The sequence below is a fragment of the Impatiens glandulifera genome, chromosome 1 (genome assembly GCF_907164915.1).
Source record: "Impatiens glandulifera chromosome 1, dImpGla2.1, whole genome shotgun sequence".
NCBI classification, from domain to species: Eukaryota; Viridiplantae; Streptophyta; class Magnoliopsida; order Ericales; family Balsaminaceae; genus Impatiens; species Impatiens glandulifera.
The window spans coordinates 58,418,358-58,490,446 of record NC_061862.1 but is presented as its reverse complement, the minus strand read 5'-3'; the positions used below and the strand labels follow the sequence as shown (position 1 = coordinate 58,490,446).

The following is a 72,089-nucleotide window of genomic DNA, read 5'->3' as shown; positions in this document are numbered from 1 at the left end:
ACATAAGATATACGATCTAAAAATCAAACTATTTAACTTAAATTGAAATCGTAACTTTTATTCTCTTAACTTTAACTTCAAAATTGAACCCTTTAATTTAAATTGTTTAAATTGAACTCGTGACATTTATTCTCTTAATTTTAAGTTACACTGTTTTAAGTGAGAAATGAACTTGTGACATTTATTCTCTTAAATATGCTTTTTGTGCTTAATTATTAAGAATATTAGATTGTATTATTTTTCTATATTACATTGCGTTATTTTTCTTATTCGGAGACCATTTTTTCTTTCTTCTTTCGTTTTGGGAGTCAACACACCATTCCACGTTATGACCACTTCAATCAAGGTATTTTTTGTCATAATTGAACTTAATGTTACGACCCATTAGTGTCACGACTCATTCAAAGGGATGTCGAAGCTCATTAAAGTCTTGGTTTCACTTTTCCCTAAATAAAAGTCTTGGTGCGCTAATCTTTCTAACCCAAGGGGAGGCCCAATCTCCTAAGTAGGTCCAATCCAAAGAATATTTTAGTTAAGAAAGAAATATTCTAATTTAAAAGGGGATATTCTAGTTAAGGAAGGGATATTCTAGTTTAAGAAGGGTTATTCTAATTTAATAAGGGATAATCTAGTTAAGGAATGAATATTCTAGGTTAAGAAGGGATATCTTAAAATAGTGTAATTAATTTATAATCGGAAGACAATTCCTAAATTAACACGTCATAAGTCCTATAAATACCTTAAAGGTATTTCATTATAATTATCAAGTATTTTATCAATACAACTCTTATTCTCAAACTCTTTCTCTCTCTGAATTCTTCTTATCTGGTTTAAAAAGACTTAGTAGTTCATTATAATTATCAAGGATTCTATTAATACAATTCTTATTCTCAAACTCTTTCTCTCTCTGAGTTTAAAAAAAAAAGCTCAGTAGCTAAAATCTGAATCTATATAACCTAGTGCCACACGGGTCGAATTTGAGCCCGTCATTAAGCCCAAATTCTTGAGTGTTTAAAGTTGTGATTATAAATTTCAACTAAATTTATGATTGAACTACTTTTTAGAAGAAAAAAATTAAGCCAACATCAATTTATAATATTCACTCTTATAGTCTAATGGCAAAAAGATATGAATGTCCCGTCTATCTGATCCTGAGTTTTATCCCATTTTTTGGTTATGGTACCTTAAATAATTATTTAAGGGTTTGAATGGACATCAGCCTAATTCAAAAAAAATTATTATTAATTATTATCTTTATGTATACAGATTTTTTAAAAATAACATTGACTTTATATAGTTGTTAGTTAGATAACTAATGTTTTATTATTTATATAAGTTAAAGTAAAAAAATTATATATAAAATAATTTAATTCATATAATAATATTATTTATTTTAAAACTATATTTACATAATAATTATAAATTACTTTTTATTAACTTTAATATAATTAATAATAACAATTACTTATAACATAAAATTAAAATAATAATTTATGTAAAATAAAGGTAAAATAATCTTTTATATTTATTAGTAATTTACAACTTTTATAGAAAAATAGTAAGAAAGTTACTTGCCCAGATTCACCAAATTATAACCAAAATCTAAAACAACAATTTAGCATATAAATAATGCAGGCTATTGTTTAGAAATTCAATCAACTAATCATATTTTGCAAAGTGGCTTGTTGAATAAAATGACCACCGTGAGGTTTCTTTACTTTGCCTTCATTTTGGTCATTCTCTTTTGTAAATCAAGTAAGTTTTAACCAATAATAAGATATATTTACATCACCTTCAACATTCTTTTTGTATACTTAAAATTTGATTTTGATTTTGATTTTTTTTATCAATGGAAGGTTTGGCACAACCATGTAGTATATCTTCCATCAAAATCAATGTAATAGCCTCACAAAATAAAGTTGAAATCAAGAATACTTGCATTTGCTCGCAGTCGAACATTCTTCTCACGTGTGACGGTTATGATGGCTCTTCCTCGTCCCTTACTAAAGTAAGTAGAGGATGTTTGTTGGACCATGGAAACCCCCTCTACGGCTTCAGTTCCATAAATATCACCTATGGTAGGAATCCTGTCACATTTAAGCCTATTTCATCTACTGTCAATTGTTCTTAACAATTTAATGTACGTTTGTTTTTATAGTTATTTTAATAAATTAAAAAATAAATGCATTCCTTTTATTCAATCTATCGAATATCTTAAGTCACGTGTCATCCAAAAAAAATCTCAAATAAAAATAATACAAATCAAGTCTCCTAGGAGCCCAATATCGAACACAACGAGAAACCTGAATAGACTCATCCTTAAATCAGCCATCTTCCCAAATTGCAAGTCATGCATCACAAACATAATGGACTGCCACATGAATCTAGGTTGTCAATGAGTTTTGTCATTTGGGGACATGGCGCGACATGGCCCAATCTAGGATCTGTTTTGGAAAACTGAGATAAAAGGAGAAACAAACGAAAACGAAAGAACACTCTAACGAATTTAATAATGGAGTTCGGTCAAATATTGTCTACGTCTCAAAACATTAAGGCTATCAATTAATAAGAAAAAAAATACAAAAATTGGGTACATCAAATCAAAGGTAGGAGATTTTATTTTAATAGATTAAGAAACTTCTCCTCTCTCATTATCTTCCAATGTGAGATTCTAATTATGAAGAGAGTTTCTTTTATATACTAAGAAACTTCTTCATTCTCATCATTCTCCGATGCGGCATTCTAATTGTGCCAAAAAACAACAAATCTCCAACTTGGCACAATATACAATACAAATCTTCATTATTAAAAAAATAGTTCTTAAGTGTTTCCAATTGGTGCTCTTCAGCGCTGACTCAAACGCGCAAAATATTTACCAAATCTAAACAATGTTTAAATTTGGTTTTTTCCATATCTTTCATTCTGAAGTCTTTAATCAATTGAGCTTTCAATTTGTCAATTTCATATTGGCTCTTCGATACTATCAACATATTATCAATGTACAAGAGTACATAAATATAATACTCATCTTATAGTTTGAACAAATACACACATGAATTGAATTTGCTTCTTGTGTACTTGTGGTCTATCATAAATTTGTCAAGTCGCTTGTATCATTGTCTCAGTGATTTCTTCAACCCGTACAATGATTTGTTCAACTTGCAAACCTAATTTTTTTTATCGGTAAATTTGAATCCATCTTGGTTGAGACATGTAGATTTTCTCGTTCAAACGACAGTGTAAGAATGCGATATTCATATCTAGTCGAGCCAACTCCAAATTCATCTATGTTACCAAGGCCAACAAAATTTTAATGGAAGAGTATTTAACAACAAGAGAAAATACCTCATTATAACCAACAACTTCTTTACAACATCAATTCAAAATAACTCAACAAATCTCCACCTTGACTTGAATTATCCCAAGTGCCCCAAATGCATTAATGAATTCCCATATTTTCTATCTCATATCTCTCCAATCCATAATTTCCGTAAGACAACTTAACAAATGCATTCGTCAATGTTGTATGGCATAACTGCACTCGTCGATGTCAATGTTGAATGGCCTAGACGCACTCGTCTATGCTAAATAACCTAGATGCACTTGTCGATGTCGGATGACCTAGATGTACTCATCAATGCACTCGTTGATGTCGGATGTATGAGATCCACTAGTCAATGTCGGATGACCTAGATGGACTTGTCAATGTTGGATGGTCCAGATGCACTTGTCGATGGCGGATGACCCAGTTGCACTCATCGATGTCGGATGGTCTAGATGCACTCGCAGATACTAGATGGCCTAGATGCACTCGTCGATGCCAGATGGCTCAGATGCATTTGTATATATTGTATGGCCCATATGCATTCATCAATGTCGGATGGCCTAGACGCCCTTATCAATGCCGAATGGCTTGAATGCATTCTTCAATTCCTGAGGTGGCTCATATGCATATGTCAATTCCAAATGTGGCCCAAATTCAATAATCAATGTCAAATGTGGCCTAGATGCATTTGTCAATACCATAGGTGACCCAGATACATTAGTCAATGCTAAAGGTGACCTATATACGTTTGTCAAGCTAGAAGTGGCCCATATGCATTAGTCAATGCTAGAGATGGCCCACATGCATTAATCTTTATCAGATGACCCATTATACATTAGTCAATGCTAGAGTGGCACATATACATTAATCAATGTTAGAGGTGGCCCTATCATATTTTTCAGTACTAGAGGTTGTCTAAATGCACTTGTCGATGTTGGATGGTATTGATGCACTCGTCGATTCCGGATGGTATAGATGCACTCTTCGATGCATTAATCAATAGTAGAAGTGGCCTAGACGCATTAGTCAATGATAGAGGTAGCCCATATGCATTAGTCAATGTTAGAGGTGGCCCTATACATTCGTCGATATTAGATGGCTCAAATGCATTCATCAATGTCGGATGGCCTAGATGCACTCATCGATTCCGGATGGTCTAGATGTATTCGTTAATGTTGGAGGTGGCCCATATGCATTAGTTAATGCCATATGTGACCCATATACATTTGTTTTAGAAATTAAAGGAGAAGTTACTTGACATCTCACAGTTATAGTCCCCCACTTAAACTCAAAGTACTTCCATATGTGACACAGATACATTAGTCAATGCTAAAGGTAGAACAAATGCATTAATCAATGCCAAAAGTGACCCATATACATTTGTCAATGTCATAGGTGAACCATATGCATTTGTCAATATTACAAGTGACCTAAATGTATTTGTCAATGTCAAAAGTGGCCCATATGCATTAATTAATGTCATAGGTGGCCAAGATGCATTAGTCAATGTTAGAAGTGGCTTAGATACATTAGTCAATCCGAGAGGTGGCCTAGATGCATTCGGTAATGTCAAAGGTGGCATAGATGCATTAGTCAATTCTAGAGGTGACCTAGATGCATGGTCAATGTCAGAGGTGGCCCAAATGTATTAGTCAATATCAAATGTGGCTTAGATATATTAATCAATTCTAGAGGTGGACTAAATATATTAGTCAATGCTAGAGGTAGCCTAGATGCATTGGTCAATACCAGAGGTGGCCTAAATGCATTAGCCAATGCCAAATGTGACATATGTTCATTAGTCAATGCCTAATGTGGCCCAAATGCATTAGTCAATGTCATATGTGGCCCAAATGATATATTGTCTCTCTCTTCTAGATCCAAAGTTGTCTCAAAGACAACTTAACAACTTCTTTGTTAACCAAAATATTCAAGTCTACTCAACAAATCTTCACCTTGACTTGAATACTCTAAGATGTCTTAGATGTATTAGTCTCCTCTTTTGATACCTTGATGATGACATAATCTACAAGATGCAATAAAATTGTTTAATGTATATTCTCCTTCAGAATGACCATCTCAACTATTGTTCCTATTCTTACTAGAAACATTAACAACCCCATAAGCCATATTGTTTAAATAGAGCCTGTATCTTGATATGTCATTATATTCCTCCGAAATGACCATATCAACTATTGTTCCAACTCCTACCAGAAACATCATCAACCCCCATAAGCCATATTATTTCAATAGAGTCTGTATCTTGATATGTCATTATGTTCTTCCAGAATGACCATTTCAACAGTTAATTATTCTCATATCAACAACTTCATTGACTCCATAAGCCTTGTTAATTTAATTCGAAGAATTTTGAATTTTCTTTTAATCTTGTTTTCAACTTGAGTTTTCCATTCAAGGATGATCTCAAACACTTCATCTTTATTCTTCATAGTAAACATCCATACTCTTTTGGAAAAATCATCAAAAAAACTAACAAAATAATGTCTACCTCCAAAAGATGGGGTCTTCACAGGTCCCCAAACATCTTAGTGCATATAGTCCAAAACACCCTTAGTGTTATGGATAGTAGTGCCATATTTTACTCACTTTTATTTTCCCAGAACACAATGTTCATAAAAATCTAATTTACAAACTTTTGTACCTTTCAAAAAATTTTGCTTAATAAAAGTTTGAATAGATTTCTCACCAACATGTCCCAAACGAATACGCCATAGCTTTGTTGCCTCTAATTCCTATTACCGGAAGTTGATAAAGTGGTTGATGTACCATTAATTTTTCTACCTTGATAATAATACATATTATTACTTTTTCTAATGGTTTTCAACATCACTAATTCTCTAGAGATTATTTTAAAATTTCTATCTTTCATTCTCACATGTAGGCCTTTCGACTCCAAGTCCCCCAAAGAAATGATATTTTTTTCATTTTGGGTATTGTAAGCACTAAAAATCAACACACGTATTTATAAAAATAAAATAATTATTTTGATTTATTTTTGAATAAATAAAATCAAAATAATTAACCCCATGACCAAAATCTAATTAAAACAATAAATTAGATTAATTATTGGGATAATTAAAGCCTAATTAATTTAAAAAAATAGCCAAAATAAAAAATAATTATTTGGGATAAATGTTGTACTCATTTTATTTTAAAATAATTTTAGAAAATTTTTTAAGGGATTAACATAAATAATTAAGGATGAAATGAGGTACCCATTTTATCCCCAAAATTAAATTATTTATTTAATCCTAAAAATATTTTTAAAAAATAAATAAATTGGTAAAATATTTGGCATATTTATTTAAATATTTTATGTATTCAAAAAGATCAAAACTAAAGCCAAAATGGTAGGAAAAAAATTCAAACAATCCCTTAAGGTTTTACATAAAAAATCAAATTCGTAATCGGGTGTAGCCGAAATTCTATGAATGACTACAACCGAAACCACATCCGCTGGATGAGCATCGGATCTTCATCCAACGATCCAAGTGCACACGCGTAGCCCGCTGCAGCCGAAGACGCGTGCGATCGAGAAGAAGGCGGTCGACTAACTTCTATTAGCCGGATCGCTAACAAAACGACCAAATGCCAATGATGTTGGACGGACCGCTGATGGAATACCAGACGCACATGAAACAACATTATTTTTGCCTCTTAACATCTCCTCCAACGCGACACCGGATGGATAACCATCCGCATCCATCTTTGATTTTTCAAAGATGGAAATTCGTCGTTTCTGGACGGATTAACTCCATTCAAAAGGTAAAACAATCACCCTACTACAGTGATCATTTCCCCTACATCTATATGCTCAATCAATGCCTCTATATTCAAGTTTGATCAAGAATAGCCAAAATACCGTTAATTACTTTTGACTGATTTAATCCATTTGACTCCTCTAACCGACTTCGGGTAGCTATAAATAGCCTCCCTCAACACTTCCAAAGTTAAGAGATAACATTTCATGCCTTGAATCAAAAGTTTTCGAAAATCCTCCATTGAAGCTCAAAGCTTCTGATTTTTCGAAAATTTTGTATAAGGCTCCAAAGCTTAGATACAGACATCTCAAAAGCTTCTCTAAAGTATAAGGAGTGTTCTTCAATCATTGGTAAACTTTCAATCATCCTTTAATTTATATTTCCAATTGAAATTTTTATATTTCAGTTTTTATTAGCTTGTACGTTGTCTGGTTTTCGAATTTGATGGTTCAAAATCGATCTTATGATCATTTGTGAGCTTTTTGTGAAAGGCATAACCGATCAATTAGTCTTCAAATAAAAAACCCAAATTTGAATTTTAAAAAAAAATAAATAAGTTTGTTGTTCTTGGCTAATATTTAAATATCACAACCCAAAAAACTTCCCAACATGATTGTAATCATATTGAGCAATTATTTGTAACATGTTTGATCCATCCCGATTATGTTTGATCAAAATCAAAAAATTTAAAATAATTAAAAAATTTGAGTTCTTAATTTGGTCAAAACAAACAACCAGAGTTCTTGTTTTGGTACCAATCAAGTATATGAGATATAAAAAATCTATTGAATAACTCTTTTCTTCTCAAAATAGTTTTAAAATTAAAATTTTCATTTTTTATCACAAACTGTTTTGAAAGATTTGATCATCAGGTTGATTGATTCCTTAAAATGATGATCAACATGTTTCTTGGAGCTTTATTAAGCTACCCAAACCCTTGGATCAAAGAATCCAAACTTAAATAAAAATTGTTGATGCTGATGGGTATTATAACAAATTGTTGCCATTGTTTGATAATGGTGTTGAAGAGGGTTTCATTAAGCCAGATGCTCGTCGAATTGTCCTTTCTGCTCCAACTGATAAAGAGCGTCTAATGCAGATGGAGATAATGAGATCTCATTCAAACGAAAGTCATACCTTTTCTTTTTATCTCATTCAAACTAGTAACAAAGAGAGCCAACCATTTGTTGTTCTTCTTTCTTTGTAAATTTTTACTAAAAAAATAAACTGAAATTTCTAATCAAGCTTATTTGAAGAGGCGTTAAGATGAAATGTTTGGTCTTGAGTAAAATTGCTTATATCCCTTTACCCGGGATGACTAGCACGACACCCTGATTCCCTGATTCAGAGCGTTTTTAGTGAGAATCAAACATGAATATGTTGTTATTGTTAATACATCCTTTATGAAAATGATGCATAACCAAACAAATTGACAACTCTCTCAATTAGTAAGTTTATTAATCATTGTCCTTCTTCTACAAAATTTGGAGTTTCTTAGTCATATCACATATATGTTGATTTTGCTTTCAAGTTTTGATGTGTTTTATCGGTTCAAATAGGAATTCATATATAACCATTGAATTATAGTTATCTAATTATCCTTCTTCCTATAAAATAAAAATGACAGCAATATATACCTTTTAAAGATCATGTGGCTCCTCATGAGAGCTGACAAATAGAACCATTATTAGGCTTCAATCTCAATCGATTTGTCCCCCAGGTGAACACTAATAATAATAATAATAATAATCACTAAATTATTGAATTTTGTTTTAGTGAAAAATCGAAGACGTCTCTATTTGATTTGATCGATCAAGGATTATTTTGCAAAATTTGTTATTCTTTGCATAGTTTATTCTTAGACATATAATGTACTGTAGAGTTGTGAAACCTTACTCTTCTTGTCTTTTAAATTCATGTATATTTTATAAAATAAGTTAGTTAATCAATGCAGTTTCTAGCTCTAATAAAGATTAATATATGATAATGCTTCTATATTGGCCTTATGGTACAAGGTTGATTTATGAGACACCACGACAAAGTAATAGATACGAACCAAATAAAATCTCACAAGAGTTGGTTAACTTCCTGATAAGCATCTTTCTCCATCTTAACCAGGCTTCTACTACCACTATGAGCAACAAGAGGGGATCTAACATTGTCCCAAAGCATTATATCTCTTGCATAAATTCAAAGGGGTTAATCTCGAAGGCTTCAATGATCAATTCATGTAAAGCACCTGTATTATCATTTGATAAAAAGAATTTAAATAGTATAGTAGACCCTTATGAGGTACTACCAAATTTCAACGGGGTAATAAGAGATATCGGTAAATATCGGTGAGTATATCGGGACAGAATCCCTATTCCTAATTGTTTTCAAGCAATGGGTAGATTAAGGTGAGATTTTTTATTTCTACATAATATTCACTTTCAAGTTTAGTTTATTCTTTCATTTTATTATATATATAGGGCGTTGATGCATAAACTGAGCAATATCGATTTAACATTGTTGACATACAAGAAAAAACTAGCATTCTAGATTAACTTATACAACACCTACATCATATAGAGATAGGGTGTAATCTAATGATTGTTACTTGAAAATAAACCATTTTTCCTAGTCAGGTTGCGCTGAACGTGGGAGGGATCATTCTAAATTCTTAGGCCATTGAACATTTCATTGAATTAGGGTACACCATATAAGAAGGAAGTTCTTCTAGCCGACGGTGAAAATCTTTTACTTGAGAAATTTCTAATAGATAGGTGAAATGATTTTTAAAAAAATTGCGCAGCTACGAGTGTATTTGGATGTTGTAAAGTATAATATAAGTTTGTGAATTTATTTCTTATAAATAAAAGTATGATCAACAATAAGCTAGCCTATACTTATAAGGTTACAACTCAAGGGTGTAAAGTATATCTTAGTTAGGGCATGCCATTTAGTTTTTCAAATATTTATGAACAAGTTGTCAGGACTATATTCTAAGCACATTGATTAAATCATGTGAAAACCACTGTTGCCCTAAATTAAAATCAAACTCGAAAGTGTCGCACATTTCTTTTAAGAAAACTTTATTATTGAGAATCGAAATCAAAATCGAGATCTAGGTTTATCCACCTGAATCCAAACATGGTATTTAAGAGACCAGCAACTCACAAAACAATAAAAAGAGAGGAAACTACTTGATGGAAAAGAGTAATGACAAAAATAAGTTAATCAATTGTCAGGTCCTGTTTCATTAATAAACCAGTCCACATCAATGGAAGTATGTCTGGTCATTAATACACAACATCACCATTGTAGGTGAGATTTCAAAATCAATGAGATTGGATGAAACGATAACAAGAGTTAAATGTCCAAAGTGAGAAAAGAATAGCAATATTTTCACCAAAAAGTAACAAAATGAATTGGAAATGCACATGTACTGGAGAACCGTGCCTACTGCAAACAATATATAAAGAAATGATCAGTATATCTACTATACCCTTCTCTATAATAGACCAATTCTTCTCACAGTTTATGTCCTAAAGATGTACTTCAATCGCGATTCTTGTTTTGATACATACATCGGTTGAGTTTTATACACGAGATCCTAATCTCACCCACCTCGTTTCTCTATTTATTATTTCTCTTAAGACCTTGATAATGTCTTCAATAAACCTTGATAAAATTCGAACATTCAGGTAATGAGAAACCGAAGGAGCATCCACATCAATATTCATCGAACGTGAATTTTGAGGATCTTTGTGATTCGTCGTTGTTTCAGGTGCCTCATCCAATCGACTCTTACACTTGCGAGTCTTAATTGAGTTTGTATGACAACTTGTGCTATAAGGCACACCATCAATGAGATTAATGGGGAGGAGGAGCTTTTGGTTGTCATGTGGTGGATCAGGTCGGGTCGAGTATTTATTGTAGTTGGTACCCTAATTATGATGATGGTCAAGCTTGAGGTCATCATTACCATGGTTGACACAACTGATTTTCTTGATAGTCCTCGAGATCCACCTATCTCGAAAGTTCCGAGCAATCTGATGAACCTGTATTTTTAATCAGATTTGTTATGTTTGACAAAATTCACAATCAAGTAAAATCTTCATTTGTTATGTTTTCAAAAATAATAATGATAAATAAATCTGGTTTTGAAAAAGAAAATCTCTATACCAAATCAAACAACAAAAATCACACACTATCCAAGTAATTATCTAATCATGAACTATGGGGTAAATGATTTCCAGCTTTAACTTTGGTGATTTTTAATGAGATTTTGATTGTGAGATTCATGACAAAATACTAGTTTACAAATAGGCTCGTTATAACACCGACCATTAGAATATGTTTATCATAATCAATTAATTGCTTACCAGCATAAGTACCGAACACAATTAGATTGAATGAGGATGAGAGCTAAAATAAAGACAACAGGAAGAATCACAGTTAATTCAAAATAACTACTATCAAAAATATTGGAGTATAAACAAGATAGTTGCTACTTGCTATATAACTTGATGATGAAAATTTATGAACATATTTGAATAGGACGAAAGACATAATAAATTTATACCGACTTGTCATCATTCTCTTGTAACCTCTCCATTTCAGGACGAGGTGGACCTATAGTAATATGTTCCGTAGTAAGTATATCTCTAAAGACAAGATATTTCAAAACCTACATAGAAAAAATGTCCCATATCCACTGTAAACTTTCCCTATTATAACTTACCAAAAATCAACCACAATGGATTGGAAAGATGTCAAGCTATAACACATTTAAATTTTGGCCGACAGGATAAAGAACAAAAAACCAAATTGGACCTAATAAAAAAAGACAAATTGACCCAAAATTGAAATGAGTTTCCAAACTAGAACATTTCTCTCCAACATATTTACATGTATCCAAAAGTAATTATTTTCCTAGACTACTATATTGCATAGTACACAATATTATTATATATTATTATAGATAAATTGTTCTAAAAACTTAATTCTATGAACATTTAAACATGAAAGCGGAAAGAACAGACACGCCAGAAAAAGATACCTTCAAAAGCTTTCGGAGAATTGGGGTCTTGTTGATTTCCTTTCTGTACCATTTCATTATGTTGTGCAACATTTGTAAACCTACAGAACAGGGTGGAGATTTCTCCGTGGCGTGAATAGAACAATTAGGACCAAGTACTTGATCCATTATAATATAGAACATTTTCTTCAACACAATATAAAAAAGGGAAGGGGAAAACAAACTCTACCATTCTTGTTGATAATATCAACCAAAACATTCGTGATTTTGTTTTCATTCCCACATATCTTCCAACATATATAATTCTCCTTCCGTCTATGAGAAAAATAAACAAATTTCAGAGTTACAAAGTAATAATGTTGATGAATAATGAATGATATAAAGTATATTTGTCGTAATAGTTGTTAAAGAAACTCATTACTGTACTTGTTAAAAATACAAGAAAATATTTTAGGGTTTTACCTGGTTAACAGACGACTTCATCCGAACACTTTGGACACTTTGGAAAGACGGTTAAAATCAGAAAAGAAGATGAACAGTCTTTTACAGATCTGGTTAACCCGAATCTGCAAAAAGATGGCAAAAACTCGATGAACGATTTCCAACAGAAAAATCGCATATCTCTAACAATAAGTTGTTACACAGTTCAAGGCATCCAAGGTTGTATTAGCATCATCCTAAAGAGCACAAAGAACCTTCGACATTACCCCAACAAAGGCCATTTTCGCGCGAAGATTATAGCGGAGAAGATTCGTGCTAGGGTTTGAAAAATCAACACTAGTAAAAAAAAGGTCAATATTAACGGTTTTTACTGTTGTTATTAAACAAAAAATGGTTAGTATTGAGTAATAACAACAGCTCAAAAAGCGGTTGACATCCGTTACTAGAGCCTCCGTAGGCATTGCTCAAACATGAAATATCAACCATTTTGGGGCGGTTGTTATTACTCAATAACAACCATTTTGTGAGCGGTTGTTATTAAGAAATATCAACCGTTTTACATGCAATTGTTATTAAGCAATATCAACCGTTTTAAAAAATGTTGTCATTACTCAATATTAACCATTTTGTAGGCGGTTGTTATTAAGAACTATAAAAGTGGTTGTAATTTCTTAATTATAATGGTTGTTGACATTTTTTATTCGGAATTTATAAAAAAAATATTTCAATTATTTAATTAAAAATCACTTTAAAATAAATTTAATTATTTTATACAAAATTTCAAATGACATTTCAAATGACAAATAATTTTTAAATATAATTCCAAAATTAACATTAAAATAATTTAATTCCATTACATACAACTACTACATTTAAATAAAAAAAATTCATAATACAAAAAATAAAAAAAGAATCCATAATACAAAAAAAAAAAAAATCAATCTTCATCTTCTATCATCTATTTCTTCTTCTGAACTTCATCTTCTATATCTTCATCTTCTATCATCTATTTCTTCTTCCTTCAGCATAACTATCATCTATTTCTTCTTCCTTGAACTTCATCTTCTATCTCTTCTTCCTTGATCTTCATCTTCTATCATTTATTTCTTCTTCCTTCAGCATAAACCTCCTTTTCTTCATAATTAACTACCTCTTTTTTATAATTAATTCCGTCCAAATTTAGTATACCTACATATAAAGACATTTACAACATAAATAATTAAAATTAAAGTTAATAATATAAACATTGTTGGAGGAATCTGTTTAATCTATTTAACAACTTCTTAGTGTATCTCAAAAACCTAATTATACAGTGATAATATAAGGCAAATGAGAAAGAAATTAAGAGCATTGATTTGAAGGAGGAGAGTTGTCTCTGGGATTTGAGAACATATGATTGAGGGTTGAGGGATGAGAGAGGTTGAGGGATGAGAGAGAGATTGAGGAGAGAATAAGTAATCGAGGTCATAAAAATAAATGTTGTGGGAAGAGAGGTGATTGAGGAGAGAAGAAGTTAGGAGAAGTTATCAGATAATGGAGAATTAATTAATTAATTATTTTGTATAACAACCCACGATTTTAATGATATTTTATTTATTTATTTTAATTATATATATATTATATTTAACAAATTTAATTACTTAAATATTATATATATATATATATTAACTATTAAATATTATATATAAATATAAATTATTAAATTCAAAATATTAAAAAATATTTAATATCAACTATTTTAAAATGATAATATTATATATATTTACTCTATTAAATAACAAATCAAATTAATTTATATAAAAATTTTAAATTTTAAATATTTTATATGTATATCATATAAAATAAATAAAAATAACTCAAAAATTACAAATAAATTCTCAAAACAACTTTTAATAAAAATATTGAATAATTTCTTTTTTACTAAGAATAAAATTTATTCAAACATTTTACGACAATAATAAAATATAATATAACAAAATATATATCAGAATAAGTCTTATAATACGTTTGATATTTCTCCCTTTATATCAACGGTTTTTAAAATGGTTGATATAGATTTGGTCAATATCAACGGTTTTTAAAATGGTTGATATAGATGTGGTTAATATCAACGGTTTTTAAAACTGTTAATATAGAGTGGGTCAATATCAACCATTTTAAAATTCCGTTAATATAGATGAGTTAATATCAACCGTTTTTAAGAACGGTTGATATTGACCCCCTTTATATTAACGGTTTTTAAAACGGTTGGTATTACCCCATTAATATCAACCGCTGAACAAACCGTTACTATTTTTTGTTACTATTAATGATTTTTTTACTAGTGCAATGAGAGAGAAAGTGAATAATGGGAGTGCAATATGAAATTTTTTATGTATTTAAATTATTATTTCAATGAAACAAACACAAATGAGTGATTGATTAATGTAAATACCTAATGAAGCAAACTTCCTCAGGCAGCGCTTGTTTCACTCCTATCATCGCTATAAATATCAAGTGAAGCAAGCCTCTTTAGGTAGTGCTTGTTTCAATCCTATCAGTGATGTAAATACCTAGTGAAACAAGTCTCACCAGGTAGCGCTTGTTTCTCTTTGAGCGTTGTGAATAACTAGTCAAGCAAGACTCACCAGGTAGCGCTTGTTTCACTCATCTGAGTGTTGTATATACCTAGTGAAGCAGACTCACTAGGTAGCTTGTTTCGTATTTTTTAATTTCTTGCAGTTGCAGGATTTACATGACATAAATGATTTTAGATAAACGTTCATTAATGTCTTAGTGGTTTTACATGAACCGTTTCTATATATTTAATATATAATTATATAAAATATAAAATAATTAAAATAAATTCATTTAAATATTTTATAAATAAATTTTAAAATATTTTATTTTACAAGTTCATTTAAATATTTTACACAAATTATTTTGAATATGTTATTATATATATATATATATATATATATATATATATATATATATATATATATATATATATATATATATATATATATATAATTAAAACAAATTCAATTAAATATCTTATAAATAAATTTCAAAATATATTTTATATATATATTTAATATATAATTATATAAATTATAAAATAATTTGTACAAATTAATTTAAATATATCACAAATAAATTTAAATATATAAATTATAAATTTATTAATATGTTATATCATAACTAAAATAATTAATAACTAATTCAAATTAATTTAAATATCTCACAAATCTATATATATATAATGATGCTTAATTTTTAAAATGTCCGGATTGCCGGGTCGAGAGCTGTGGTTAATTTGGATACTTGGGTCGGACTCTGGGTTGACCCACCTTTAAATTTAAAACGGTTAAAAATAAAATTAAAAATGCTAGAGGTATGTTTCGAACTTGCAACCTAACAAAACAAGTACAACTCTTTAACCAACTAGACTACAAAGACTTTATATTTTAAATTCAACACCAAATTTGATAAACGCGGGACGTTTTAATATTAATATAAGTTCAACTTTTTAACTAACTAATCTATATATATATAATGATGCTTAATTTTTAAAGTGTCCGGATTGCTGGGTCGAGAGCTGTGGTTAATTTGGATACTTGGGTCGGATTGTGGGTTGACCCGCCTTTAAATTTAAAACGGTTAAAAATAAAATTAAAAATGCTAGAGGTATGTTTCGAACTTGCAACCTAACAAAACAAATACAACTCTTTAACCAACTAGGCTACAAAGACTTTAAATTTTAAATTCAACACCAAATTTGATAAACGCGGGACGTTTTAATATTAATATAAGTTCAACTTTTTAACTAACTAATTTATATATATATAATGATGTTTAATTTTTAAAGTGTCCGGATTGCCGGGTCGAGAGCTGTGGTTAATTTGGATACTTGGGTCGGATTGTGGGTTGACCCGTCTTTAAATTTAAAACGGTTAAAAATAAAATTAAAAATGCTAGAGGTATGTTTCGAACTTGCAACCTAACAAAACAAGTACAACTCTTTAACCAACTAGGCTACAAAGACTTTATATTTTAAATTCAACACCAAATTTGATAAACGCGGGACGTTTTAATATTAATATAAGTTCAACTTTTTAACTAACTAATCTATATATATATATATATATATATATATATATATATATATATATATAATGATGCTTAAATTTTAAAGTGTGCGGATTGCCGGGTCGAGAGCTGTGGTTAATTTGGATATTTGGGTCGGATTGTGGGTTGACCCGCCTTTAAATTTAAAACGGTTAAAAATAAAATTAAAAATGCTAGAGGTATGTTTCGAACTTGCAACCTAACAAAACAAGTATAACTCTTTAAACAACTAGGCTACAAAGACTTTATATTTTAAATTCAACACCAAATTTGATAAACGCGGGACGTTTTAATATTAATATAAGTTCAACTTTTTAACTAACTAATCTATATATATATAATGATGTTTAATTTTTAAAGTGTCCGGATTGCCGGGTCGAGAGCTGTGGTTAATTTGGATACTTGGGTCGGATTGTGGGTTGACCCGTCTTTAAATTTAAAACGGTTAAAAATAAAATTAAAAATGCTAGAGGTATGTTTCGAACTTGCAACCTAACAAAACAAGTACAACTCTTTAACCAACTAGGCTACAAAGACTTTATATTTTAAATTCAACACCAAATTTGATAAACGCGGGACGTTTTAATATTAATATAAGTTCAACTTTTTAACTAACTAATCTATATATATATATATATATATATATATATATATATATATATATATATATATATATATATATATATATATATATATAATGATGCTTAAATTTTAAAGTGTGCGGATTGCCGGGTCGAGAGCTGTGGTTAATTTGGATATTTGGGTCGGATTGTGGGTTGACCCGCCTTTAAATTTAAAACGGTTAAAAATAAAATTAAAAATGCTAGAGGTATGTTTCGAACTTGCAACCTAACAAAACAAGTATAACTCTTTAAACAACTAGGCTACAAAGACTTTATATTTTAAATTCAACACCAAATTTGATAAACGCGGGACGTTTTAATATTAATATAAGTTCAACTTTTTAACTAACTAATCTATATTTATATATATAATGATGCTTAATTTTTAAAGTGTCCGGATTGCCGGGTCGAGAGCTGTGGTTAATTTGGATACTTGGGTCGGATTGTGGGTTGACCCGCCTTTAAATTTAAAACGGTTAAAAATAATATTAAAAATGCTAGAGGTATGTTTCGAACTTGCAACATAACAAAACAAGTACAACTCTTTAACCAACTAGGCTACAAAGACTTTATATTTTAAATTCAACACCAAATTTGATAAACGCGGGACGTTTTAATATTAATATAAGTTCAACTTTTTAACTAACTAATCTATATATATATAATGATGCTTAATTTTTAAAGTGTCCGGATTGCCGGGTCGAGAGATATGGTTAATTTGGATACTTGGGTCGGATTGTGGGTTGACCCGCCTTTAAATTTAAAACGGTTAAAAATAAAATTAAAAATGCTAGAGGTATATTTCGAACTTGCAACATAACAAAACAAGTACAAATCTTTAACCAACTAGGCTACAAAGACATTATATATAATTTAAATTTATATTATTAATCGTGCAAATGCACGGCTAAATGCTAGTTAATTTATAATTATATTTTTATATTTATATATATATATATATATCTATATAAATTATAACATAATTAATACAAATTAATTTAAATACATAAATAAAATTATAAATATATTTTTATATATAATAATATTTAATATATAATTATAAATAATAGTATTAATTATTTACATTCACTGAAGAAACGTAGTGAAGTGTTTCACTTAATGACTCTTCCTAAAACACTCACTTTCATTCATTTGCATTGCGTTTATATAAATGAAGCTGATTTAATAATAAAATAATAATACATTTTTATTTATTAATTTATTATATATATAATATAATATTAATATCTAGAAAAAGCAGTGTCGACTACGTGTTCGATTCGCGTATTTATTTTCACCAAAAATAAATAAAAGAAGAAATTTAAGGTCATTATTTGGACATATCGTCTCCTACCTCTTTCTTTCCCAGTTCCAGGCTTTCAGCCTTCACCCTCTTCTTTCTCTTTCTAATTTTAATGTAAGAAATATATATTTATTTATTTTTAGTTAGAAATTTAATTTTTTGGTTTTTTTAATTAAAAAAATTTAGCATGATATCCCTAAGTTAGTTATTAGTTATGACTTTTAAGTTCATAATCTCTGCAAATTCATAACCTTCAACTCAAAACGCTTGCACGTTTATCGTTGAAATTTAATTCGCGACATTTTGATTTTTAAACTGATTTTTACTATTAGCCTACTTTGACGGTTTAATTTTTTTTTTTTTTCAATTTTTTTAGTTTTTAAAGTAAAAAAACTAAGGTATATATAAAGTCATAATTTTCATTTACACTTAAGACGTTTTATTTAAATAATTATTACCCACCTTAATTTTATATTTATTGTCTCAAATGTTTTGAATGAGTGTTGGATTTTTTTTTTATATGTGTTATCTTATAATCAATTTTTATCATTTATATTATTTTAAGATAAACAGAAGTAAATTGTTATAATTTTTTGAATTAAAATTAACATTTTGTAAGAGTATGAGATATAATGCTAGTTTTAAATTTTTTTATACATTATTTTGTTTGAATTTTTTTTATATATTTATTTTTATTTGAAATTGTTAGTTTCTTATATATATAAATTAATGAAGAATTTAACTTCAAGACCAATCAAAATTTTGGACACCTCGTCTCCTGCCTCTTTCTTTACCTGATCTAAGCTTTGAGTCTTCGGGCCGGCTTCTCTCTCTTAATTTTAGTCTAGTTTTTTTTAGCTATTTGAAAGAAAAAAATATCTGTTTAAAAGTTAAATTTTATTTAAAACTTTTATTTGATGAAAATTATTGTATGTAAGTGTAAATTAATTTTTTTTTATAAAGATAATAAGAGTATAATATTTTAATCGATGAAATAAGTGATTTGAGGGTTAAAATTATAATAAGGAACTAAAAGAAAATAAATTTAAAAAAAAATCTCAATAAATCAATATCAAACCATCTATTAAGATAAATAAATGAAGTTCATGATTATGATTAAAATTTTTTTTTTTTTAGAATTTGAGTAGAAGTTTATTCTCTTTTTAACTTAAAATATTTTATTAATATTACATTGGTGATCTTTGTATTTTAATATATAATTTTTAATACTTGAATGATTTATTGGACTGAAATGATTATTCTTAAAAATGAATATTTTAGAAATGTTAATTATTGTGAGATAAAGAAATAAGTTATTTTGCTTTTTAGTTAGTTTAGTTATTATAATATTTTTATTTAAAATTAAAATTTTATAAAAATATATTTTTTTATATATTTTTTTAATATTTTTATTATTGAATTGAAATAATTTATATAACTCTCAAATATTTAAGATCAATAGATCCTTTCAACTCTTAATTTTCCTTTGATTTAGCTTATTCTCATTGGCTTAAAATAAGTTAATACATGAACTCAATTAAGCTGAAATAAACTGATCCTTATATCATATATTTGTTTAAATAATTATAAAGACTCAACCTCCTAACTTTAACTTGTAATTATATAGGCCTGGTTCGTTTATGGGTTTTAAAAAACTAATAGAGAGAAAAATTGAATAATGAGTAATGATTTTGAGTAGGTAATAATTATTTTTGGTAAAAAGATTTAAAAGATATTAATATATAAATAAAATATAAAATAATAATTTAAAATATAGAGTATTTTAGTATTTTTGTAATGAAATGAATGATATAATTGGTGAGAAATGATTAATTTGAAAATTAATTTTGTAAAAATTAAAATAAATTTTATAACGAAAAAGGCCATAAATAACTTTGACAATAAATAACTATTGTGTTATTGGAATTTTTTTTTAAAAATAAATAAATATTATATTTGTAGTGTGATTATTATTTATAAAGAAATTATTATATTAATTAATAACATAATCATAATATTAATGAGGATAGCATAAATCAAATGATTTGATGTTAAGTGATACTAACTTTCATTCTCTTAACGGTGATGTGCCCTAATATGACATTTTTTGTTTTGTATTATTATATATAATATATATTTTAGGTGGTTGATTTATTTGGAGTTATTTGAAAAATAAAATGAATTATAAATTTAAAATTTTATATAGGATAAATTATTTAAATTTTATAAAGAAATTTTTAATATTTTAATAAATTAATTAATTTAATCATAGACAAGGATAATCCACTTCAAATAAGCTCTAAAGCTTGTTTGAGATCTTGGTTATTTAAAGATTTTTAGGAATTATGTTAAAAAACTTGTTTGATAAAAAAAAAATTTGAATTTTTAATTAGTTGAATTATTAAAATATTTATTTGTATTTAAAATATAAATTAATAAAAATAAAGTAAATGTATTTTAAATGATGAAAAGAATGATTTAATGGTTAAAGAAATTATGTTTTTTAAAATTAAATAAAATTTTAAAACAAAATTCAAAACCCATATCAAACAGTTCTTAAATAAGAGGTAGAGACTCAAATTTCAAATTACTTAAATTTTAGTTAGACTTAAAAAATTATATTTATATTAAATGGAAAATCCACACTTTGTCAAAAGAGTTTGAATTATCTAAAAAATGTAAATTCAAATTAGGACCATACATAAATATGAAATTAAGAAAATCTCATTTTTAATATATATTTAACATAAAAACATTTGTAAATTTAATCTAAGATATATTTTTAAATTTTAAGAAACTAACACCCCTAATCTCCTAAGTAAAACTAATCTAATATACAAAACTTTAGATCCTCCTAAAAAAAAGGGACAGATTGGTTCATTTTGTTTTTTCTTCATCAATTAATCCTATTTTTTTTTTTTTTTCAATTTTTTATTTGTTTCAAATAATACATTGAAAAATGATTAAATTACTATCTGGGTTAATTTTTAAATAAGTAAATGAAAACATATGTTAATAAATAATCTAAAGAAAAATGGCAATAAATCTACACTACTACTACTACTACTTACAACAACACAAGCTTCATTGAGATAATTTCAACGCGGTTTCCCATTCTCAGCAGCAACAGGAAAGAAAAAGTTTGGCAATTTCGATCGCTTCTCTTCTTCACAACATTACAAAATCTAGATTCTCAAGCCAAATGATGAACAACAAATCATTGTCTACCTATCGAAATCCCCAAAAGTGTCAAACAGATCAAAACCTTCTCCTTGTTTGCTTCCATTTGCCCTAATGTCGGACAATCGCAAAATCAAAGATGTCGTTGCTGAAATCCAATCCGCCCGTCAGATTACAAGGTTCTTATTTCACAATTAGGGTTTTGTATGTTCTTTCTTTTTCATTTCGATCTATTGTTGTTGTTGCAGAATCTTGGAGAATTCATTCTATCTCAAATATTTTGAGAATTCTATCCGTAAACCCGTGAGTACATTTCTTCTCAAATTCTCAAATTCGAAATTTCTATGACTGCCCTGTTTCTTTCGGAATATTTTTATTCAATTCTTATTATGTTCTTAAATTAAAAGCTGGACTTCTTTTTTATTTATTTTTTATTTTTTTAACCAGTTTCTTAAAAATTCTCACACTCAAATCAATAATTTCATCTAGGAAAATACCCTTACATTATTTTTTTTTTCCAAAAATTTATAAAAATAATCTACTTTTTCATCCATTTTTTTTTTATATAAAATCTCAAAAAAAATCATGAAATAATCCAACATCAAACAAGCTCTTAGAATATAATTTTGTTTGAATATACAACTTAGATGAGTAAATCTTTTTTTTTTGTTATTCTTATTAGGCTCCATTTGATGCAGTGGTTATTGAAGTTGTTTAGTGTAAAGGTCTGATTAAATTAAAAAAAATAGTTTTTTTTTTTATAGTTACAAGTCAAAAATATCCTTTATCATTAAAGATTATTAATTTATATAATCAAATAAATAATTTTGGTATTTAAATATATAAAAAGAGTGATGAGATGGTTGAGTTTTGAGATAAAATTAAAAAAAAAAAAAAAAAACTTGACATCAAACTAACAGGGATAATAATTATTCACATAGTTAATAGAATAATGATAATTTTTGTATATCAAATGATGATAAGAAAGATTAGTTTCTGCTTCCTTGTTTGGATGGGATAATAATTGTGAAGATAAGACACAAGTGGTTAGCTCAAGCTAAAAGGGTATTTTTCGAAACAATTATTATTATTATTTGTTACAACTAAATATAAAGTAGATTAGAAAGGCTGAAATAAAGTGTTACATCTTAAAAAACTAATTATAGCTTCTTTTTGTATATGCATTGCTATATATTTAATATTTCATAGCCTATTTATTTTGTTTTCAATAGATGTTTTACTTAAAAATAAAATGCAGACTGACCAGATTGTTTAATATCATGTTACACATCCTAGTTTAGAATTAGATTAATGCATTTTGCTAACCTTTATTATTGCGATAAACTGATATTTATTTTGAATCCAATTCACTAAACAACTTTTGGCTTCTTTGGACCAAAAGTATTGGGGATTTTGATTATGGCTTTCCTACTAATCTGGATTATCATCCTCTCATTTTTGAATTGTCGTCGTCGTGCAATAGATTTCTGTAATGTTGTTGTTACTGATAATGTCTCGTTGTATCTGCAGGTAAAAGAGGGAATTGAGCAGCAGCTGCAAAATTATCAGAATCCTGCAAACTGGTAAGGACCATATTTCAATATAGAAATATGACTTTAAATTTTAGAAATTGTAACAAAAATATGAAATCCTGTGCTGATCAATTATGGTGAAAATGCTATAAAAAACAAGAATCAAAAGAAAAAAAAAAGACATAAATTAGGATGAAAGATCCAAGCCAATTTCAAGCAATTTCCTTAAAATTAATCCCCTTGCATAGTCTAGTTAGTAAAAATTTGTGTTGATAATATTGAAATGCTTGTATAGGATACCTTTGGTGGGGAGCCTCATTCAAACACCAAGAGATTTAGAATTACGATTTTTGCAAGAAGTTCCTCAAACCATATGGACAGGAGAACAGATTCAAGGACAAGGGCATTGCTCCATCGAAGTTGCTTTATATGATGTTGCAACTGACACACGTATAACATCTGGCCCAGAAGCCTCGGCAAAATTGGAAATAGTGATTATTGATGGTTGCTTTGATGTGCATGATTGGACGAATGAAGCTTTCAACCAAAATGTTATTAGAAATAAGGAAGGAAAAAATCTACTCAAAGGGGATGTGTCTGTAAGACTCAGAAATGGCAAAGCGTCCATAGATAGCCTCCATATTGTGCACCGCCATGACTATATGAAGGTGAAAAAGATGAGACTAGGAGCAAAATGTGTTGATACTTGGGAGGGTATCAGAGTTAAGGAAGCTAAGACTGAACCATTCATAGTGAAAGACAAACGATTAAGTAAGTTGTGATTTTGTTGGTTTTGCTTCCTCAATCTGTTAAAATGTTAAGAGAACAAATGTGTTTAGCCTGCCTAAGCTTCTTTTTAAGCTCATTTATCTAAATTTGAAATATTTCAAGTAAAGCTCAATTCAGGGTTGATAAAGACACTGTGCCAGCATTGACCTCTGATATGGCACAATGTCTTGATCAAGTTTCCTCTATCCAAATTTAGGACCATGTGAAATGTAGCTTTCCTAAACTGTCATTGCATCTCAGAAGTTTCTTCTCATTCTCCAACTCTATAGTTCAAATATAAAATAGTTAGAATCTTCAAATGTCTAATTATTTATGCAGTCAAAAAGTATGAAGAGCCACGCCTAACAGATAAAGTATCATGGCTGAAGAATATTGGAAGAGCTGCTAAGAAATCTTTAGCGGCAAAAAACATAATTACAGTGAAAGATTTTCTAACTCAGTACAACTTGAATCCTGAAATGCTCAAAGAGGTAAGAATTCATTTTTCTTCCCCATTATACACAGGTCCACAACCCTGTTTCGCAATAACATCAAATTTTGAATTTTAAATTGTGAATCCAAAATTTTCCCTTATGAAAGAAATGATTACATATTTCTAAGAGTCTTATTATAGAGAGAAAAACGATAAAATAAAAAGTGGGGTAAATTAGAATGAGTTGGGATTTTTTCTTAGGTGATAATTTTTTTAAGTTTCTCTCTTTTTGTTGTTTTAAATATCTACTAATTATTTTTTGTTCAATTTTTCTTTTGGGAACAGGCTTTGAGAATCTTATTTTCCAGCATAAGATTTTGCCACAAAATCTTTCCCTTAAACTGATTTTAACATTTGATTTCAACCCATCAAGGTAGCTCATGTGGTAAAGTATTGAAGAGGATGGGGTCATGGTAGTGGGATGTTGTTTATAAAAAATGAAACATCTAAATTTCAACTTGGTTTTGAACCTTTCTTTGCAAAACAATTTTCAGTTAATAAATTTATAACCAAAATGTGTCCAACTTGTAAAAACTGTCGATAGATTACTCTTTTCTATTAAATAGGATGTTAGTTGACTCATAATTCATCTTATGGAATCGGGAATTTGTTATAAGCTTGTTCTAACTAATATTTTGGTTAATTCCATGTGTCATGTACTGTTCTTTCCGATGCTTGATTTTGGAGATTATGTATGCAATGTGCAGACCCTTCACTGGAACGATACTAAGTTGATAGATACTGTTACGCATGCTCGCAAGTGTAAAGTCGAAAGAAGGTTTGTGTACCATCATTCCGACTCTGATCGTTCTGCTGACATAGTGTTTTCTGAGGTTTATGATGTTGTGGGGATGGCTCATGGAGGCAATTACCTTGCTCATAGTCAGCTATCAGAAACAAAGAAGGCATGCATCCACTTTGTTTCATGATGTTTATAGTTTTACTATTTCCTCAACCTTACTTAGTAATTTTTGATGTAAAACAAAACAGGAGGAAGCTAAAAAATTAGCAAAGATGGTATTTGAGGACAAGATGGAACTACCTCTTTGGACTGAACCTTCCCTGTTTCCAATGGAGCTGGAAGGTCCAAGTCAGAAAAATGCAGATTCTTTCCCAAACGCTGAAGAGATCAATTGTTATAAGCCTGAAGGACTTCCAGTCATGGATAATAATTGCATGGAGTTGGATGATTTGACTGGAGGAGAATATGATCATATTTTGTGGTTTGATGGTATGAGTGGAGATACTACTGTAGACAAGGGCAAGGGAAAGGGCAAGAAAGGAAGTGATGGAAGCCTCTTTGAGGAGTTGAATGCGGTTTTTGAGGATGAAGATTTCTCGTATAAGAAAGCAGTCATGCTGAAGAAAAGCAAGTGAATCTGGGACACAACATCTACTTATTTATGTTTGTTACATGCCCTGTTTATATATTAAGCACTCTTTGTTGTTTGTATTTCTGGATTGTTTTTATGGCAAGAAACTACTATTTTGGAATCTATATAATTGCATTTGGTTTTATTTTATTTGATTGACAATTAAATTTTCTTTTAAAACAACTATATTTTTCTACAATTTTATTTTTTTCAAACATCAAATTCATTCACAAAATTCACAATATGTTCACAAATTAATACAAATTTTAAGAATGATAATTTAGATACTATTTTCACCGCCATAAAATAATCTTGAGCTAACAAATTTATTTTTAATTTTTGTATACGTATTCATAGCAAGTGATTAAAACAAATAGTCGGAATAATATATATATATATTTAAGTATATATATATATTTAAGTATCTTACGTTTTTTATGAGAGGACATTGGTTGGTGATATGGCGGTAGTGGCAAAGCCTCGAGATGTATTGCCCACTTTTGTAAACATGTTCATATTAAAAAGAAAGCATTGATTTCATACTTGTTATCGATTTTCTTGTTCATATAATGAATATAATGAATATTATGAAATAAACAAACTACAATATTAAGAACAAACTAAGGTTTCGTCCTTGAGAACATACATTTTTTGACGACAATGAGAGCTTTGTTCCTCTTAGCGAAAGTTGGATCGAGGCTTGAAGGTGCAAACATGAGAGTGATTTAGTAGCATTTTGGTTTGAAAGAGCTAGGAATAAGAGTTATGTTGAGATAACCACTTTCACGTTTAAGAGAGGTATACGTTCGAAAGAGCTAGGATGAGAATTTTTTGAAAATCTTCCGGAAAGGAAAACTCTTATTTTTTTTTCTCTCTCCATCCGACGTATCACGTCGTATTCTCGCTCCCTATGTCAGTCGCTTGCTGCCGAAATCATTTTCCAAAAAATTTATATTGCAACATTTTTTGTGACCTAAAGCATGGCATGTTCTAAAGAATCACATTTGGTTCTTAACATTCACTTCTACCTTATCATTTAGTACAATAATTATAACCATTACTTAATTGTATACATTTCCAAATTTGCAGTTGACAAATATTTTTCTCATGTATCAATACAATATTAATTTATCATCATACAAATATTTATCTTCACTTATGACTATATTTTCTCAAAGTATATAATCACTAATTTCTCATAATAAAAAAATTTACTTTTGTATTTTTTAAGATTTAACTATTAATCAGTTTAAGATTCTTTAATTATATTTATAATTTTGAGTATGAATATCTTAATTTCATATATTGACTTACAATTCACTGTGATTCAAACTAAAGAGGATTTGCAATCTAATAATGAATAATTAAAAGAATTAATTATTAAATATATGTTGAAGATTATGATCATTAGAGAAAAAGTATATGCATATATATACAAATAAGTATTATGAAAAACATATAAAAATAGTTAAAACAAGTGATCCAGCAGCGATGTCTTCACTCCCATGTTCTGGTCGCGAATGAAATCCTTTAAACGAGATCTGCTACGGATTGCTGTGTTCCCCTGTGGCGGACCAATCTGATTGCAGCATTATTATTTTATTAATAAATCAATCTTGGATAAGAGGAGGGAGATCTAGAATCCCTCTCACACACCCACACTCACACACACACTAGTTTCTCTCTCTCACTCACTTCCTTCCATCCTCTCCGTTACTCGGAAAGAGAAGACGCGGTTTGAAAAATTCTACAATTTTCTCTAACTAGGGTTTGCAAATACAAATACAAGTAAGTTGTTTCCTACCAATTTACTCGCGATTCAACATTCTATTGATCCTTCCTCAAACTGGAAAAGAATCAAACAAACAAACAAACAAACTTCAATTATTTTTCTAATTCATCTATACCCAAACAAACAAGCAATCCATTCCTTTTTTAATCTTAACTATGTCTGACAATCTTCCGTTAGGAGTTGCTAATTCCGAAATCCAAGAGTTTATAAAGTAAAGTTTTTGTTCTCTAATTGAGATGATCAAGCTATATGAACTCAATTTCACTTTTAATTAATTACTCATTAATCTAATTTGTATTTGCAGAGGAATCGATGTCGCTTCACTTCTGCAGAAAAAATTAGAGCCGACAGTTCGACAATTTGTGAGTAGCAGCTTCCTTTTAAAGATGTTTTTTTTTTTGTACTATAGCACTTTTATGTTACTTGTTGAGTATCTTCATGAAGGTATAACTATATATTGAGATACTTTATTGTTCTTTCATGTTCTTATTCTGCACCTTACATGCTAATTCGCTGTTATACAGGATAATCAACTTTTCTCTTTCTTCAATATTTGTTTTTATTGAACTATGTTATCCATCCATGCTTTGGAGTTCCTCTTTTCTGTTTAAGTACTTTCCAACTAAGTTGTTTTGCTCAGATCTGTCCTACTATTTTGTTTAACACTTGTGCTTCTTTGGGCCCACTCTGTTTGATACACCGAGATCCCAAAAAGCCAAATGAAATTCTTGAGAATAAATAAACTAAAAATACCATATAGAAGATAAAGATAGAGGGTAAAGATAATGAACATAAGATGGGTAGTCGTCCACCCTATAGATTTTTCATTAATTGATATTCCAAGTAACTCTAGGTTACAACATTTATATGTATAAGAGTACATCAAAAGTCATTAAGACTTAACTATCACTCCTAATCCCATTAAAAACTTGAAATTCATTACAATTTATAAACTCTAATAAAATATGAGTCAAAAACCCAACAGAAATCTATAGTAAAAGTCATCATCAAGGTGGATTTAACATCTCCCTGTATGTCTGTATCTGATGCTTGGAATATCCTTATCAGCTCAAGCATGTTCATGATGTAGTTCTTTGGCTGGATTTTGTTCTTTCAATGTCTGATTTTTTTTATTTTATGCCTTCTCCAAAGTACAATTTAGATAGTTTTTTATGCATATAGTAGTTTTTCTTTCCTTTGGGATATGCTAATTTCTTGAACCTTGTGTTCTTGTATAGATGCAAGAATCTGATAAAACTTCTTTAGTGAAACTTTAAGAAATTATAACTTCAGGATGTGTTGTCTTCCTCACACGTCTTGTTTTACATGTTTGAATCCAATCTGCTCCATTTCTAATTTTGCATTTATCTACTCATTCATTAAAATTTTGAGATTTTTTTTTTTTTTTTATATCTTGTTCTGTTTTAGATTAGTGACATGCATATCACTGTATCTGTATTTGACATTTCTTGTATGCAGGACTGAGCATTTAACGGATTAATTTGAAATTCAAACAGATCGGAATCCGAAAACTAATTTGGATTAGCTATTTCGGATTGGATTGAGTTCGGATTCGATTAAATTTGGATTGGATTAGGATATTATTCAAACAAACTTATATTTTCCAATTCTTTTTTTATTAGATTATATTTCACCAAAATCTATTATTTTTTTCTACTTTTTTTTTAATCAGGTAGGTCATAAGTTTTTTTTTTGTAACCATCAAATTTATATTTAGTCAATAAAAATGTTTTAAATTAAAAACTTACTTCATTCATTCTTCTATTAACAAATTAGAGGTTTATTTTTAGTAAAAGTAAATAAAATAAATTTAGAGTTACTATTGCATAAATAAAATACTATATAAATAAAAAAATTTAAACAAAATGTATTATTAAAAATTTTAAATATAACAATAGTTTTTTCTTTTTTGAATTAAATGTTTTATAAAAAAAAGGTAAAGTGAACGTATTAAACATTAATTAGCAAAACAAAAAGGAAGTAAAATAAATAAACTTAGTAAGGAATGAGATAAATAAATTGTTAAATTGTATTATTCAAACCAATACCCAATCCTATCCAAATCCAATATGTATTAATTAATATAATAATTTGGATTACGAATTTGATAAATATAATTTGGATTACAAATTGGATAAATATAATTTGGATTTAATATGGATCTAATATGGATCGGGTAAAACAAATTGGATTTAACCATTTGTTCACTCCTACTTGTATGTGTAGATAAAAGAGGAATTTGAGAAGCAGCTGAAATATTTGAGGAATGGAAAATGGTAAGATTCACATTTCATTGTTCATAGGTTGGATCTTCTAGTTTTACTGTTGTATTCCCCCTGACAAGGGAGGGAAAGATGGCTGGAAAAAATACAAAGCCTTTTCTTTCTGGTAAAGTCAGTTTAAAACCTATTTCGCATTGGAAACTTAAGAGAAAATGCTGCTTTCTTGTCTCATATTTTTTTACATTACTTCTGAAAAGTTAAGTGATAGAACCTCTCTTTTAAGGGAAAATTATTTTGAGGGATTTATATGGAAATCTCATTAGTTTGATGGAAAAGTTATTTGATTGAAAATTTGATTTGAAAAATATCGGTATCAAGCCAACTAGAACAGGAGAAAAGTTATAACTAGGGATTTATTTGTATTGTTTGACATTTCCTGAAAATCCAATTTGACAATGAATATTATTAGGTATATATGTTATGCCTCCTCTGATTCATCCATAAGATATCTCAAGTCAGAAACTATCATACAGCTAACATATGCTTGAAATTCAATGCAGCTCTTCTGGTGTTAGCAGCTCTTCTGGTGTTGGTATCTCTTCTGAATCAAGATACTTGGAATTACATTTCTCATGTAATGTTTTGGAAATAGTATGGACAGCAGAATCCATAAAAGGTGAAGGGAATAGCTCCATTTTAGTAACTTTATGTGATCCTCTTACTGGCAAAGTTGTCAAGTTCGGACCAGAAGCCTCAGCCAAAGTGGAAATATTTATCCTAAAAGGGAGCTTTGAGAGTGATGATTGGACAGAAGAAGAGTTCAGTCAAAATATTATAAGGGAAATGAATGGGAAAAAAATCCTCAAGGGCAATGCTTGTCTTCAACTAAAAGAAGGAATAGGAGCCTTAGACGATCTCTCTATTCTGCATAATAAGATTTGGAAGCGGGTAACTAAGCTAAGGCTTGGAGCAAGACTCATGGATAGTTTTCAAAATATCAGAGTAAAAGAAGCAAAGACACAAACTTTCACTATGAAAGACAAAAGGATGAAAGGTCAGTGTGAATTCTGCTTCATATGTGAAAAGATCTTTATTATAATATTTATTTCTAAATTGGATCAATATGATACCAGAAATATAGTTTTATCATTCCTAACCTCCATAGGGAAGGTGCAGGTCTTTAAGAATTTATTGGAACTCATTTTAGGTTGCATCTATGAACTATGAGCAAACCACTTAAATAGCTAATTGAGCTCTATTACAAACTCATCGTCTTATGCAAGTATTATCTTAGGGCACATGACTGCATAGTTGATTTTTTTTTTTTTTTTGTATATATTCATAACATGTATTAAAGTAAATCAATTCAAGAGTACAATATATATTCCTATTTGTTTTGTAAAACTTTCATGGTATGAGAGTCCATACCTTTGAAAATTGCAGGCTCCCTAATAGAAACCAGTTATTCTTTTAGTTTCATTGGGATTGAACCACAACCACAAAATTACTAAACTGGGCTTATTGTGCATATGCAGCTGATATGGTGAAGGGCGCAGTAGTAGTATCTCTTATGGATAATGTATGGTGCCTAAAAAACATTGGACAACATAGACCTATTGTTGACCGTTTGACGGAAAGAGGCATAAAAACTATAAAAGATTTTCTGAGTCTATATTTTGTGCACTCTGAAGAGCTCATGGAGGTAAGAGCTAACTGTTATACTTGTTAAGTGTCTTATAGCATGCAATTTCGTTTTAGCATTGGTTGGTTGGATATATGCAGATTCTTGGGCGTGTCTGGACTGAAAGGAAATTGAAGGCAACGATAGATCATTGTCTTAAATGCAAGAAGCTTGAGAAAAGGTACTTGGCCCCACACCCAAATGATTCTGAGGAGAACTATGGAGTAGTTTATACGGAGGTATTTAATGTTTTGGGGATCTTCAAGGGAAGCCAATTCATTCCTTTTGATAAGCTCTCTGAAACACTTAAGGCATGCTTCTTCCAATAAACTCTCTCTTGTTCTTCTTCTTTTTTAAATTAATTTATTTGTATTTTCCAGTTTTACCCATTTCTAAGTATAATTCTATTTGGATGTCAGTGTAATGCACGCAACCGTGTCAAAGATGCTTTTGATAACAAGGAAGAAGAGGCAGTTGTCTGGGATGAAACTATATATCCTCTAGTTTCACCTACTGCTATAACTTGTGCTTCTTCTAATGAACCTTTTACTTCTTATTCCATGATGGATGATGATGTTGCTTCTGGAGCAACAATTGGAACTGAAGCTATATATCCTCTAGTTTCACCTACTGCTATAACTCGTGCTTCTTCTAATGAACCTTTTTCTTCTTATTCCATGATGGATGATGATGTTGCTTCTGGAGCAACAATTGGAACTGAAGCTATATATCCTCTAGTTTCACCTACTGCTATAACTTGTGCTTCTTCTAATGAACCTTTTTCTTCTTATTCCATGATGGATGATGATGTTGCTTCTGAAGCAACAATTGGAACTGATGTCTTCAGTTGGGGAGAGGAAGGTGAAGTAGATAGAAATGCTTCAGTTTCATATGGCTTGGAAAATGGACATGATCCTACTACAGGGGGGGAAATCTTCTCCTCTGATGACCATGGGTATGCAATGTTCGAAAATGATCCCAATAATATCCTTCTGCTACCAATCATGATGAATATGATTGGATCTAATTGGAATTGTGTCATTCGAATACCATCATTTAATAACGAGGATCAACTTTATCTTTAGTAGTGGACCGCAATGCCCATTAAATAGCTGAGCCGGTGATAGCTAGTTCATGGGTTTTCCTACAAAATCCAGGTATCCATCACATGGAGCTCCTTCGTTTTTCGGTAGAAATTCACTTGGTTGATTGAAACAATTGATTTATGCACACAAAAAAATGATTCTGTACTTATGGAATTCATATTTTATAATTTTCACTGTAATGTACACTTGGAGCTTGTTTGATGTTGGTCATTTGAGGTTTTTTATTTTTTATTTTTATTTTTTTTGAGTTTTTGTCTAAAAAATCTTGTTTAAAAAAGAAAAAAGAAAAAAAAAAGAGTAGGTTATTGAGTTTTTAATTGGTTGAATTATTATAATATTTTTTTATTTAAAATTTATATTTTATAAAATAAAGTAAGAGTTTTTAGTATTTTATTTGATGAATTTAATGACTCGTAGTTAATTAGATAATAATGTGATAGGAAGAGAATTTATAAAAATTGAGTAGGCTTTTGAAGTTTAGCCATGGTTATGATTGGTCTTATCAAGAAAAATCAATTTATCTTAAATTAAATAGTTCCATTTAAGTTTTTATTCTATTTTTTATTTGTAAAAACTTGTTTGATAAAAAATTATTTCATTATTTTATTATCAATTATATTGAAGATTGAATTGTCAAAATTGTAAAAACTTGTTCGGATAAAACAAGGTTAAAGATTGAATGTCTAAAAGTGAGAATTGAATTGTCTGATTGAGATATTGAAGATTGAATGGTTATTCAAGTATGTGATTTTAACCTAGCATTTGATTGATATTGATACTTGTACTTACTCTAAGTAAGGCCGGTTACTCTAAGTAAGGCCGGTTATCGAACTTTTTCTAAATGAGTATTGTCAATATTATTATCAAATCAGATCTTCTGCTATTAAATGGAGTGTTATCCTGTTCTAGATCAATCTGATTTTAACAATATTATTTTAATAATAAATAAGGGTTGGTTGAAAGGAAAGAAAGAACTGGAACCAGATTTCATTTTTTGGGTTCATCAACGAAACGCCGTGTAAAACAGAACGAAGAGATGCGCTATTGAGTAAAGCTTCATTCACTTCATTCGTCATGTAAGTAAAACAGAATGAAGAGAGGTGCTATTGAGTGAAGCTTCCTTCCCTTCACTCGCCATGTAAAACAGAATGAAGAGAGGCGCTATTGAGTGAAGTTTCCTTCACTTCACTCGCCATGTAAAACATAACGAAGAGAGGCGCTATTGACACATTGATGTAAAGACCTTTAAGCGTTCGTGTTAAAACATTTAATCCTTCATATATGTGTACCCTACTATATAATTAAAAATGCTGAAACAAATGCACTAACAAGTGAACATTGTTTCACCATGTATTTTCAGTTTATGAAGCGCTAACTAGTGAAGTTTTTTTCTTTTCTTCTTTTTACAAGCCCAACTGGTGAAACTTTCTTCTTTTTTGTTTTTTACAAGCGCAACCTAGTGAAGTTTTCTTCATTTTTGTTTTTACAAGCGCAACATAGTAAAGCTTTCTTCATTTCTATTTTTACAAGCGCAACTTAGTGAAGCTTTCTTCATTTTTGTTGACAAGCGCTAATAGGAGTTAATTTAAGTGAAGCTAAAATCACTCAATGAAAGATTAAAACAAAATTTTCCTACTGCAATCCCACTATTCACTTTCTCAAGAGACTATTCACATTCTCTCTTAGCGATCATCTTTAAACTTTGAAACACTAGTACTAATCTTCTACGATACGAAGATTTCTTGCGAAAATGTCATAAAACGAAGACAACAACATGCCAGTGGAAGTATCCAATGCTCGAGATCTCGTCTTGGCGGTTACACATAGAATTAATGAAATCGTTCATGTATCCAACAACAACGCCGACGATAAATCGGAGAGATAGTTTTTTTTATTCATATTGTGTTTCTAGTATTTTCATTACTTTTACACTAGTTTATTTCATTTAATTTGTAAATTATTGATTTTTCTTCTCTAATTAAAAATTGTGTTGTAGGGTTATAAGCAATCAATATGAAAGGAAGAGGAAGAGGAAGACGAAGTCATCGACTGATAAATCATTTTCTATTCTTGCTTCTACAACTACTGATATTGCTACAGCTACACCTCTCGATCAAGAATTACCAACTCCCCCCAAAACCAAAAAAGGAAAGTAGTATTTAAAACAAGCTCATTCCTGAGTGGCCTTTTCAACATGATTCAAAAACTTAGTGAAGAACAGAAAGAAGCTGTGAAGAAATCGTATTTGGTTCTCTTCTTATATTGGGTGTCTCCAAGTGCCCTGTTCATTTTTCGAAACACGTAGTCAACATTTTTTACCCCGAGAAGAGTTCTTTAGTATTGGCCAACAGTGATCATATCTGTTAGAAAAATTAAGTAGATTAATTTTAACCGGCCAAAGAACTTAATCAGTCTCAAATTTTTCTGTGCAGGTACAGATCAAGCCGCATCATACTGGCTGAAGCACATGCCTAAATGATCCGGTCATAAAATATGAAACCGGATGAACTCCTTCAACCAGATCGGCTAGCAAAAGCGTCATCATCCGACTGACTCATTCATTATTGAAGATCATAAAAACTCAACGGAAAACTTTGAAAGGTGATGAATCTGAGAAGATGATGTAATATGATGATATAGAGATTTCTCGGAAATATACAAGAAGAAAAGATCCGGATCAGAAGCATGCAACGAAAACAATGATGAACTGTTTATCTAAATCTACAAGCAACATCTGATTCAGGCGGCCGACCTAGTGCATGTATGCCATGTGTCCAAAATGCAAGCCAGACTAAGTGAATGTCTGTCATGTGTCCAAAATGGCAAAGCGTGCACGCCACTTGAACCTGATCGGCGCGACTTCAGATGACCAATCCAGCGGAGAGAGAAAATTATGACCGTTGTCATATTTTCCATATAAATAGAAGCTCATGGTGCCAGAGATAGATACGCGTGAAATCATCACGAAAAATTCATATACAAAAGACAAGCAACAATAAGAAGAAATCTTACACGCGACCTTGAATAGTGATTGAAATTCTCGAAAGTGTTTTTGTATTGTGTGTGTATTTTACCATCGAGTAAAAAGTATTGTATTACATCATTGTGAGTGGTGTAACCGACGAGCAACACATAAGACTCGATCGACATTGTGTGAGTGCTGTAATATTCCGATTAGTGAGTATCCTTCTCATCGTTTGAGAAGAAGGGGTGACGTAGAACATTAAACTCCGAACATCCATAAAATCTTATCTCGTGTTCTTTACATTTACGCTCCGGCTCACTCTCGCTAACCGAACCGGTTCCATTCTCTATCTTAACCGACTCCTTCTATATACCTTCCAAACCGAACTGTGTGTGTTGCTTCAAGTTGAAATAAGCCACTTCCGCACTTGAACCCGGTTTAAGAGGTTTGTGACAGCTTGTGTAGTGTTAAGAAGCGGTTCTAGTCTCTAACTGGACTATTACCAATGTGTTGTGTTGTTAAGCGTTCTCCCTTAAAGCCGGACCCCGGTCCTCCAAGGGAGATCCCGATCCTAACAATATCCTTATCGATGAAAACCTTGTCTAGTCTGTGCTGAACCTCCCTAGAGGGCCAATGAACATAGTTGAGTCCTTTGGGATTGACATACATTACCCTAACTATTATTTATTCTTGAGGGCTTGAAGATGGAGCGTAAAAGAATCAACTTCAACTCTTGAAACAAATTCTATGATACCCACGATATTAAGTAACACAAGTGCATATAACGATTTCAAAATCAACTTCGTTGTCTTTATTTTCTAAAGTTTTTTATTTCCAGTTCAAAATTCACGATCCAAGTAAACATTTTTTCAATTCTATTATATATCTATTTGTATTTTTGAATACTTACACATGTATTATATTAATTCAGGTTCAAAATTCTCAAATCCTTAATGGATGTTGAGAACATAAAGAACTTGAACTGGTGCAAATTCACACTACAAGGATTGGTTGAAAGTGTTCGAAAATGGAAAACAAATCAAGCAAAAGCTAAATAATTCTATTTTGATAGACCTCTAACCTTTTTATTGGTAAATATTCTATTCACTTATAAGTACTCTTGAATATTCACCAACATGTTTCCCTTTTCTTTCAGTTATGTTACCTAGATGGTGTTGTTGTAAATGATGTACGACATCCTTATCAAAGGTCTTTTCCAATCATCTCTTGTTAGGATGACACCACATTGTCAGAGATTAGCATGTTAGAATCTTGAGCAAGTGTTTTGGATGTGGGAGGGCCAAGGAACGCCTACTAGTTAATGAAAATGAACTTGAGATTCCAGTTAATTATTTGGAATTACCTCAGATTCTAGTTAATTTATTGGAATTACCTAAACACACGAGATGGTGGATTTGAATAATTCAACGAACAAAGAAAAAAGGTATTGAATGAACAAATTTAATTGCGTTTATATATACTTTCATGTTTTTGAGACTAATAATCTATTGTGATTTTAATCTATAGATGTTAACATCTAAAGTCTCCCAAACTTTTAAAGATATTGCACAACAGTTATTATATCTATCAGGCGAGTTGGAGAAACTCAACATCGATCCTAAGCTTATTTTTTAGGCCGGTTTCTTAAATCTGACAGAGTGAATACAGAGGGTTGTGTAAATAGGGAAGATCCTCCAAAAGTGACAGTTGGGGACACTTTAGATAGTGAAGGCGTAAAAATTAATAGTCCCCAGATTGAAGACCCCTTTGAAGATTCAGATGCGAACAATGAAGATAGTCCAACACACTCTGTTAAATGGAATGATTTGAACAAGAAATCTGAAACTTCTGAAGATGAAGATGAGGGGGTGCGTCAATATTAGAGACTATCCAAAGAGGAAGATCATCAAAATTCTTATGCGCCTTCAATCCCTATACATGAAACTCGTGGCCAATAAGTTGGGAAAAATAACAAACAAGGAACAATGATTGTCCGATTTTGTTTTTTCTGAAGAACTAGATCAAAGGTAAGTAAATGTTTTCTCTAATTAAAACAACAAAGTAGTTATGCTCTAAATGAATGTGTTTTGCAGGGAGGTACTCTTCGATGGCTTTCCCAATGTAACATGTGTCCTATTTCAATCAATGAGAGAAAAACAGAAGTTGCGAGTGAAGTAGTGGACGTTTGGGCCCATATTTTGAACTCAAAATTTAGGAGGGTTGTAAGACATGATAAACGAACAATTTTCTCTTCTACATCATCCTATGTAACTGCTTCACTTGGTTTTGTGTTATGTATTATGCTCAATGTTCATGATATTGATAACTTAGAATTTATTTATAAGTTAATATGTAATATGGTTACACATTATTTTCCTTTACACTTAAGGAAGAGATGGTGAATTGTAAAATAACAAAAGAAGACATCAACAATGTTGACATTGTATGTAAACCCTTCAAATTAAGGAATTTCGTTTATGCTTATGTGCAATAATATCCAATAATTCTTTTTTTCTTCTTTTTACAGATATCCATACCCTTCATCCGCTCTGGGCATTATTATGTTATATGTGTGAATATGGTTGTTCCAAAAATGTAAATACTAGACAATAGTCGACTTCCACGTGGTACATACGTAGATGAGCAATCTTCACTAGGTAAAGCTTGTTTCACTCCTATCTGCGTTGTAAATACCTAGTGAAGTAATCTTCTCTAGTTAGCTCTATAATCACTAATATAAGTGTTGTAAATAAATAGCTAGCGAAACAATCTTCACTAGTTACCGCTTGTTTCACTGATCTAAACAGTACTGTAAGTACCTAGTGAAAGAATCGTCATTGGCCAACGTTTATTTCACCCTTTTTAATTCTCCAGTATGGTTTACATGATGAAATAAATGTTATTACATTACCGAATAAAAGTTTTTATATTAATGTGTTACTTGTTTTACATTAACGTTTATATATATAATTTATATTAATATAAAATGTAAACCTAGTGAAGGAATCTTCACTAGTCAACGCCCGTTTCACCATTTTTAATTCTCTAGTATGGTTTACATGATGAAATAAATGTTATTACATGAACGAATAAAGGTTTTTAGATTAATGTGTTACTTTTTTTACATTAACGTTTATATATATAATTTATAATAATATAAAATATAAACCTAGTGAAGGAATCTTCACTAGTCAACGCTTATTTCACCCTTTTTAATTCTCTAATATGTTTAGATGATGAAATAAATGTTATTACATGAACGAATAAATTTTTTTACATTAACGTGGTACTTGTTTTACATTAACGTTTATATATATAATATATAATAATTTAAATATCTTTCCAAAAAAATTAAAAATATGTTGTTATATATATATATTTAATATATAATTATATATATTATTAAATAATTTGTGCAAATTTATTTCAATAAATCAAAAAATAATTATGTATATTGAATATATAAATATATACATTATGAAATAATTTGTACAAATTAATTTCAATACTGAAGAAATATAAATTTTAATCATTCATAAAAATTAATTTAAATATCTCACATCACAAAATAATTATGAACATAATTTATGATTATTAATTTAAAAAGATCAGAAATAAAATTATATTAATTCATAATTATTAAATTTAAATATATCATAAATAAAATTTTATGAATTCTTATTTATTGATTTAAATAGATCGCAAATAAAATTATAAACATGATTTATAAATCGGAGTCAAATGAAGAAAGTTTCACTAAACAGTGCATATATTAACATCAATTTTAAACGGAGCCAAATGAAGCTCGCTTCACTAAACAATGCATCCATTTAAATTAGTTTTAAAACAGAGTCAAATGAAACTCGCTTTACTGAATAGTGCATCTATTTAAATCAGTTTTAAAACGGTGTCAATTGAAGCTCACTTCACTAAACATTGCATATATTTCAATCCGTTATACATGGACAAATTGATATAAATGGTGTAGGGTGTTTCTTCATTGGGTCATGTAAATCGGAGTGAAGCAAATGAAACTTCACTCCTTTCTGTTTCTGATGAACCCGGAATGAAATCCAAGTTCTGGTTCTCTCTCATCCTTTCAACCCGACCATTGATTTATTATTAAAATAATGCTGCTGAAATCTGATTGGTCTAGAATAGGAGAACACTATTGGAAAAACCCTGACAGAAACACAAAAATAAGAAAACAACCGAAATAACACACTAACAGAATTTGATAACGGAGTTCGGCCAAAATGCTGCCTACGTCTCCGAGCACTAAAGCTATCAATTAATAAGGAAGAAGTGATTTAAATATTGGGTGCAATAAACCAAAGAGAGAGAGAGTTTCTTTTATACACTAAGAAACTTCTCCAACTCCCATCATCTTCCGATGTGAGATTTATTCTAATTGTGAATATAGTTTCTTTTATATACTAAGAAACTTCTTTCACTCCCATCATCTTCTGATTCCGATGTGGGATTCTAATTGTGCCAAAAACAACAAATCTTTATCTTGGCACAATATCCAAATACTAATCTTCAATATTAAAAAATAAACCTTTAGTGCTTCCAATTGGCGCTCTTCAGCGCCGACTCAAATGCGGAAGATGTTTATCAAATCTAAACAATTAGATTTGGTTTTTCCCATGTCTTTCATCTCGAACTCTTCACCAAATTGAGCCTTCAATTTGTCAACTTCATATTGGCTCTTTGATGCTATCAACATATCATCAACGTACAAGAGTAGATAGATGTAAGACTCATCTTGCAATTTGTACAAATACACATATGAACTGAATCTGCTTCTTATGTACTTGTGCTCCATCATAAACTTGTCAAGTCGTTTGTACCATTATCTCGACGATTGCTTCAACTTGTACAATAATCTATTCAACTTGCAAACCCAATTTTCTTTATCAGCAACTTTGAATCCATCTGGTTGATAAATGTAGATTTCCTCGTTCAAATGACCGTGTATGTATGCGGTCTTCACATCTGGTTGAGCTAGCTCCAAATTCATCTGCGCTACCAAGGCCAACAAAATTCTAATGGAAGAGTGTTTAACAATAGGAGCAAGTACCTCATTATAATCACCTCCTTCCCTCTGAGCGTAGTTTTTAGCTACCAATTTTGCCTTGTAGCAAACATCAAAATTTTCGGAAAATCCTTCTTTCTTAGCAAAGATCAATTTACCACCAATAACCTTCTTCCCTTTTCGTAGATGCGTCAACTTACAGTCTCATTCTTCTAAATAGATTGTATCTCATATTCCATAACACCTCTCCTTTTTCCATTTTTAGTATTTCGACTGACATCTGGAAAAGTGGATGGAACATCATCTACGACTAGAAGTGCATAGGCCGCCATGTCAACAAATCGACCTAGTTTTTGAGTAACTCGTCTTGGAATGTTTACAGCAATTGATTCACGTTGTTCTGAAGGTTCTTGGGTCAGAACCTCTTCCACATTTAACTCTTCGTCTGTCGTCGGAGAGTCACTTCTAGTTGGGCTTATCTTTATCTACTCAAACTCTACTTATTGCGGAGTACAATCAATCTTGTCTGGTGTTACCTTATTCAATATTGAATAATCATCAAAAGTAACATCTTTTCTAATAATGGTTTTCTTTGCATCCAAACACTAGAGACGATATTCTTTAACTCCCGTATTAAATCACATAAAAAGAGCCTTCTTTCCTCGTGGATCCAACTTTGATTCAACTACATGATAATATGTCGTAGAACCAAAAATATGCAAAAAATCACAATCAGTTGCAGGTTTTCCAGACCATACCTCTAATGAAGTCTTCCCACCAAGTGCAGATGATGGTAGGCGATTTACCAAATGTTGAGCGTATGACACAGCTTCTGCCCAAAATTTCCTGTCTAACCCAGCATTAGACAACATACATCGAACTTTCTCCACCAATGTCCTATTCATACGTTCCGATACTCCATTCTGCTGTGGTATTTTTCTGACTGTGAAGTGTCGAACTATGCCACACTCTTGGCATAACTTCTGGAATGGATCATTCTTATATTTTCCACCGTTATCAGTCTGGAGAACTTTGATCTTTCTTCCTGTCTCGTCTTCAACTTGAGTTTTCCATTTAAGAAAAATCTCAAACACTTCATCTTTGTTCTTCATAGTAACACTCAAACTCTTCTGGAAAAATCATCAATAAAAGTAACAAAATAATGTCTACTTCCAAGAGGAGTCTTGGCAGGTCCCTAGACATCTGAGTGCACATAGTCCAAAATACCCTTGGTATTATGTATAGCAATGCCAAATTTTACTCGCCTTTGTTTTCCTAAAATACAATGTTTACAAAAATCTAATTTACAAACATTTGTATCTTTCAGCAATCCTTGCTTGACAAGAGTTTGCATAGATTTCTCACCAGCATGCCCCAATCGCATATGCCATATCTTTGTTGCCTCTAACTCCTTACTACTCCCGGAAGTTGATACATCTGTTGTCCCATTAACTGTACTACCTTGATAATAATACAAATTATTACTTTTCCTGATAGCTTTCAACATCACTAGCGCTCCAGAGATTACCTTAAGAATTTCCTTTTCCAATTTCACCTGTAGGCCTTTTGACTCCAAAGCCCCTAAAGAAATGAGATTCTTTTTCATATTCGGTATGTACCGAACATCTCTGATAATTCTGGTGGATCTATCATCATTTCTCAGCTTGATTGAACCTATCCCTTTTATTTTACATGTACTAGCATCTTCCATATAACACTAGTAAAAAAGGGTAATCCCGAGTAAATCCAGCGATTGGTCTAAAGACCAATCGTTATTATTCTTATAATAGCGATTGGTTTAGAAACCAATCGTTATTATTCAAATAATACCGATTGGCCTATAGACCAATCGCGGTATACCCCATAAAACCAAAAATAAAAGGCGCCAACTTTTAGCGCGAATTAGTAGTGGCGATTGGTAAGGTTACCAATCGCGAAACTTTTTAATTAACACTTATATTATTTCCTCTTAGAATCCCGCTCCCCTTTCTCACTCATATCTCAATTTCCTCTTAGAAACCCTTGTATTATTTCTGTAAAGATGAAGATGCCATTCTCGTACAATCCATGAAATGGAGAAAACCCTAGCCGAGCTCCGTCTACTTCATCGCTATCAGCTCCAACATATCGGCCTTTCTGCTCGTATCCTAGCCCTAGGTTTTTCCTCTCGCAAGAAGAATCTTTGCATTAACCCTAACATTGTTTCTGCGGAGAATCGGGACTCTGTTGACGCCGACTGCCGCAAGATTACAAAGGACAGTCAACAAAGAAGAAAAGGATGCAGTCCTGTGGCTAGACGACGAAAAGCAACAGACGGATTCATTCACGGGCGTCCTCGAAGACTAAACTCACGTTTCGCGTGGAGGAATCCGGATACAGCGTGCAAAGAAAGAAAGAACTCACATTGGCAAAGAAAATCGCAAAGAAGTAGGGAGAATCCGGCGAAACCGTCTGCATTGTTCAATCGTTGATCTCGTTTCGTTTTCCTTCGCTATTCAGGTAATGTTCCTCTCTAATGTGATACTTGTTTGATGAATAAGGCATCAGTTTTGTATACCGATGCCGTTTGATGATTGAAATCTGCTTCAGGTCAGTAAACATTCTTTAAGCATTTCTAATTCAGATTATAATCTAAATCATTATCCATATTATAGTACTGAAGTTATTTGTTTCACAATTGTCGCTTGAAAATTTATCTTCCTTTATTGTGTTAGAATGAAAATTTCCTTATGAAACTATATTACAATTCATTTGATATTTGTTGTTTAAAATGACTTTATTTTTTGGATTATCTCAAATTAAGCTAACAAACTAGTTAAATTCTGTATGTTGTGAATTATGAGTGAATTAACTTGCATCAGTCTAAGTATAATAATATTTATTTTGGATCTGAAAATGGTTACAGCAGCCCTGACTGTCAAATTAGTTCCGGATTGGGTTCTGAAAACAGCAGAATGATGGAGGCTCACGTTGTTACTACAGAAGCTGATGTGAAAGAAGACATTGTCATGAAACCTTTACAACATTTGATTGTAGGATCTGCTGTGGAAGTTCTTTCACAGAACAGTGGTATAAGAGGTTGTTGGTTCAAGTCTGTCATTATCAAGAAGCACAAGAACAAGGTTAAAGTGCGTTACATAGATATTATGGATGCTGAAGATGAATCAAAACTTTTGGAGGTGCGTACAAGTTATTACCAAATTTTATTTTACTGCTAAGGTGTTCTGGTCCTTGTTTGATGTAGGTTATTGAATATCAAGTTCAATTAAAAGACATTATGGGATATATGACCTTTTATAAATATAGGGTATTTTGGTTGATGATTGATTGATGCAATTGATAGGTATATTGTTGATTGGATAGTGGCTTATTTGAAAATAATCTCAAATAACCACATCAAACAAGACCCAAATAACTTTTTATCACGTCATCAATGACTATCACTTTAATCATCAACCAAATTACCCTTTATATTTTACAACATTTTTAATATAAAATAGAATTTATAGTTTAGTGATTTAACCAAAATAAATAAAATATTTTGAAAAAAAATCCACATCAAACAATCTCTTGGAATCATATATATATATGCATACTATATTAGTTCGACTTTATCAATAGAGACGGGGTCTGGCTAATGATGAAGGCTTATGAAAAACGGTTTGATAGAAATCCTGTTAGGATTAATATCTCTTTCTATTCTACGCAAACTTGTATAAACACTTGAAACAGATTGAAGGCGGAATTGTTTACTTGGGTTTGAAGCACAAGATGAAATATGAAAAGATGACAGAAAATGAAGAACACAGCAGTTTGTTTATGGATGTTCGGAGAAACTCTCCTACGTCACCCCTTCTTCCAACCACCGGAAGGATTCACTATATGATGAGAATCAAATATAGTTAACACACACACTTAGCTTACTATTGAACAGAACACTTTCTGTTCAATTACAAGAAAATGAAGAATATCACCCAGCTAATGGTGTTTTGATTCTAGCTCTCTCTCTCGATTCACACACAGTACAATCAGAAAGAAGCTTAACAGAATAAGTTCAGTAAACAAGATGATTGAGTAGTCTCTCTCTGCAAAATCAGAATGCTTGTTCGTAAGATTGGTTAAGGTTAATAAAGTCGTTGCTTCGTCAGTTGCTCTAAGGATTGATTAAATACTGAGCAAGAGCTAACGGTCGAATCTTCAAGAATGATACGTGGCGCTCTTCCATTGGAAAGCCTCCATTGTACACATCAGGTTCTGAGCACAAGGATCGTGGCCGTACCGAACTGGTAGTGCGCCGAATATTCCATCAGAGATGTATCTACAAAACGGGTAATGTGAGGAAAATTCCCTTACGTGACATTCCTTGATTGGATGCATATAGCTGTTGTACTGATCTTCATAGGAAAGTGGAGTAGGAGTAGGGTACAACTATAGCACGTGATTAGGAGAAATGCTAGATTCAAGCGTACTACTTAAAATGAGCATTAGACGTATTTCAGTTAGACGGATTTGGGAAAATCAGTCTAATGAAATAAGTCAACTCCTTCTAATGAAAAACGTCTATTAGACCGCCTGGTCTAATATAATTAGACTCGCGTCTAATTTACATAACCATTAGACGGGTACGTCTAACTCCACTAAGTTAGACTACACGTCTAATTCCGGTTCTAACTCAGACTTGTCTGAAGGAGTTAGACCCATGTCTAACTTTCAATTAATTAGACAACCCGTCTAATTATAACATAACCATTAGACCGGAACGTCTAACTCCACTGAGTTAGACTGCCCCGTCTAATTCCGGTTCTACTTCAGACTAATCTGAAGGAGTTAGACCCACGTCTAACTTTCACTTAATTAGACAACCCGTCTAATTATTACATAACCATTAGACCGGCACGTCTAACTCCACTGAGTTAGACTGCCCCGTCTAATTCCGGTTCTACTTCAGACTAATCTGAAGGAGTTAGACCCACGTCTAACTTTCACTTAATTAGACAACCGTCTAATTATTACATAACCATTAGACCGACACGTCTAACTCCACTGAGTTAGACTGCCTCGTCTAATTTCGGTTCTACTTCAGACTAATTTGAAGGAGTTAGACCCACGTATAATTTTCACTTAATTAGACAACCCGTCTAATTCTTTACGTCTATTAGACTTACACGTCTAACTCCTATGAGTTATACTGTACGACTAATTCTATTAGACTCACGTCTAATTCCGTGTATTCATTAGACTACCCGTCTAATTCTTTACGTCTATTAGACTAATTCCGTGTATTCATTAGACTACCCATCTAATTCTTTACGTCTATTAGACTTACACGTCTAACTCCGATGAGTTAGATTGTACGTCTAATTCTATTAGACTCACGTCTAATTCCGCGTATTCATTAGACTACCCGTCTAATTCTTTACACGTCTATTAGACTTACACGTCTAACTCCGGTGAGTTAGACTGTACGTCTAATTCTATTAGACTCACGTCTAATTCCGTGTATTCATTAGACTACCCGTCTAATTCTTTACACATCTATTAGACTTACACGTCTAACTCCGATGAGTTAAACTATACGTCTAATTCTATTAGACTCACGTCTAATTCCATTAGACCTGCGTCTAATTTTATGCGAATGAAGATCAAAATCGGTCTAATGACCCTCATTAGAACCAAGTTTAATAACATGTTGTCTTAATACACCTGTATCAAAACTCATAGATTATTTTATCATCAAAATATCAGTGGGTAAATTATTTCAACATTTAGTCAAAATAATTTGACCCAACAATTTCCCCATTTTTGATGAAGAAATTGCAAACCTACATACACATAACGAGACATGCATTCATCCAATAAATAAACAAACAACTTGTTCACTTACACCAGTCATTCAAAAAACCAGTATTCGAAAAACTTATCAAAAACCATGTTCAATAAAGTTAAGCAGAGTAAAAGAAGAGAGATCATTGTTCTTCCCTTTTTACTCGAGGATCGGTTTGACTCATTTCTTGCCCGGGAAGCATGTTCATGAAATGAGGATAACCGCGACCTCCACGACCTCCTGCATTCGATCTTCCTCCACGCTCAACAACACTGCCACGTCCACCTTGATCAACATTGGACAACCTACTCCGGCCGCCACCATTTCTTCTACCACGCTCAGAACCACTTCGACCACCACCTCTCTTGGTTGGCCTAGGATTGTCATCTGAACTTAGAGCCCGCCTGGATCTGGTCCCGGTTGCTACGCCATCATTCCTCCTGCTAGACTCACCTTGAACTGGTCGAGGTTGAGCACTTTCAGCATTGCCTAAAGCATCTTCCTTAGCTTGAAACTTCCTGGCAAGGTTCTCGGCAAAAGCTTGTCGTTCATTGTCATTTCTGTTCATGCAACCCTGTATTTCTACCAGGTGATTCTATACCAAACTGAGTTCATCCAAGGTTTCCTTGTGGCGTTCGTCATTGATGTGTCTCTCAATGTCAAAAAGTTCAGTTTGTTGGTTGAAGCTTTTCTGTTGAAATATTGAAAACTTTACATTCGAGACATGGGTCTCATAAGTATTCATCTTCAGGGTCTTATCCAGCTCAGTTAGGATCTTGAACATGTTGCTGAAATTCGTTCTTTCCTCTTCCCTGGAAATCATTTACTGACACATAGTCTTCTGCATTGAGGAAAGCATAGACCTCATAGATCTTAACAATTTATTTCCTCTAGCAGATGAACCTTCGTGAGAAGACACTTCTTCAGATTCAGCAGCCATACTTTGAATAGGCTCAAAGTTAGTATGAACCTGCAAGGATTGCTCAGGCTGATTAACTTCAGCATCCTTAGCCGCTTTCTCTTGAGCTTCTTCATCGTCAACTTCTCTTTGTGCCCTTTCGAATCTTTCGAGCAAACTTCTAGAATAGTGACGGGGAGTGGTTATGTTTTCGTGAATACTTCTCGCAACACCATCAGGAAATAAGTAGGTCTTAACAAACTTTGGTTGCTCATCCTGTTCCTCCTCAGACGAGGAACTTTCTTCTTCATCAATCTTCTCTTTAGAGGGTTCCCCCTCAGTTCTTGCAGTTTCAGGCTGAGTGACCTCAACCAATTTCTCTTGAGCACCCTCTGTTCTCGCAACAGGGGTTATAAGCACATCTTCTTCAATAGGAGCTTTCAAAGCCTCCTCAGCTACATCTTCCAAGATTACTTCTTCAACATTTTTCTCAAGAGCTTGTTCAGGCTCTTGAACATTCACCGTTTCTTCATCTTCATTAGGAATCTCTTGAACAGGATGATCTTGAATGCGTCTCTCTTCGGCAGACAGGGTCCCGAATTCGATCAGGAGAGCAGCATCTGATTCATCAGCGTTTGAAATGTCCATGGCTTCTTCTTCGTTGGGCGGTTCTGCGCCAGAGCAATCGGCGCCATGAATGTATCTGGATGCAGCAGAAACATAGCCTTCCATGATATCATTCAACTTCTTCAGCACTTTGACTTCAACATCAGCTCCTTTTGCGTCAGGGTTGAAGTTTGCTTTCCTGGCTTCATAGATTGGAAACAGGGCTTTTCCAAGAATGCAAACTTCCACCAGTTCTCTTTTGTTTAATGCTTCACCCACATCTGAAGTTCTTGCCCACTTCAGGTCCTTCCTCTCGTTTTCTACTCTTTTCTTCCATTCTTTCGTTATGACAGCATTGGACAGAGAGTCGTTGTACTTGACAACCTCTCAGTACACCAGGAATCATAGATTCCTAACTTTTCAGATGAAAGAACTTTTACTTGATCCAAAATGAGATCAATGATTCCTCTTGCTTCAGACACCTTCTCAGGAGCCTGCAACGCAATGGATTTCCCTTTTCCAACAACCTCTACAGGTTTTGGAGCTGGTCTTGGTTCACCAATAACAATTCCTTGTGTCCCTTTCCTGGCCCGCAACAGTTCGAAGGCAGATTGGGGTTTCAAACAGAGCTCAGCAGGAAGCTCTCTACAGACAATTTTTCCGACTACCAAGGAATCCTTGGGAGTAGGAATGATGGGATCACCAACAACAAGGGTAGGAACAACACCTTGTTTTGGTATAGACGACTTTGTAGCACCAACGGCTACTTGATCAGATTGAGTAACAAGGGACTCCGCCCTGTTAATAGATTCATCATTTGGACCGGCTGACTCAATAGCAGGCCCTTCAACAGATTCTCTCAAGGGAGAGAAAACAGATTTGACTTGTTCCACTACGGGAACAACAAATTTTGGCACAACAGCCAAAGACTTTAAAGACGTTACCTTAGAAGATTTAGACGCACGTGGCGCCTTTGTCTTCTTCTCCTTTGAGGCACAAGACCTCGAAGGTTTCCTAAAGAAGGTTGAGGGAGTAGATAATGATGTCATCGGGGTTGCAGCAAGTACGCCTGGACCTTGCTTCACCCTTGAATCGACAGATTCCGTGTCCTTCTGACTTGGACTCTTCATGCTGGAGGAACTGGCCTCCGATTCATTCTCAGTTCTGGTTCTCTTTGCCCCTGTTGACATAACAGAAGCAGAGGGCTTTGATCGGGTGGAAGGCCTTCCACCAGTCTGGAAACTAGAGACCCCAGAAGCAGACTCTAGGTTGTTCTTCACTCTAATCAGAGTGCTGGCCACCGTAGAAGCAGTAAAAACTCTTGTAGAGTTAATCTGCGTCGGTTCACCAATAGGAACCCCCAAAAAATTCAATAGGTGGCTCAGTTGAGCCGCATATGTGATACTCTCCTTGTTTGTCTGGTTGATGGAGTAACACAGATTCTAGAACAGGGTATGACCCCAGTTCACTTGGATTCTTTTAGAGATGGCGCACATGTAGTCAAAACGGTCTTGACTATAGAGATTGAAAGAGCCGGACTTCCCTTGCAGCGTCTTCGCCACCACGTCGTTTAGGAGAATAAAGTGGGGTTTGAATACCTTCTTATATCCATTCACATGGATCTTAGAACCGTCAGAGGAGAAGCAGGTCTTCATTTCCTCCATGATTTCAGAAGAGAGCACCAAGTCGAACAGATGACCCTCCGTTGGAAGTTTAAAGAACTCCGCATACACCGCTTCATCAAATGAGATCTCTTTTCCGTTTACGGTTGCTACGATGGAATCATCCACCATAACTGCCGTTTTGAAGAATTCGTAAACTTCATCTTCATAGAAGATGAACGGTCCGCCCAGATATTTCCTCAACCCAGAATATTCTAGGGTTTGGAACATCTTCACTATCTCCGGCTGATCAAAGGAATACACCGATGGAAAGTCCACCTGCAAAGTACAGTGACCAAGCGTGATTTTCTTCACCATTTTGAGAGAATGTGAATCGATACGATATTTCAGAAAGTTTTAGTGAGAGAAATGCAAGAAAAACTAGGGTTCTTAGAAATTTCGAGAGATTGAAAGTTTTCAAAATCATGCAGGAATGTCCTTATATAGATGAAAGATGGAAATACTAAATAACCGTTTATTCTAGGGGTATGGCCCATTAATAAATGTTAGACGTCCTTTTTTCAAGAAGTAATCATTAAAAATGAGGGTATATTAGTCATTTTCTCTAAACTTGATAGACACGTGTCTTTATGTTATTAAGAGATGACTGTTCGATATTTTGAGCGGGAAAAGTAGATAGCTCTCAGCGTCAGCTGTCCCTGATCAGTCTAATCGGCACGTAGTTAGACGTTTTTCTTACTTCACAAATAACACAGCGTCTATTAGATAGATGAGTGTATTAGACGCATACGTCTAATTCCGTGTTTATAACAAATCCGTCTAATGTTTATTAGACGTGTACGTCTAATTCCGCATAAACACCACGTGTTAGACGTGTGTTTATTAGACGTGAGCATCCTTTTACTCAAAACGTAAAAACGTCTAACGTCTATTAGACGTGTCCGTCTAATTGCGTGGATATAAAATCTCAACATATAGACTTAGATGTATGTATTGTGAGCAAAAACACGTCTAAGTACATACTTTTTCTTTTAGACACCCTTGTCTAATTAGACCGATTAAGGATATTCGTCTAGAGAATATCTTTAATTCCAAAGAAATTTTTCTTCTCAAAAATGAATATGGACATTAAAGTTTTATAAACTATATTTTGTGGTCCAAAGACCAAAAATACTTTTAATAATAAAAAAAACAATTATTCTTCCAGAATGGCAAGTGTCATTGTTGATCTTTCAAGCTGTGTACTCAGATGAGTACTCTTCTAGCTTCCTTCCTGCTATCCTCCTGCATCACCTAAAAAATAAACTATTTACAAATCTTGGTATTCACACTCAATTGGGTCCTCGATCAATTAGTCCCTTAGGAATCCATATTTGAGTTATTCTGATGAATTTCCCATTTTGTGTTGTGATTAATGCATAAGATTTTGACTTAGTAGATGACTTCCTTCTAGCCACTGATCTTTTGACTTTTGAAGAAGGTTTTCATTTAAAACTCCTTGACTTAGAGTCAGGTTTTAAGTTATCATACTTATTAGTCTTTTCAAGCTTATTCTTAAGCCAGCTAACAGTTGGTGGAACATAAACTATTTCATTTTTGAAAGCAAATTCTTCATGAATATGATCATATTCAATGTCAGTCATACTTCCTTTGACAAAACTTATTGGCTTAAGTTTGTCATTTGGCTTTGACTTTTTGCAGGACATGTTAGGATCATTGCTATCAAATCCCTATCCGGATCTAGATCCAACAGGTTTCAACATGCTGATCTGATATCTGACAGCATCACCAGACCTTGTCCATGCACAGACAACATAGTTAAGCCTTTTGTTTTCAGATGAAAGAGTTTGAATCTGTTCTTTGAGCATCTCATTTAAAGATGAGATTTCTTCAATTTTCTTTTCAAAAGCATGTGATTCTTTTTCTTTAGTTAGATTTGGTTCATTTAAATCTGATGAAGATTTAGTTTCATTTAGAGATTCTACTAGCTTTCTGTACTCGATGACCATTTCATCTAGTGCAGCTACTAGTTGTTCCCTTGAAAACTTTTCGGAGGAGAAATCAAATACCTCAGTTTCCTGAGTTCCTTCCTCATCTTCTCTGGCCATGAAGCAAGCCACGTCTTCTTCATCGCTTTCACTGGATGAGAAGTACGAGCCACGGCTGCTTCCTCTGTTCTTTCCGTTACCGGCCATAAGAACCTTCAGCTCTTTTCCATCTTTCTTTGCATCTTCACGCTTTGGCTTACGATATTCCGATGCATAATGACCTTTAATACCACAGTTAAAACAAGTAACATTAGCTTTAGATTTCCTATTATCATTAGAATTTGAAAAGTTTGAGTTAGAGTTGCTCTTCTTCATGAAGTCGCCAAACTTCTTCACAAAGAGAGACATGACATAGCTGCTCAGCTGCTGAGCTGCCATCTTCACGTCCAGAGTAGTTGGTGGCTTTTCAGCAGTCACCAACGCCTTGGCAATAATAACGAACGAGGGTTGATCTTCTTCCATCTTACAATTCAGCTCGAACTCATAGGCCTTGAGGTCAGCGAAGAGAGAGATCTTGTTCAGATCTTTGGATTCTCTCATCGCCATAGTCTTTATGTCCCATTCCCTTGGAAGAGCACACATGACCTTGATAGCAAGCTCCCGGTTGCTATAGGTCTTGCCTAAGATGGACAAAGAGGAGACGATCTTGCTGAATCTGGTGTCGAAATCGTTCATTGTTTCACCAGGACACATTTTGAAGCTGTCGAACTGTTGAGTGGCAACCATGATCTTGTTTTCCTTGGTTTGATCGTTGCCCTCACATAGTTGAGTGAGTCTGTCCCAGACCTCTTTGGTAGTGTCACATTCGATGATGTAGTTGAACATACTGTCATCGAGAGATCTGTACAGAACATTAAGAGCCATGTTGTTGAGGTTGTTCTGCCTCTTTTCATCAGCAGTCCAATCGACCTTCTCCTTATCAATCTTGACAGGACCTTCTGTGACAACACTCCACGTGTCATCATGAAGAGATGAAAGATGAGCACGAACCCTTTTCTTCCAAACATTATAGTTTTCGCGAGAGAAAGTTGGAATGGCTGTAGCACTGGCATCTTTGGGTATGTTTGACATATTTCAGGAGAGGCTTGAGAATAGAAACAAGGCTCTGATACCAATTGATAGGATCGGCTTTATCAATAGAGACGGGGGTCTGGCTAATGATGAAGGCTTATGAAAAACGGTTTGATGGAATCCTGTTAGGGATTAATATCTCTTTCTATTCTACGCAAACTTGTGTAAACACTTGAAACAGATTCAAGGCGGAATTGTTTACTTGCGTTTGAAGCATAAGATGAAATATAAAAAGATGACAGAAAATGAAGAACACAGCAGTTTGTTTATGGATGTTCGGAGAAACTCTCCTACGTCACCCCTTCTTCCAACCACCGGAAGGATTCACTAAATGATTAGAATCAAATACATTTAACACACACAGTTAGCTCACTATTGAACATAACACTTTTTGTTCAATTACAAGAAAATGAAGAATATCACTCAGCTAATGGTGTTTTGATTCTAGCTCTCTCTCTCGATTCACACACTAGACAATCAGAAAGAAGCTTCACAGAATAAGTTCAGTAAGCAAGATGATTGAGTAGTCTCTCTCTGCAAAATCAGAATGCTTGTTCGTAAAATTGGTTAAGGTTGATAAAGTCGCTACTTCGTCCGTTGCTCTAAGGATTGATTAAATACTAAGCAGGAGCTAACGATCGAATCTTCAAGAATGATACGTGGCACTCTTCCATTGGACACAGCAGGTTATGAGCACAAGGATCGTGGCCGTACCGAACTGGTAGTGCGCCGAATATTCCATCAGAGATGTACCTGCAAAACGGGTAATGTGAGAAAATCCCCTTATGTGGCATTCCTTGATTGGATGCATATAGCTGTTGTACTGATCTTCACAGGAAAGTGGAGTAGGAGTAGGGTACAACTATAGCACGTGATTAGGAGAAATGCTAGATTCAAGCGTACTACTTAAAATGAGCATCAGACGTATTTCAGTTAGACGGATTTGGGAAAATCAGTCTAATGAAATAAGTCAACTCCTTCTAATGAAAAACGTCTATTAGACCGCCTGGTCTAATATATTTAGACTCGCGTCTAATTTACATAACTATTAGACGGGTACGTCTAACTCCACCGAGTTAGACTACACGTCTAATTCCGGTTCTACCTCAGATTTGTCTGAAGGAGTTAGACCCACGTCTAACTTTCAATTAATTAGACAACCCGTCTAATTATAAACATAACCATTAGACCGGCACGTCTAACTCCACTAAGTTAGACTACCCCGTCTAATTCCGGTTCTACTTCAGACTAATCTGAAGGAGTTAGACCCACGTCTAACTTTCACTTAATTAGACAACCCGTTTAATTATTACATAACCATTAGACCGGCACGCCTAACTCCACTAAGTTAGACTGCCCCGTCTAATTCCGGTTCTACCTTAGACTTGTCTGAAGGAGTTAGACCCACGTTTAACTTTCAATTAATTAGACAACCCGTCTAATTATAACATAACCATTAGACCGACACGTCTAACTCCACTGACTTAGACTGCCCCGTCTAATTCCGCTTCTACTTCAGACTAATCTGAAAGAGTTAGACCCACATCTAACTTTCACTTAATTAGACAACCCGTTTAATTATTACATAACCATTAGACCGGCACACCTAACTTCACTGACTTAGACTGCCCCGTCTAATTCCGCTTCTACTTCAGACTAATCTGAAAGAGTTAGACCCACATCTAACTTTCACTTAATTAGACAACCCGTCTAATTATTACATAACCATTACACCCGTACGTCTAACTCCACTGAGTTAGACTGCCCCGTCTAATTCCGGTTCTACTTCAGACTAATCTGAAGGAGTTAGACCCAAGTCTAACTTTCACTTAATTAGACAACCCGTCTAATTCTTTACGTCTATTAGACTTACACGTCTAACTCCGATGAGTTAGACTGTACGTCTAATTCTATTAGACTCACGTCTAATTCCGCGTATTCATTAGACTACCCGTCTAATTCTTTACGTCTATTAGACTTACACGTCTAACTCCGATGAGTTAGACTGTACGTTTAATTCTATTAAACTCACGTCTAATTCCGTGTATTCATTAGACTACCCGTCTAATTCTTTACGTCTATTAGACTTACACGTCTAACTCCGATGAGTTAGACTGTACCTCTAATTCTATTAGACTCACGTCTAATTCTGCGTATTCATTAGACTACCCGTCTAATTCTTTACACGTCTATTAGACTTACACGTCTAACTCCGGTGAGTTAGACTGTACATCTAATTCTATTAGACTCACGTCTAATTCCGTGTATTCATTAGACTACCCGTCTAATTCTTTACACATCTATTAGACTTACACGTCTAACTCCGATGAGTTAGACTATACGTCTAATTCTATTAGACTCACGTCTAATTCCCTTAGACCTGCGTCTAATTTTATGCGAATGAAGATCAAAATCTGTCTAATGACCCTAATTAGATCCAAGTCTAATAACATGTTGTCTTAATACACCTGTATCAAAACTCATAAATTATTTCATCATCAAAATATCAGTGGGTAAATTATTTCAACATTTAGTCAAAATAATTTGTCCCAACACATACTTTAAGGCATGTGGATATTTTAAACATATATATACATAAGCATCTGATGACTTTTCTAATTTATTTAACTGTTAATAAAAATAGTTGTCCATATTTTATATTATATGTGTTATCTCAAAAGTTATGACGTTGAAATGCATCTTGTATTAACTTGTTATACAGTGGATGTTTTACTTAATGATCTACCTGAACATTTTCAGGAGATTCAGGAGAAAGAAAGGCTATTTCTTGTTGCTCTGAGTGTTGTGCATGAAATTAGTGCAGCATTGAAGCCCTTGTGGCTGCAGCTTAGTAATTGTATAAGCACTATTGAAAGCTATGTAAGATTCCTTCCTTGGTTACATTGACACTGTTACAATCCCTTGTGGCTGAAGCTTATGTATTTTATGATGTAAAGTCTTAATAGATGATTATTTAGTTTTGTATTGAAGTAGTTGATTTTTTTTTAAATAAAAAAAAGGTCTATCGCGATTGGTAAAATTACCAATCGCCAAACTTAATAAGAATCACCAATGGTTACTTACCAATCGCCACAGCCTTCGCCTGGTAGTAGCGATTGGTTATTTAATCAATCGCCATATGTCTATAGCGATTGGTCATCCACCAATCGCCGTTGCCAATCATGGCAATGGCTAGAAGACTTTTATCGATTGAGAGCGATTGGTATATGACCAATCGCTATAGACCTATAACGACTGGTTTGAAGGATAATAGCGATTGATTTACCAATCGCTATAGAGTGTTTTTTTATTAGTGTAAACAACTCCACCATCCAGTTCCTTAAAGTCAAAGAACCATTTTCGAACTGGTGTCATATGATAAGTGCTGGCTGAGTCCAATATCCACGCATCAGGATGTGATGTTGTGTGTGACATTGATAAAGAGTCTTCTGAATCTACATCACCTTTATTTTCTGCAACATTCGCATCTTCATAATTTTTCTCTTTCTTCTTCAACTTTGGGCAGTTAATCTTACAATGTCCTTTCTCACGACAGAAAACACGTTCATCTTTGGCAACTCTACTTTCAGATCTTCTTCCTTTCCCTTTTGATTTGCTTTGCTGACGGTCCCTGACCATCAATGCTTCATCTTCTATACTTATTTTGCTTTTTTTTCTTTTATCATGTTTTCTCAATTCATGACTATATAAAGCAGAACTTACAGCATCAAGAGAAACATTTCCCTTTCCATGAAGTAACGTTGTTTCTAAGTCTTCAAATTCATCAGGAAGGAACGATAGCAACATCAAAACAAGATCTTCATTCTCAAACTTAACATCAAGGTTTAACAAATCTACTACTAATTCATTAAACTTAGTAATATGTTCATTCATAGATGTACCTGATTGGTAATCAAACCGGAACAACCGCTTCTTCATAAGTAGCTCATTCTAACCACTCTTCTTCAGAAATTTATCCTCCAATGCTTGCCACAGTTTCTGTGCAGAAGTTTCATTCTTCACAGCATACTTCTGCTCTCTAGACAGGCACGATCGAATTGTTTCGCACGCCAACCGATTCATGATACTCCACTCTTTTTCTTCTATACCATCTGGTTTTTCGACCTCAATAGAAATATCTAGACCCTGCTGAAAAAGACAATCTAGAACCTCACCTTGCCACATACCGAAATGCTCATTTCCATCAAAGATCTCCACCGCAAACTTCAAATTCGACATCGGTGTCCTCGTTCAGGATGATGAAGAATTTGACGCCCCTTTTGAAGAATCCACCATGCCAAGGACGAACCTTCAGCTCTGATACCACTTGTTGAGAAAAACCTTGACAAAAACACAAAAAGAAGAAAACAACCAAAAGAACATACTAACAGAATTTGATAACGGAGTTCGGCCAAAATGTTGCCTACGTCTCCAAGCACTAAGGCTATCAATTAATAAGGAAGAAGTGATTCAAATATTGGGTGCAATAAACCAAAGAGGGGATAGTTTCTTTTATACACTAAGAAACTTCCCCAACTCCCATCATCTTCCGATGTGAGATTTATTCTAATTGTAAATTTAGTTTCTTTTATATACTAAGAAACTTCTTTCACTCCCATCATCTTCAGAAGTGGGATTCTAATTGTGCCAAAAACAACAAACACCTCATTCGGTAGTAGAGGAACCAGTTTGTAATAATTATACTGAAAAGATGTAAGGTCAGTTGATTTGTGTTATTATATAATAAAAAATTAAAAATATATATTTTATTATCATATATTAATATCTTTAAGTATTCAAAAAAAAAAAAAAACTATAATTTATTTAAAACTCTAAGTTTATTTCCAAACCAATGAAGAGAATTTAAATCTTGATATTTATGGTAAGTGTCTTATTTTATATTTTTTATTCTGTTTTATTTGTACTTTTCATATTTAACTAACTAGAATAATTTAAGTATAAAACATATTGTATTAGCAATTATTCAAATTCCCAATTTGAAGTAATAAATGTACTAGAATCGCATGTTTAAAAAATAAATTCAGTTAAAATAATAATAATTTACATAATTTGTATAAGAGGCACTTTCCTACACCATTCATGTACCCACTTAATAGAATGTATCATTGCATTTGATAGTAATTCTTCAACCCTTTTTTCTGTCATTTTAATTTCTTGATTCAAAGTCAAAATAAACTCTAGTTAAAATAATAATAATTTAGATAATTTTTTATAAGAGGCACTTTCGTACACCATTCCTGTACGCACTTTATAGGATGTGCATTGTGTTTATACTAATCATTCAACCTTTATTTTGATGTCATTTTAATTTCTTAATCGGCGTCATCATATTAAATATGGTGTAAATATGGATGACAACGAGTACTTTATCCGTCGAACGGTGAATTACTCGTACCTGAACCCAACGGTTTCTCTATTTGTATCACCGTCCCCGATTCGTCGGGTATCCAATCTCATTGCCAGATTAAAATTACAAATTTATATTTACTATTTTCTAAATATATTAAATATTAAAAACACAAATAAAAATATTTTTTAATTTTTTAATTACATAGTTATGTTGTAAAAGATAAAAAATAATTTTTTTTTTTGTTTTTTTGTTATTATATTGTAAAGTTAAGTTTTAATTAAAATAAAATAAAATAATAATAATAATAATAAAGTAATGTGATTTTGGATAGGATAAGATAAGAATCTAAGGAAGAACCAATGAAGTTTGGCCACGTCATCACCTCATTTGATTAATTAGTGGGTATGCAGGAAATTTAAATAGATAACTTCCCTTATTCTTTCTCTGTCCTTCCAACCATTCATTCGTCTTCAACATATAGCAGCAACATCAGCAGCCCATCTCTCTGTCTTCCTTATTTCAGAAACCCATCGACCTCTCTTTACCTTACCTTTTTTCAGCCGATCCACTTCAGCAGCTCAACTCATCCGATCAACATCATCATCTTCAACAGATCTTCATTAGTTCAGCAACAGATCATCTTTATCATCAACATTTCATTGGATTTAATGGTAAGTAAAGGATATTTGATAATGTTATGGATGATTGGTTATAAATGAAATGGAGTTTGCTGGTAGGAATAATGAAGTTGATTTGTTTGATATGGTTAAATGATTTAAGGTTGTTTATTGTTTAGGAAGGAAGAAGAGAAAACAGAGAATGAAGGAATATGGATTATTTGGTTTTGGATAAACTTGAAGATGAGAAAAGGTATTTAGGGTTTTTGTATACATTTGAATGTTTATTGGAATAGAATGAAACGGATTGTTGGATTTAAGGAGTAAATGATATGGATTATTAGTAGGTGGAAATATAAAGACTGATTTGAGTTTAATTTGATAATTGAAGGAAGAAAGTGTCAAAGGCCCATTTGAAAATAACAAAGGATAGTTGGTAGAGCTTAAGAGTGGAAATAACTAGATATTGGGGGTTAGGTAAGAAATCATACCTTCTTACAATTTATTTTACTAAAAATGTGATTATGTTGATAAAATGGTTTTATTAAAATATGTTTATAAACTTATGGATCAAGTTGACATGGAAATGTTTTGATAAAACGGTTGACAAAAGTGACTTGATAATGTGATTTATAAAATGATTTGTGAAACTAGTTGATAAAGTATTTTTGATAAGCCTATGCTAAATACTTTGTGAAAGACTGATACATACCTATGGATTTGATTATGTGAATAATACAAGAATGATTTTATTACTCTGGATAGGATTCTATACTTATTTATTTGATAATGGTTATTAATGCCTCGAGTGCTTATACCGGTAATGAGTCGACGCGTGACAGTCACGCCCGATTGATGGTTAATGAGTCAATGCAGAACCCCCAAATCCTGATTGATGACTAATGAGTCAATGTAGGACCCCCAAATCCTCATTGATGGTTAATGAGTCAACACAGGACATTAAAGTCCTGGTTGATGGTAATGAGTTATCATAATAATGTAGGCATTATCACTATCCCAGAGTTATATAGAAAAAAGGTATATTGGTTATTAACAGTACGTATTATATTTTTAATAAAGGTTTGATCTTTCTATACTTATATTAAATGTCTCTTGATCTAACTGTAGTGAGATTATGATTTTTTTTTCTAGGCAAGTTTAACTCACCCATTTTAATGAGTCTCCTTTTCAGAGAAGGATCCAAATCAAGTAACTAAAGCTACTGGACAGTGAAGACTTGGATATCGATATATTTTTGGTAAGAAAAGTTAGTCCTCTCCTTAGAGTAGTGTATTAAGGGAGAGTTAGAATGATGTATTTTGTAAACCTGAAGATGGTAGCAATGTCACCTTGTAATTTTGGACTTTTGATGAGGTGGCAAGAACATATTGTAGCTGAAAGGATTTTTGGTTAATGAAAGAAGGGCGATATTTTGAATTAAGAAGTTAGTAAAGAATTATATTAGCCTTGCATGTTATTTTTAAGTGTATTTCAGATAGATGACATGCGGCGACTGGTCACGACTCGGTTCGGGGCGTGACATATATACTTGGGATGTTCAACCTAAATAAGAGAATGTAAAAAAAATTAAAATGTTGAACTTGAAGATAAAAAGTGAAGAGTGAGGAGAGATAATTTTGTTATTAAATAAAGTATGAGTAAAATAAATAATATATTTATTATAAATTTATAATGATAGTAAATATGGAATTTGAAAAGTCATTTTTAAACTTTAATATATATATATATATATATATATATATATATATTTTAGGTATCGGATTTGAGTTTTGTACCCTCCTTATTCTGAATTTGATTGGGTAATTCTTTTCGCTCTCTATTCTCAACCCCGATTTAAATACCCAAATTTGATCATCGGATACCCACTATACAGGTATCTGTTGTTATCAATACGTGAGTTGTCATTCATATGTAAGGCTATAAAGTTAGCTTAAACTTTGGTGAATTAAAAATATTAGACAACAACAATATCTTTGAAAAAAAAATATTCCAACGTGAGGCAACCCTGATGGTCCGTTCTTGAATAACATTCTTGAAAGATATCATTATTTATTTTCCATTGAATCTTATTAAGCTAAAGATAATTTATTAATTAACCCGGCCTTTTAAGTGGGTTAATTTAAAACATGAACAATACAACTTTTTCACATTGTTGTCTTAAATTATACGATCTAAGAGCTTGTTTGATATGTGATTTTTTTTAGTAATTCACATCACTAAGGATGACAATGGGACGGATTGAGGAATACATTTACCATTCCGTTCGGTTCTCTTTCAGAGAATTTTGTACTACCATTTCCGATTTGTTTGGTTTCGAAAAAATTTCATGGGGCACCGTTTATATTACATTCTCTAAAAATAAAAATAAAAATAATGATAAAATTATATATATAAAAGTATATATATAATATATATACTAAAAATTCATATTATCTATAAAAAACGAAAAATAAATAAATATATTAGTTAGATTATATATTTAATTATATTTTTTAGTGATTGGAACATACAACACAAATACTATCTACACTCATCCTCACAGTTAAGGGTGTAAACGAGCCAAGCTACTCGTGAGTAGCTCGATTATAAGTTCGAGCTTTATATTTGTTGTTCGAGTTGTTCGTTATATATATATATATATATTATATAATATAATATAATATATATTATATATAACAAATTAAACCTTAATTTCCCTCCTACTTCCATTCTCAAACAACCAAATTCATATCTCTTCTCATTTTATTCTCAAACGGTCAAACTCTTCTCTCTCTCCCCTCCTTTCTTCATCTTTCATATTCTTTCTCCAACAAAAGACCTAGAAGTATCTATTTTTTTTTGGATTATGCTATTAATGGAGCAGTTTGTTTATTGTTTTACTATTTCATATTTTGAATCTTGTAAAATTTGAATATTACTGTATGACCAGTATATCATATTGTTAAACTTTTAATATTTGTGATAAACATCTTATAAATATTTAATTTCGTTTATATTTCTAAATGAGATGTTTATGATTAAATGATTATTTTTAAGTTATGTGATTGTATTTATATTTCTTATCCTTGAATAATGTAGTGATTATATGTGTAGTTTGTGATATATATATTATATTACGTTTGAGATATTATTTAGTATTGGAAAGCCTCACATATCTGGTTTTACATGTTTAAAGGCAATATTTATTCCATTTGTAATTTTTCTGTATTTGCATGTTTAAATGCATTCTGATATGTGTACATTCTTTGTAGGCTTGAATGATGCACTTCCTACTTCATTTGTAATTTGGTAGTATTTTGGATTCGTTACAATTGTATGAATTTCTCATATATCTTGTTCTGTTTTAGATTACTCGCATCAGATTTGTGGTACGCAGTTCATTATATCTGTGTTTGACATTTTTTTGTATGTGTAGGTAAAAGAGGAAATTGAACAGCATCTGAAAAATGGAAAATGGTAAGATTCATTGTTCATTTGTGCATAGATTGGATCTTTCACTATTTTTTCCGAGCCTTGTCTTTTGGGTTAAAGTTAGTTTCCATTGAGGATTGCTTGAAATGATGCTATGCAGCTATTTGTTGAGGTGTTCCTTGCTATTGCGGGCGGTTCTTAAATTCCGGGTAAACAGGTCAGAATTTTCTGTTATGAAAACGAGTTAGAGTATAAATATTTTTTTGGATATTTTTCTCATAACACAGTAAAATTGAGAGAGAATGAATTACAGATCTAGGGTTTTCTGGTTTCCTTCTTTTTCTTGTTCTTTGGCTGATCCAGAGAGAAAGATTGGGAGAACTTTTGATTGTGGAGTAGTCCAATCATTCCTATTGTAATCACTTCTTTCATTTGAGAGCAGGGAATGTAAATTTCTACTATTGACATTTCTTTGATTTAGTGAAACTTATCCCTTCCGTGGACGTAGGTCGATTTTGACCGAACCACGTATATTGCGTTGTTATTGTTTTGTGCTATTTCATTTCTTTGTAATCTTTTTGTCGTCATAGACCATTTGGAAACTGATTTATTACAGGTTTGATTTATAAGAAGATCTGTAGTTTATCTGTTGCAAAACCCAACAGTGGTATCAGAGCCAGGTTCGATTTGTTATCTGTTTTAACATTGGAGAAGAGTGTTCTGCTGGTTACTTGACGAAGTTCAAAGAGGAGATCAACTGGTTTCTTTGCTGGAGTTTTTTTTTTCAGTTGTTAAGGCATTAATAATGGGGAAATCTAGACCTAATATGGTGAGTCTAAATGGTACAAACTACATGCAATAAAAACTGATGATTAGTGATCTGTTAGTTTCATATGATTTGAATGAAGCAATTGAAAATGAGGGTGTTAGACCTGAGACTACAAAAGAGACTGATTGGAAAAAGACATATAGAAAGGCTTGTAGCTTTATTCGTTCCTGAGTTGGTGTAAATGTTGTGCACCATGTTGAGAACGAGACTACGGCGTATGGTGTGTGGAGAAAACTTGAAGCTTTCTATGCTGGGAGGTCATCAGGGAATAAAGTAGCACTAGTACGAAGGCTGGTGAATCTGAAGTACATTGATAATAAATCAATTGCTGAGCATTTGAATGAATTTCAAAATATTTTGAAATAACTGAGTAGTATGAAGATAAACTTTGATGATGAGGTGCAAGCACTTTTAGTCCTTAAATCTTTACCTGCAAGTTGGGAGATACTTATTATCACTCTTAGCAACTCAATACCAAATGATAAAGTCAACATGGCATTTGTCACCAGTTCCTTACTTGATGAGGAGAATCGAAAGGCGGATAAAACCACTAAGTCTGATATATTGGTGACTGATAGAGGAAGATCAAAGAATAATAAAAGTGGTTTGAGTAGGGGCAAGTCTAGAAGCAAGTCTAGAGCTCCAAAGAAGGATGATACTTGTCATTACTGTGGCAAAATGGGTCATTGGAAAAACGAGTGCTGGAAATTTAAAAATGATAAAACAAAGGGTACGGTGAAGCCTAGAGAAAAGAAAGAACAGAGTGCAGATACATCTGCTTATGCTTCAGATGGTGAACTAACATATGCTTCTAAATGTCAAGACTCCTATCTTAGCACATCTTCAAATGAAACAACATGGATTGTTGACACATGTGCCTCATTCCATATTACTCCACACAAAGGTTACTTCTAGTCCTATAAAGCTGGTGATTATGGTGAGGTTCGCATGGGTAACAGTGGTGTGTCCAAGATAGTTGGTCTTGGTGATGTTAGAATCGAGACAAACATGGGTTGTTTCCTAACATTGAGATATGTAAGACATGTTCCTGATTTGAGAATGAATTTGATTTCAGTAGGTAAGCTTGATGATGGAGGCTACCATAATGTTTTCAGTGGTGGAGCACAGAAGCTAAGAAAGGGTTCATTGGTTGTTGCACGAGGTAAGAAATGTTGTTCCTTATACAAGAAAAATTTGAAAATTCTCTATGATGCAGCTTATACTATTGTGATGGAGACATCCTCTGAGTTGTGGCACAAGAGACTAGGTCACATTAGTGAAAAGGGGATGAATGTTTTGATCAAGAGGAATGAGCTGCTGAATCTCAATAATGCTCATCTTGAAAATTGTGAGCATTTCTTGAAGGGTAAGCAAAATAGAGTCTCCTTCAGTAAGTCAAAAGTGGAACTGAAAAGAATGTCCTTGAACTGGTCCATATAGATGTTTGTGGTCCTATGAAGATTAAATCCATAGGTGGTGCTTCCTATTTTGTAACCTTCATAGACAATGCATCTAGGAAGGTTTGGGCCTATGCTATAAAGTCCAAGGATGAGGTTGCATCAAGGTTTGAGGTCTTTCACAAGCTGGTTGAAAGAGAGACAGGAAGAAAACTGATGAGGGTGCGGTCAGATAATGGGGGAGAGTACATAGGCTCATTTGATGATTATTGCAAAGAGAAGGGTATTCGACATGAATAGACTGTGCCCAAGACTCCACAACAAAATAGTGTGGCAGAGAGGATGAACAGAACAATGTTGGAACGGATGAGGAGTATGCTCTCCCATGCCAAGTTGGATAAGCATTTCTGGGCTGAAGCCATGAGAACTACAGTGTATGTGATCAATCGTTCTCCCTCCAAGCCATTGAATAATAAGTGTGCAGAAAACGTCTAGTCAGGTAAAAATGTTAATTATGACTATTTACGTGTTTTTTGGTTGTAGAGCTTTTGTGCATGTTCCAAAAGATGAGAGGTCTAAGTTAGATGCAAAAACCAGACAATGCATATTTTTGGGTTATGGTGATGAAAAGTGGGGATACAAGTGTTATGATCCAGTTGACAAGAAGGTTTTGAGAAGCCAAGATATGGTATTCCTTGAAGATCAGACTATTGAGAATTTTGAAGATGGTGAAAATCTTGATGTATATATACGCGACCTTTCTGGTCTTGAGCTGTCTCATGATGTTGAGGAGACAATGCCACATGTAGCTTTAGACTCAGATAGTGATGATGATGTTCTTCAGGGTCAAGCTGTAGGCCATGAAAATGATACTAATATTGAAACTGATCTTGGTGATGATGCTGAGGTTGATTTTGAAGTTCAACAAGAAGATGAAAATCAACAGAATCAACAAACAGAGGTACTTAGGAGGTCTACTAAGGAGAAAAGATCAAGTTCTAAGTACCCTGCAATAGAGTATATCCTTATAAATGATTGTGGGGAGCCTATATGCTATAAGGAGGCTCTTGAGGATGCTCATAAGGAAGAATGGCTAGCTGCCATGGATGAAGAGATGAAGTCATTGCTGAAAATGGCACATATAATCTAGTTGAAAGACCAAAGAACATAAAAGTATTACAAAATAAATGGGTGTACAAGATCAAACAAGAAGGTGATGATAGAAAGACAAGATACAAGGCTAGGTTGGTTGTCAAAGGTTTTGGCCAGAGGCATGGAATCGATTATGATGAGATTTTTTCACCGGTAGTGAAGATGACTTCTATCCGGGTGATGTTAAGTATAGTTGTTTGTATGGATCTTAAGGTTGAACACTTTGATATCAAGACTGCATTTTTCCATGACAATTTAGATGAAGATGTTTATATGGAGAAACCTGAAGGTTACAATAATAAAGGTGAGGAAGCAAGGTGTGCAAACTTGTCAAAAGTCTGTACGGTTTGAAGCAAGCACCAAGGTAGTGGTATCTTAAGTTTGAGTCATTCATGACCATCCATGGGTACATGAAGACGTTTAAAAATCACTATGTCTTTGTACAAATGTTTGTTTCTAATGATTTTATTATAGTTATCCTATATGTTGATGACATGCTGATTGTTGGGAGAGACAAGCTCAAGATTGTCAAGTTAAAAAAGGATTTGGCTAAGTCTTTTGAGATAAAAGACTTGGGTCAAGTAAGAAAAATTCTTTGAATGCAGGTCATTTGTGATCGGGTGAAGAAAAAGGCTATGGTTGTCTCAAGAGAGATATATTGAGAAGATTATAAATCGATTCTGTATGGACAAGGAAAAGTCAGTTGCTTGTCCATTGGCTACACACTTGAAAATAAACAAGACAATGTCTCCCAAGGATGAAGAGGAAAGATAAGAAATGTGCAGTGTTCCATATACTTCAGCAATATGCAGTCTGATGTATGCAATGGTCTGTACAAGACTGGATATAGCTCATGCGGTTGAAGTACTTAATCGTTTCCTTTCAAATCTGGTAAGACACACTAGGAAGCGGTTAAGTGTCTAATGAGATATCTTTGAGGGACCTCCAAATACGCTTTGTGTTATGGTACTGGAAAGCCACATGTTGAAGGGTTTTCTGATTCAAATATGAGTGGTGATATTGACACAATGAGATCAACTTCAGGGTATTTGTTTACTTTTGGAGGAGGAACTGTATCATGGAAGTCTCGTCTACAGAAATGTATTACTTTGTCTACTACAGAAGATAAATATATTACCATTACTGAATGTTGTAAGGAAATGAGATGGATGAAATAATTGTTGAAAGAAATAGACATTACACAAGACAAGTTTGTGGTGTTTAGTGACTCACAAAGTGCTATACATGTGAGCAAGAATCCAAGTTTCCATTCACGTTCAAAACACATCCAAAGAAGGTACCATTGGATCCGTGAAGTGCTCGAGAAGAAGGAGTTATACTTGGAGAAAGTGCATACAGATGAGAACGGGTCAGATATGATGACAAAGGGCTTTCCAAGAGGCAAGCATGAGATATGTTGTGCCAAAGCCGAAATGGTTCTGGCAGGAGCGTCACGATGATGAATGTTTATAGCATCATTATCCCATGGCTCGGAAGGGAGAGAATTGTTGAGGTGTTCCTTGCCATTGCGGGCGTGTTCTTAAATTCCGGGTAAACGGGTCAAGGTTTTCTGTTATGAAAACGGGTTAGATTATAAATACTTTTTTGAGTATTTTTCTCATAACACAGTAAGGTTGAGAGAGAGTGAATTACAGATCTAGGGTTTTCTGGTTTCCTTCTTTTTTTGTTCTTTGGCTGATCTAGAGAGAAAGATTGGGAGAGCTTTTGATTGTGGAGTAGTCCAATCATTCCTAGTGTAATCACTTCTTTCATTTGAGAGCAGGGCATGTAAGTTTCTACTATTAACATTTCTTTGATTTAGTGAAACTTATCCCTCCCGTGGACGTAGATCGATTTTGACCAAACCACGTATATTGCGTTGTTATTGCTTTGTGCTATTTCATTTCTTCGCAATCTGTTTGTCGTCCTAGACGATTTGGAAATTGATTTATTAAATGTTTGATTTCTAAGAAAATTCGTAGTTTTTCTGTTGCAAAACCCAACAATATTCTGGTGCTGGAAGCTCTTCTGAATCAAGAAACTTAGAATTACAGTTCTCATGCAATGTTTCGAGACGGTATGGACAGAAGAATCCATAAGAGGTGAAGGGAACAACTCCATTTTAGTAACTTTATCTGATCCTCTTACTGGCGAAGCTATCAAATCCGGATCAGAAGCCTCATCAAAAGTGGAAATAGTTATCCTAAAATGGAGCTTAGAGAGATGATTGGACAGAAGAAGAGTTCAGCCAAAATATTATAAGGTGAATGAATGGGAAAAACATCTTCAAGGGAAGTGTTTTTCTTGAACTAAAAGACGACATAGGAAACTTAGGCAATCTCTCTATTTTGCATGATCAGAATTGGAAGCCGGTTAGTAGGCTAAGGCTTGGAGCAAGACTCGTGGATAGTTTCCAAAATATCTGAGTAAAGGAAGCAAAAACACAAACTTTCACTATGAAAGGATGAAAGGTTAGTGCTGATTATGGGATACAAATTTACAAAATGGGCTTATATACAAATTAATTTTACTGAAATGGGCTTATTGTGTGTATCTGCAGACCTTAGGAAGGAAAACAAGTATCTCCTATGGATAATGTAGGGTGCCTAAAACACATTGGAAAATGTGGACGTGTTGTTGACAGCTTGACTAAAGAAGGCATAAAAACTATAGAAGATTTTCTGAATCTATATTTTGAGCTCCCTGAAGATCTCCGAAGGGTAAGAGCCGACTGTTATGGAATTGGACGATTACTCTTGTATGTGGGTAAATGGTTAAACATTAGGAAAAAGGAAAGTATTACTGATAAAGATCATTTGATTGATTGGTTGGTTGAACATGCAGATTCTCGGCCATGGCTGGAGTGGAAGGAAAATGAAGGCTACAATAGATCATGCTCTTAAATGCAAGGAAAGCACTGCACTTAAGGCATGCTTCTTCAATCAACTCTCTCTTGTTTTTCTTCCCCTATTCACCCATTTCCATCACTTTTTAATTCAAATTATAATTTTGGTGGCAGTGTGATGCACGCAAACTTGTGGAATATGCTTTTGACAACAAGGAGGAGGATGAAGTTGTTTGGGATGAAACTTTTGAAGGAATTGTGTCCTTTAATTTAATGTGCAACGACTAAACTTGGATAAGACAAATTAACAGATATAATTTAATCCGATTATTTTAGGAGTCGTAGTGTTTTTCTAGAAGTCAACTACGATTAATGGGGTTAAACCTATAACTATTATAATCGGGTCCTATGAGGTCACACACTTAGAGTTGACCGACTAGATAAACGAGAAAGATGGTTAATTATTACTACATATTAGATATTATTAATAATAAGAAATTTTATTTATTTGTGAAATAAAATAATATATAATTAATAATAAGAAATATTATTTATTTGTGAAAAAAATAATATATAATTAATGGTTAATTATGGAGTTAAGATTGTGAAATAAAATAATATATAATTAATACATATTAGATATTATTAATAATAAGAAATATTATTTATTTGTGAAATAAAATAATATATAATTAATGGTTAATTATGGAATTTTATTTAATACAAAATGATTCACTTATTTGCAAGAAAACGGAAGTGAATAGAGAGAGAATTGTTCCTCTTTTAAAACGGCTTTTGCTATATTACAGTGATAACTCCAAGAGAAAGAAATCATCTTTTAATCTAGCAATTGGATTGCTTCCCGTTTGTCTTTTTCGTCCTAGCAGTCGAAAGTAAAGAGATCTAGTCGGGCTCGTGTGGACCAAGTAGAGGAGCAACACGTGGGGCTCTCGACTATTCATTACTACCAGATCTGATCCGGTTCACGCATCAAAGGTATATTTTTATAAACTATATATCATGATTCTATCAATTATGCATGATCATATGATTAGATGTTTATATTAGATCTATAAATTATTCCGCTGCGAACATCTAATTAACCAATAGTGGTATCAGAGCGCAAGGTTGCATATATTGAAAGGATTAATAAATTAACTGTTAATTTTGATGCGGATCTATATCGATGATATAATTTTACATAGATTAAGATGTAAAACTATCTTTAAGAAAATAATAGAAATATTTATTTTTATTGGATTATATAAATATTTGGATCAAATAAATATAATATATTTGTTTTCTAAAAGTTAGGAAATCCCACTTATTAAAAATTAATATTTTTCTAGTATAGCCCAGAAATACGATCTGAGCATCGTTATGTTTTCTTATAACACGATCTACGTATCGTTATGTATTTTGTAATTTATTTTGATAATAAGATTATTATAAATAATTATGTAATACAAATAAGAACCATGAAGCTCAAGGATAGAGATCCATGAAGGGTGCAAGCATGGAGACCAAAGAAGTTTAGTTCTTTATATAATTTTTTGCATCTTAGGGGCCTAGGATCACAATTTTCATTGCATTGTTTTTATTTATAATAATTTTCACTAATAAATAAAAGACAATCAAAACTTAAGTTCCTAAAGAAAATTGGGGCAATGCCTTTCCGTGTCATGACCCATGAAGTTTATGGTTTTGGTTGGATAGGTTTCGCAAAAGCGAGGGTGTCTTTCCTCAACCTTAGGCTCCTGAGGATGAATCTATACGGGGATTCATAAACCTTGATACGGTTGTACCCAACAAAAGACCAAAAGGCAAAGTTTTGGATCTTGAGGTATGGGGATGAATCCTACATTGGATGTGGATCATCAACCAAGAATTATAAGAAGTTATAATTAGTAATTGTTACTTACCTTGAACACACAAGACCTAAGGCAGTGCAAAAGTACGTTGGGGATTGTCTGTAATGGGATCTTGGAATCATTTTATTCATAAGGGACTATATAAATTGAATAAAATGTGCATTCACTTATTTTAAATTGTTCAATTATAAGTATTTTGCAAATTTCAAAACATAAACTGATTTGTATGTCATTTATATTCTGTAGAATATGTCGAACGATAATTTGAAATTCTCTCTGCGCTCAATTGTTGAGAAATACAAGCTCAATGAAACGAACTTCCTTGATTGGGAAAGGAATATGAGAATTATTCTCAGGTCTGAGGGACGTGAGGACGTCCTAACTACCCCTATCCCTACTATGACCGGAACCTCATCAGATGAGGAGAAGGCAAAATCAACTCGGGTGAAAACTGAAGCATTACCCATTACTTGCCTCATGCTAGCTGCAATGGAGCCTGAATTGCAAAAGAGGTTTTTGCATTCTGGTGCTTATACTATCATAACTGAACTGAAAACGTTGTTTTAGGATCAGGCAAGGATAGAGCGATATGAGACTTACAAGGCTATACTTGATAGCAAGCTTGTGAAGGGAAAACCAGTGAGTCCTCATGTGATTAGCCTGACTGGGCTTTTCAAGAGGATGGAAAATCTGGGTACCCCATATGACCAAGAGTTGGCCACTGATATTGTTCTTCGATCCTTACATGATGGTTTTGCACCATTTAGAATGCAATACCATATGAATGGTCTAAAGCATGATCTGAATGAGCTCCATAACATGCTTAAAAATGCTGAAGGCAATATTATTGATGACAAGAAGAAGGAAGTTCTAAATGTCAAAAATGGGAAGGGGTTTAAGAATGTGGCTAAGAAAAAGAACAATAACCAAGGGAAAGGCAAGCAAGTTGCCAAACCCAAGGGTGGTGAGAAGCCAAAGATGGCTGCTGATCATGATTGTTTTTACTGCAAGGCCAAGGGACACTGGAAAAGAAATTGTCCCAAGTACCTAAAAGACAAGATGAACGGGACTGTGAGTTCCACTTCAGGTATTTATGTTATTAAGATTATGACAACCGATGTTCTCACATTAAATAATGGTCATACTTGGGTATTAGATACTACATGTGGTGCTCACATTATTTCATATGTGCAGGGACTTAGAAATAAAAGACAAGTGAAGAAAGGAGAGATAGACCTGCGCGTTGGAAATGGAGCAAGTGTTGCTGCACTTACCGTAGGAGATTTAAGTCTATCTTTACCTTATGGTTTAATATTAGAACTGAATAATTGTTATTATGCTCCTTGCATTACTAAGAACCTTGTTTCGGTTGCTGTATTACATTCTGAAGGTTTTGAATTTAGCATTAAAAATGGAAATATTTCTATTTTTAAGAATAATATTTTCTATGCGACTGCTCCAATGAGTAATGGACTCTTTGTATTGGATCTCAAATCAGAATTGTATAACATAAATAACAAAAGACAAAAATTAAATAGTTTGAGTGAGGCCTACCTATGGAATTGTCGATTGGGTCACATTAGTGCGAATCACATGAAGAAGATCCACAAAGATGAGCTTCTAAAAGTCATAGATTTTGAATCCATTGATACATGTGAATCATGTCTGATGGGCAAGATGACAAGGTCACCTTTCAAAGGAACGTTTGAAAGGGATACTAAACTACTG

The 72,089-nt window shown here is 32.6% G+C and overlaps 4 protein-coding genes across 7 annotated transcripts; all 4 read left to right on the top strand.

The window, feature by feature from the left end:
- Positions 1 to 21,695: 21,695 nt before the first annotated feature.
- LOC124921571 (calmodulin-binding protein 60 A-like) lies at positions 21,696 to 26,096 on the top strand. The gene is made up of 7 exons (XM_047462246.1): positions 21,696 to 21,966; positions 22,036 to 22,090; positions 23,318 to 23,370; positions 23,615 to 24,090; positions 24,427 to 24,578; positions 25,288 to 25,485; positions 25,571 to 26,096. Exons 1-7 carry the CDS (start codon positions 21,902 to 21,904, stop codon positions 25,955 to 25,957), a joined length of 1,386 nt encoding a protein of 461 aa, XP_047318202.1. The 5' UTR covers positions 21,696 to 21,901; the 3' UTR covers positions 25,958 to 26,096.
- Positions 26,097 to 27,573: 1,477 nt separating this feature from the next.
- On the top strand, positions 27,574 to 32,986 carry LOC124914314 (calmodulin-binding protein 60 A-like). Of its 2 annotated transcripts, XM_047454841.1 has the most exons (8): positions 27,575 to 27,741; positions 28,050 to 28,107; positions 29,993 to 30,042; positions 30,549 to 31,042; positions 31,524 to 31,690; positions 31,771 to 31,980; positions 32,089 to 32,162; positions 32,397 to 32,986. In XM_047454841.1, exons 4-8 carry the CDS (start codon positions 30,832 to 30,834, stop codon positions 32,752 to 32,754), a joined length of 1,020 nt encoding a protein of 339 aa, XP_047310797.1. In that variant the 5' UTR covers positions 27,575 to 27,741; positions 28,050 to 28,107; positions 29,993 to 30,042; positions 30,549 to 30,831; the 3' UTR covers positions 32,755 to 32,986. The 2 variants fall into 2 exon arrangements, with proteins under 2 accessions (XP_047310791.1, XP_047310797.1); XM_047454835.1 differs by having other exon boundaries at positions 27,574 to 27,741; positions 32,089 to 32,986.
- A 9,781-nt stretch (positions 32,987 to 42,767) lies between these two features.
- On the top strand, positions 42,768 to 55,797 carry LOC124914336. 3 transcript variants are annotated; one of them, XM_047454876.1, is made up of 3 exons: positions 42,768 to 43,277; positions 43,687 to 43,957; positions 55,608 to 55,797. In XM_047454876.1, the coding sequence occupies exons 2-3, from the start codon at positions 43,733 to 43,735 to the stop codon at positions 55,752 to 55,754; spliced, it is 372 nt and encodes a 123-aa protein (XP_047310832.1). In that variant the 5' UTR covers positions 42,768 to 43,277; positions 43,687 to 43,732; the 3' UTR covers positions 55,755 to 55,797. The 3 variants fall into 3 exon arrangements, with proteins under 3 accessions (XP_047310832.1, XP_047310825.1, XP_047310817.1); XM_047454869.1 differs by having other exon boundaries at positions 43,684 to 43,957; XM_047454861.1 differs by lacking the exon at positions 42,768 to 43,277 and adding an exon at positions 43,333 to 43,367 and having other exon boundaries at positions 43,684 to 43,957.
- A 122-nt stretch (positions 55,798 to 55,919) lies between these two features.
- LOC124929017 lies at positions 55,920 to 60,276 on the top strand. Its single transcript, XM_047469274.1, has 4 exons — positions 55,920 to 56,070; positions 58,642 to 58,889; positions 59,019 to 59,088; positions 60,028 to 60,276. The coding sequence occupies exons 1-4, from the start codon at positions 55,920 to 55,922 to the stop codon at positions 60,066 to 60,068; spliced, it is 510 nt and encodes a 169-aa protein (XP_047325230.1). The 3' UTR covers positions 60,069 to 60,276.
- Positions 60,277 to 72,089: the final 11,813 nt, after the last annotated feature.

Coding starts and splice junctions, on each gene's coding strand:
- LOC124929017 (XM_047469274.1), top strand. CDS start 55,920: ATGGTTACTTACCAATCGCCACAGCCTTCGCCTGGTAGTAGCGATTGG. Junction 56,071..58,641: donor TTATCGATTGAGAGCGATTG/GTATATGACCAA, acceptor AAATTTAAATAG/ATAACTTCCCTTATTCTTTC. Junction 58,890..59,018: donor ACATTTCATTGGATTTAATG/GTAAGTAAAGGA, acceptor TTGTTTAGGAAG/GAAGAAGAGAAAACAGAGAA.
- LOC124914314 (XM_047454835.1), top strand. CDS start 30,832: ATGAATGGGAAAAAAATCCTCAAGGGCAATGCTTGTCTTCAACTAAAA. Junction 31,043..31,523: donor GAAAGACAAAAGGATGAAAG/GTCAGTGTGAAT, acceptor GTGCATATGCAG/CTGATATGGTGAAGGGCGCA. Junction 31,691..31,770: donor ACTCTGAAGAGCTCATGGAG/GTAAGAGCTAAC, acceptor GGATATATGCAG/ATTCTTGGGCGTGTCTGGAC.
- LOC124914336 (XM_047454861.1), top strand. CDS start 43,348: ATGATTGAAATCTGCTTCAG. Junction 43,368..43,683: donor ATGATTGAAATCTGCTTCAG/GTCAGTAAACAT, acceptor AAATGGTTACAG/CAGCCCTGACTGTCAAATTA. Junction 43,958..55,607: donor ATGAATCAAAACTTTTGGAG/GTGCGTACAAGT, acceptor GAACATTTTCAG/GAGATTCAGGAGAAAGAAAG.
- LOC124921571 (XM_047462246.1), top strand. CDS start 21,902: ATGTCGGACAATCGCAAAATCAAAGATGTCGTTGCTGAAATCCAATCC. Junction 21,967..22,035: donor TCCGCCCGTCAGATTACAAG/GTTCTTATTTCA, acceptor TTGTTGTTGCAG/AATCTTGGAGAATTCATTCT. Junction 23,371..23,614: donor TATCAGAATCCTGCAAACTG/GTAAGGACCATA, acceptor ATGCTTGTATAG/GATACCTTTGGTGGGGAGCC.